Source organism: Bufo bufo, chromosome 3, assembly GCF_905171765.1.
Source record: "Bufo bufo chromosome 3, aBufBuf1.1, whole genome shotgun sequence".
In the NCBI taxonomy this organism is placed as follows: domain Eukaryota; kingdom Metazoa; phylum Chordata; class Amphibia; order Anura; family Bufonidae; genus Bufo; species Bufo bufo.
In genome coordinates, this window is record NC_053391.1 from 596181957 (window position 1) to 596254045 (window position 72089).

The 72089-nt window shown below is 44.3% G+C and overlaps 3 protein-coding genes across 3 annotated transcripts; all 3 read left to right on the forward strand.

The window, feature by feature from the left end:
- Positions 1–26274: 26274 nt before the first annotated feature.
- On the forward strand, positions 26275–27152 carry LOC120993940 (protein kinase C epsilon type-like). The gene is made up of 3 exons (XM_040422401.1): positions 26275–26530; positions 26729–26817; positions 26970–27152. Exons 1-3 carry the CDS (start codon positions 26275–26277, stop codon positions 27150–27152), a joined length of 528 nt encoding a protein of 175 aa, XP_040278335.1.
- Positions 27153–34618: 7466 nt separating this feature from the next.
- On the forward strand, positions 34619–35496 carry LOC120993941 (protein kinase C epsilon type-like). The gene is made up of 3 exons (XM_040422403.1): positions 34619–34874; positions 35073–35161; positions 35314–35496. Exons 1-3 carry the CDS (start codon positions 34619–34621, stop codon positions 35494–35496), a joined length of 528 nt encoding a protein of 175 aa, XP_040278337.1.
- A 7469-nt stretch (positions 35497–42965) lies between these two features.
- Positions 42966–45462, forward strand: LOC120993942 (protein kinase C delta type-like). The gene is made up of 9 exons (XM_040422404.1): positions 42966–43221; positions 43420–43508; positions 43661–43831; positions 43961–44052; positions 44178–44379; positions 44502–44693; positions 44817–44945; positions 45039–45205; positions 45396–45462. The coding sequence occupies exons 1-9, from the start codon at positions 42966–42968 to the stop codon at positions 45460–45462; spliced, it is 1365 nt and encodes a 454-aa protein (XP_040278338.1).
- The last annotated feature ends 26627 nt before the right edge of the window (positions 45463–72089 follow it).

Here is a 72089-nt window from a genome sequence, read left to right on the forward strand (position 1 = left end):
GTATCAGGCCTACTTTAAATCTATCCCTAAAAGGGTAGATTAGATTCAAGGTGCTGATAGGGTCATTCTCAAGAACTTCACACACACGCTACAGTGCAGATCCAAGTCTAATTCTGTGATTAAACGTATACCTGTCACCCAGCGCCTAAAAAATAGGCCTCACATTTATATTCATCCAAATCTGTCATTACTGTTTTAGCTGGTCAAGTTATTTAGTGTCCGTCAAAGCACAGTTTTTGTTCTGGGTTGAAAAACAATTCCCAATTTTGCAATTCTCAAAATTAGTGGTTTCTGCTGTATCAGGCCTACTTTAAATCTATCCCTAAAAGGGTAGATTAGATTCAAGGTGCTGATAGGGTCATTCTCAAGAACTTCACACACACCCTACAGTGCAGATCCAAGTCTACTTCTGTGATTAAACGTATACCTGTCACCCAGCGCCTAAAAAATAGGCCTCACATTTATATTCATCCAAATCTGTCATTACTGTTTTAGCTGGTCAAGTTATTTAGTGTCCGTCAAAGCACAGTTTTTGTTCTGGGTTGAAAAACAATTCCCAATTTTGCAATTCTCAAAATTAGTGAATTCTGCTGTATCAGGCCTACTTTAAATATATCCCTAAAAGGGTAGATTAGATTCAAGGTGCTGATAGGGTCATTCTCAAGAACTTCACACACACGCTACACTGCAGATCCAAGTCTAATTCTGTGATTAAACGTATACCTGTCACCCAGCGCCTAAAAAATAGGCCTCACATTTATATTTATCCAAATCTGTCATTACTGTTTTAGCCGGTCAAGTTATTTAGTGTCCGTCAAAGCACAGTTTTTGTTCTGGGTTGAAAAACAATTCCCAATTTTGCAATTCTCAAAATTAGTGGTTTCTGCTGTATCAGGCCTACTTTAAATCTATCCCTAAAAGGGTAGATTAGATTCAAGGTGCTGATAGGGTCATTCTCAAGAACTTCACACACACGCTACAGTGCAGATCCAAGTCTAATTCTGTCCGTAAACGTATACCTGTCACCCAGCGCCTAAATAATAGGCCTCAAATTTGTATTCAGCTAAATCTGTCATTACTGGTGTGCCTGTATTAGTGTAATACGGTACCTAAATAGATAGCCAGATAGTGTTAGGTGTCTGTAAAAAAAGGCCTGAATTTGAATTCAATACATTGGCCCGAATAATATTTTTCTTATTGTGGTGAACGGTAACAATGAGGAAAACATCTAGTAAGGGACGCGGACGCGGACATGGTCGTGGTGGTGTTAGTGGACCCTCTGGTGCTGGGAGAGGACGTGGCCGTTCTGCCACAGCCACACGTCCTAGTGTACCAACTACCTCAGGTCCCAGTAGCCGCCAGAATTTACAGCCATATTTGGTGGGGCCCAATGCCGTTTCTTAGGATGGTAAGGCCTGAGCAGGTACAGGCATTAGTCAATTGGGTGGCCGACAGTGCATCCAGCAAGTTCACATTATCTCCCACCCAGTCTTCTGCAGAAAGCGCACAGATGGCGCATGAAAACCAAGCCCATCAGTCTGTCACATCACCCCCATGCATATCAGGGAAACTGTCTGAGCCTCAAGTTATACAGCAGTCTCTTATGCTGTTTAAAGACTCTGCTGGCAGGGTTTCCCAAGGGCATCCACCTAGTCCTTCCCCAGGGGTGGAAGAAATAGAATGCACTAACGCACAACCACTTATGTTTCCTGATGATGAGGACATGGGAATACCACCTCAGCACGTCTCTGATGATGACGAAACACAGGTGCCAACTGCTGCGTCTTTCTGCAGTGTGCAGACTGAACAGGAGGTCAGGGATCAAGACTAGGTGGAAGACGATTCAGGGGACGATGAGGTCCTAGACCCCACATGGAATGAAGGTCGTGCCACTGACTTTCACAGTTTGGAGGAAGAGGCAGTGGTGAGACGAGCCAACAGCGTAGCAAAAGACAAAGAGGGAGCAGTAAGCAAAAGCAGAACACCCGCCGCCAAGAGACTCCGCCTGCTACTGACCGCCGCCATCTGGGACCGAGCACCCCAAAGGCAGCTTCAAGGAGTTCCCTGGCATGGCACTTCTTCAAACAATGTGCTGACGACAAGACCCGAGTGGTTTGCACGCTGTGCCATCAGAGCCTGAAGCGAGGCATTAACGTTCTGAACCTTAGCACAACCTGCATGACCAGGCACCTGCATGCAAAGCATGAACTGCAGTGGAGTAAACACCTTAAAAACAAGGAAGTCACTCAGGCTCCCCCTGCTACCTCTTCTGCTGCTGCCGCCTCGACCTCTTCTGCTGCTGCCGCCGCCTCGGCCTCTTCCTCCGCCTCTGGAGGAACGTTGGCACCTGCCGCCCAGCAAACATGGGATGTACCACCAACACCACCACCTGCGTCACCAAGCATCTCAACCATGTCACACGGCAGCGTTCAGCTCTCCATCTCACAAACATTTGAGAGAAAGCGTAAATTCACACCTAGCCACCCTCGATCCCTGGCCCTGAATGCCAGCATTTCTAAACTACTGGCCTATGAAATGCTGTCATTTAGGCTGGTGGACACAGACAGCTTCAAACAGCTCATGTCGCATGCTGTCCCACAGTATGTTGTTCCCAGCCGGCACTACTTCTCCAAGAGAGCCGTGCCTTCCCTGCACAACCAAGTATCCGATAAAATCAAGTGTGCACTGCGCAACGCCATCTGTGGCAAGGTCCACCTAACCACAGATACGTGGACCAGTAAGCACGGCCAGGGACGCTATATCTCCCTAACTGCACACTGGGTAAATGTAGTGGCGGCAGGGCCCCAGGCGGAGAGCTGTTTGGCGCACGTCCTTCCGCTGCCAAGGATCGCAGGGCAACATTCTTTGCCTCCTGTCTCCTCCTCCTCCTACTCAGCTTCCGCCTCCTCTTCTTCCACCTGCTCATCCAGTCAGCCACACACCTTCACCACCAACTTCAGCACAGCCCGGGGTAAACGTCAGCAGGCCGTTCTGAAACTCATATGTTTGGGGGACAGGCCCCACACCGCACAGGAGTTGTGAGGGGGTATAGAGGGGGTATAGAACAACAGACCGACGAGTGGTTGCTGCCGGTGAGCCTCAAGCCCGGCCTGGTGGTGTGCGATAATGGGCGAAATCTCGTTGCAGCTCTGGGACTAGCCGGTTTGACGCACATCCCTTGCCTGGCGCATGTGCTGAATTTGGTGGTGCAGAAGTTCATTCACAACTACCCCGACATGTCAGAGCTGCTGCATAAAGTGCGGGCCGTCTGTTCGCACTTCCGGCATTCACATCCTGCCGCTGCTCGCCTGTCTGCGCTACAGAGTAACTTCGGCCTTCCCGCTCACCGCCTCATATGCGACGTGCCCACCAGGTGGAACTCCACCTTGCACATGCTGGACAGACTGTGCGAGCAGCAGCAGGCCATAGTGGAGTTTCAGCTGCACCACGCACGGGTCAGTCGCACTGCGGAACAGCACCACTTCACCACCAATGACTGGGCCTCCATGCGAGACCTGTGTGCCCTGTTGCGCTGTTTCGAGTACTCCACCAACATGTCCAGTGGCGATGACGCCGTTATCAGCGTTACAATACCACTTCTATGTCTCCTTGAGAAAACACTTAGGGCGATGATGGAAGAGGAGGTGGCCCAGGAGGAGGAGGAGGAAGAGGGGTCATTTTTAGCACTTTCAGGCCAGTCTCTTCGAAATGACTCAGAGGGAGTTTTTTTGCAACAGCAGAGGCCAGGTACAAATGTGGCCAGACAGGGCCCACTACTGGAGGACGAGAAGGACGAGGATGAGGAGGAGGTGGAGGAGGATGAGGATGAAGCAGGTTCACAGCGGGCTGGCACCCAACGCAGCTCGGGCCCATCACTGGTGCGTGGCTGGGGGGAAACGCAGGATGATGACGATACGCCTCCCACAGAGAACAGCTTGTCCTTACCTCTGGGCAGCCTGGCACACATGAGCGACTACATGCTGCAGTGCCTGCGCAACGACAGCAGAGTTGCCCACATTTTATCGTGTGCGGACTACTGGGTTGCCACCCTGCTGGATCCACGGTACAAAGACAATGTGCCCACCTTACTTCATGCACTGGAGCGTGATAGTAAGATGCGCGAGTACAAGCGCACGTTGGTAGACGCGCTACTGAGAGCATTCCCAAATGTCACAGGGGAACAAGTGGAAGCCCAAGGCGAAGGCAGAGGAGGAGCAAGAGGTCGCCAACGCAGCTGTGTCACGGCCAGCTCCTCTGAGGGCAGGGTTAGCATGGCAGAGATGTGGAAAAGTTTTGTCACCACGCCACAGCTAACTGCACCACCACCTGATACGGAACGTGTTAGCAGGAGGCAACATTTCAATAACATGGTGGAACAGTACCTGTGCACACCCCTCCACGTACTGACTGATGGTTCGGCCCCATTCAACTTCTGGGTCTCCAAATTGTCCACGTGGCCAGAGCTAGCCTTTTATGCCTTGGAGGTGCTGGCCTGCCCGGCGGCCAGCGTTTTGTCTGAACGTGTATTCAGCACGGCAGGGGGCATCATTACAGACAAACGCAGCCGCCTGTCTACAGCCAATGTGGACAAGCTGACGTTCATAAAAATGAACCGGGCATGGATCCCACAGGACCTGTCCATCCCTTGTGCAGATTAGACATTAACTACCTCCCCTTAACAATATATTATTGTACTCCAGGGCACTTCCTCATTCAATCCTATTTTTATTTTCATTTTACCATTATATTGCGGGGCAACCCAAAGTTGAATGAACCTCTCCTCTGTCTAGGTGCCGGGGCCTAAAAATATCTGACAGTGGCCTGTTCCAGTGGTGGGTGACATGAAGCCTGATTCTCTGCTATGACATGAAGACTGATTCTCTGCTGACATGAAGCCTGAATCTCTGTTATGGGACCTCTATCCTCTGACTGGGTGCCTGGACCTAAATATGTGACAGTGGCCTGTTCCAGTGGTGGGTGACGTGAAGCCTGATTCTCTGCTATGACATGAAGACTGATTCTCTGCTGACATGAAGCCTGAATCTCTGTTATGGGACCTTTCTCCTCTGCCTGGGTGCCTGGGCCTAAATATGTGACAATGGACTGGTCCAGTGGTGGGTGACGTGAAGCCTGATTCTCTGCTATGACATGAAGACTGATTCTCTGCTGACATGAAGCCTGAATCTCTGTTATGGGACCTCTCTCCTCTGTCTGGGTGCCGGGGCCTAAAAATATCTGACAGTGGCCTGTTCCAGTGGTGGGTGACATGAAGCCTGATTCTCTGCTGACATGAAGACTGATTCTCTGCTGACATGAAGCCTGAATCTCTGTTATGGGACCTCTCTCCTCTGCCTGGGTGCCTGGGCCTAAATATGTGACAGTTGCCTGTTCCAGTGGTGGGTGACGTGAAGCCTGATTCTCTGCTATGACATGAAGACTGATTCTCTGCTGACATGAAGCCTGAATCTCTGTTATATTTTACCTCTCTCCTCTGCCTGGGTGCCTGGGCCTAAATATGTGACAATGGACTGTTCCAGTGGTGGGTGACGTGAAGCCTGATTCTCTGCTATGACATGAAGACTGATTCTCTGCTGACATGAAGCCTGAATCTCTGTTATGGGACCTCTCTCCTCTGTCTGGGTGCCGGGGCCTCAAAATATCTGACAGTGGCCTGTTCCAGTGGTGGGTGACGTGAAGCCTGATTCTCTGCTATGACATGAAGACTGATTCTCTGCTGACATGAAGCCAGATTCTCTGTTACGGGACCTCTCTCCTCTGCCTGGGTGCCTGGGCCTAAATATCTGACAATGGACTGTTCCAGTGTTGGGTGACGTAAAGCCTGATTCTCTGCTATGACATGAAGACTGATTCTCTGCTGACATGAAGCCAGATTCTCTGTTACGGGACCTCTCTCCTCTGCCTGGGTGCCTGGGCCTAAATATCTGACAATGGACTGTTCCAGTGTTGGGTGACGTAAAGCCTGATTCTCTGCTATGACATGCAGACTGATTCTCTGCTGACATGAAGCCAGATTCTCTGTTACGGGACCTCTCTCCTCTGCCTGGGTGCCTGGGCCTAAATATCTGACAATGGACTGTTCCAGTGTTGGGTGACGTAAAGCCTGATTCTCTGCTATGACATGCAGACTGATTCTCTGCTGACATGAAGCCAGATTCTCTGTTACGGGACCTCTCTCCTCTGCCTGGGTGCCTGGGCCTAAATATCTGACAATGGACTGTTCCAGTGTTGGGTGACGTAAAGCATGATTCTATGCTAGGACATGCAGACTGATTCTCTGCTGACATGAAGCCAGATTCTCTGTTACGGGACCTCTCTCCTCTGCCTGGGTGCCTGGGCCAAAATATCTGACAATGGACTGTTCCAGTGTTGGATGACGTAAAGCATGATTCTCTGCTAGGACATGCAGACTGATTCTCTGCTGACATGAAGCCAGATTCTCTGTTACGGGACCTCTCTCCTCTGCCTGGGTGCCTGGGTCTAAATTTCTGACAATGGACTGTTCCAGTGTTGGGTGACGTAAAGCCTGATTTTCTGCTATGACATGCAGACAGATTCTCTGCTGACATGAAGCCAGATTCTCTGTTACAGGACCTCTCTCCTCTGCCTGGGTGCCGGGGCCTAAATATATGACAATGGACTGTTACAGTGGTGGGTGACGTGAAGCCAGATTCTCTGCTATGGCATGAAGACTGATTCTCTGCTGACGTGAAGCCAGATTCTCTGCTATGGGACCTCTCTCCAATTGATATTGGTTAATTTTTATTTATTTTATTTTTATTTTTATTAATTTCCCTATCCACATTTGTTTGCAGGGGATTTACCTACATGTTGCTCCCTTTTGCAGCCCTCTCGCTCTTTCCTGGGCTGTTTTACAGCCTTTTTAGTGCTGAAAAGTTTGGGTCCCCATTGACTTCAATGGGGTTCGGGTTCGGGACGAAGTTCGGGTCGGGTTCGGATCCCGAACCCGAACATTTCCGGGAAGTTCGGCCGAACTTCTCGAACCCGAACATCCAGGTGTTCGCTCAACTCTACTCATACAATGATTGGATAACCAACATTGTATCCTCATAGCCCCATACCATGACTGGACAAAATATCCATACCATGACTGAATGATACCACCATACTGTGACTGGATAACACTGCCATTCAATGAATGCCTAACACCGCCATACAATGACTGGATAACAGGGTATAAGGAGACACAGTTTAGGGTTTAAGGTGGCACAGTACAGAATATGATTAGGGTGCGGAGTACAGTGTATAATAAAAGGGCAAAGTACAGGGTATGACTAGGGTGCTGTGCAGGGTATGATAAGGGGCAAAATGCAGGGTATAAGAGGGCATAGAACTTGTTGGGAAGCACAGTACCACCTATAAGGTGGCTCAGTGCAGGGTATAATAGTGGGGCATATTACAGGGTATAAAAAGCACAGTAACGATTAAGGGGCACAGTACAGGGTAAGGGTCTTTGTATAGAGAATGACAAGGGGACACACTACAGCTGGTTCCCTGAGTGGGAGTTGGGATTTATTATAAAAAATAAAAAGAAAAAAGTTTAACTCTCTCACAACGCCCATCCTGATGGCCCCACCCTAGGCACGTGTCCTTGAGTGCCTAATTAGAAATACTGTCCTGATCAGAACCCCTAGTTGTCTGCAGATAGGGACCAGTGCTTAATAGGAGAGACTCTGCCAGACCGAATATGAGTGGCCAAAAGAAGACACTGAGACGGGGATACTCTGCCACAGATCCTGGGTCACCAGCCCTATGACCAGAGAACCGGCGGGACAACTGAGCCAAAAACTGTGGGCCACCAGCCTTTGGCCAGGGAGCCAGCTTTCTGAGAGAGACAGAGAGAGTGAGAGAGGGGGGGGGGGGTGGACACAGCTAGCTCAAGCCTCAGACCGAAGAAGTCAGTTCCGTGCTTTGCCTGTGTTGACTTGTACTTGAGTTCCTCCAGTAAAGAAGCACACTGGCTTACTGCAAACATTGACTCTCTGGAGTTATCTCCCATTGGGGTGCACCATGCCTTACCAGCAGCAACATATGGTGACACCTCGGCAGTGTTTAGAGGATCCAGTGTAGCATTGGGCCCACCCCAAAACCCGGCTACGGCATATTGCCTAGAAAATAAAAAAAAATAAAAAATTGTTTCTATGGCTTTTTACAGTAAAAAACACCAGAACAAATCTAGATGTAGAGAGGCAGGGTCTCATGGATTTCAGATAGCTTTTTCTACGTATTTGCCACGGATATCATCCTATATGGATGAAATCTGCAGAGAACCTTATGTTCTCTTCTGGGTGGAAATCTTTTTTGCAGCGTGTGGATTTGATTAAATCTCATCCACTTTGCTTTTATTGTACGTTCACATCCACACCTGCCAGAAATTGGAGCAGGCAGTTCTGCCTAAAAAAATGCAACAAAACGAGCAACAAAAACCACGTGTACGGTGTGCGCTTTTGCCATGGAAAAGCCAGAGGACTTTTCCCTCTCCCTTGCAAAGGGTGAAATCCGCTGGGGAAAACTGCAGCATAAACTGACAAGCAGCAGATTTCAAATCCGATCTGTTTCTAGTCTTCACCAATCAACGGAAAGAGGGGACCCTGTGTCCCCTTCATTGTTTACCCAGGAACAGCACTATCAATTCGGTTCTGGTTGCGTAACATACTGTAGCTCGCAGATCTCAATCTCTTTCAAGTGCATGGGACTGATCTGCAGTACCACACACAGCCACAACCGTATGTATGGTGCTGTTCCTGGGTAAATAATGCCACCCAGTGGTCCAGCTGGAGTGCCCTGCACTTTTGCATAGAAGTCGGATAGGCCATAAATATTACAGTTTGCATAAAGGACATACAGATGTAGCAGGGTTAGCACTCCAGCTCTTAACTAAAATTTCTTAACTCATCGCGTTATCTTGAGACAAAAGCCATTGAAAAGCAATTGAAGGGATTTGCTTAGATTAGATAACACAACTCAGAAATCTCAGAAAACAGGAGTGTTAACTCTACTCCATCCGTAAGAACTAATGGATGGCTGCGAGGCATTCTAAAGGATACAATGTGTCATTGCCCCTGACAAGAAGCGTGACTACACTTGAATTGTCTTGGGTTGCATTGTTAAGGTGATTCTATTAAGGAAAGTTATTACTTTGGTGATCTATTGTTTCCAATGGGAATAAAATGATAGAGAGAATAGGTAAATAGCAGAAAAGCATGGAACTTTATAGCTGCTGATAAATGCAGGCCTGTCAGCCTGGCTTATGATGCCACAGGTCCCTCTGTCATGTCATGTGACCTTTAGAATATGGTGATGTCACAGGGTCCTTTGTGACATCATGCAACAGTTAGGTTTAGAACTCTGCCTGAATGGCAGCCATATTTCTTCATCTTTGACTGGTGAAGGCGACTTTTGCTATTGTGCGTGGCAATTTTTTATATTTTTTTCAAATATAAGACCGGAAAAGTAGGCCTGTTAGCCAAACCGTTCCAAGTGTCACCCCGGAACGTGCTGAAGGCAGACAGGACCTTCCTCAGCCCAGCATAACATCTAGGGGCTGAATATGGAGACTTCCAGGAATCTTCCAAAGAAAAGGAAGAGAAAGAGAAGAGTTCAGCCGCCAAATAAGAGGAGGAGAATAGTAACACCGGAGAGGGCAAATGATGGCGGCAAAGAAAAAATGATCAAGGCTTCAAAAAGACCTGGAAGCCCTATACAGGAGAGGATCCAGAGAAAGAGGAAGAGGGGAGAAGAGATGGGGGAAAAAGCTGATGACAGACCCAGCACGTCCTACAATACTGACATGGAACAGCTGTCAGGTGAGTGCAGACCTAAGTTTCCTAGAGCCAATACCCCCTAATGTACGAATTCATGGGATTCTCCACTTTTGGAGAACCCTAATTATGACCAAGATTATGAATTCCTTTCTTTGCTACCCCCTAATGTAGTTAGATTGTATTGTAATGGCCAAAATATAGAAATATTAAATCTTACGGTATCTCTCCTGTCTCCACCAGGGACAATCCCAGCAGACACCCCCATCCTTGTGACTGGACTGGAAAGCTTCACCTTCCATAAAATCCTTGGAGAGGGTGGTTATGGTAAAGTGAGTATTAGGAATTCTTGGGACTTCTTCCTCATGTGTGTCATGTGTGTCACAGTAATATCCCTCTAGGGATGTCAGCGCTTCATGTCTTCTCATCAGGTCTCATGGCAGGACAGGCTTTTCTTCCAGTTCTAATGCTCTGTCTCCTACAGGTCATGCTGGCCACACATCCCGCCTGCCAACAACAACTGGCAGTGAAGCTGGTGAAGAAGAGGGTCCTGCTTCAGGACTTTAAAGACAATGTCCTGATTGAGCGACAGGTCCTGGAGGTGACTGGGAAGAGTCCATTGTTTACCCATGCTTATGCCACCTTCCAGACAAAGGTAAAAGTCTGATCCATTATCGAGGCTTGATCAGTGGGTTAGCTCTACCCGACCCCAACTGAGGAGGCTGCAGGACCTTTACTATAATATTTGAGAAACCTGGATCATATTTTCTGTCTTTTATCATAGGACTATGCCTTCTTCATCATGGAGTTTCTTAGCGGAGGAGACCTAAGTGGCCTCATGAGAGCTAACGCCCCATTCACCATTCCAGTCACCAGGTAAGACAGAACATGGATATATTAGATAAAGCTGACGATTTCTGTCAGGAACATGCAGCTTTGTGTCATTTTTAGTCTGGTAGTTTAATGGGTGAAATGTTGATCTTTTTTCTTTCTGCCATCAGATTTATGGCAGCTGAGATCATCTGTGGGCTGCAGTTTCTCCACACCAGAGGCATCATACACAGGGACATAAAACCAGCCAATATCTTAATGGACAGGGCCGGTCACTTGAAGATCGCCGATTTTGGTCTTGCTGTGATGAACATCTTTGGGGATAAGAAGATCTCAGAATATGCCGGAACTCTTAGATACATGGCTCCTGAGGTGAGGAATCATCGACTGCACATGCTACTGAGCTGTTTCTTTCTACAGGGCTGGACAGCTACATGACTTCTGCTGGCCTGGACAATGTTCTAACTCTTATTGTCTGCTGGATGTTTTCACAGATTCTTCTTCGGAAGCCCTACGACACGGCAGTGGACTGGTTCTCAGCTGGTGTGATGATATATGAGATGGCTACTGGCAAATATCCATTCTATGCCGGTATACTTCCTGGAACAATCGAAAAGTCACTGATCAATGATGTTCCCACCTACCCAAAAGGGCTCAACCCCCAAGCTAGAGACCTTATAGTGGGGGTGAGTAGAAAGACACATAGCAGTAATACAGCGGCTAAATATTATGAAAATGAGGACATTGAAAATCAGGAATAGCATTGCAACGTGTGATGGAATGAACGTCTTTATTCTACATTTTTCCAGCTCTTAAACAAGTCACCAGAGAGTCGCCAGGTAGCGGTAGATAACATCAGGGAACATCAGTTTTTCATGGAAATCAACTGGACAGATATAGAGGGAGCAGGAGCTCGTCCACCATTCCAACTAGGACCAGTAAGTAAATGATCCAGAGAAGATGTGGCTAGTAGTACAGTTCCATTGTGTTCCTTCTTTATAAACACCGCTTTTGGTATCTTCTCTCCATAGCCACCAGTGATGACATTGACAAAAATCGATGACATCCTGTCCTCCACCGAAGCCAATAAGTCACCAATGGCTGAAAGAGATCAACAACTGTTCTGTGGATTCACATTTGCCAATGAGAACTGGCAGGTCGTAAAGCCAATTAAAGAACCTTTCATACGACCACGCAGGTGAGTCATTGCAGCTGAGAGGGGAATACAGACGGGGATTATTGGAGATTCCCTGTGAATCTGTGCAGTGTGGATTCCATTCATTGGCTTATAGTCTGCTCATGGGTGGACAGAGCAAACTTGAAGGTGGTTACCATTTTGCAAGGCTACTTCATTTAATTTCCAACCTGTTTTAATTTTTTCTTGGTAGAATGTTTGGCAGATTTGTGAGAGATACCATCCGCAGGATCTGGAGGAAGATGAAAAACTGGAAGTAAAGAGCTCCACTCTGTATACAGATGTCCCCAGTAGATCAGTGGCTGAAAAACATCATGTTCCAGCAGAGCCTCTTGCTGACATCATAAACAGCAGAAAAACCAACCAACACTTGCTGTCCTTGTATGAGCCTCAGATTCCAAACTCTGACCTCTATATACTCTCCTGACTACTCATCGGTACTGTGCCACACCAGTCCTTGTTCCTCAGCTTCATTTCCAGCTGCCACTAGAAGTAACCTGAGGGCTGTGACCTGCAGTCTAGCATGCAGCCAAGAAGCTATGGAGTCGATGAAGATTCTTCCAAGAGTCAATGACTTGACCGCCAGCGCTTCTAGTCGACAAGTTGCCTCTTGTGCCCAAGGGAAGGGTGGTCCTTAGGCCATGGTTCCCTAGAGGTTTCCTCCACAGGGGGTTTTTCCTTTCCTGCGTGCCAATGGATCATAACATTGACAAGAAAATGGCGACTTGTTAGACTTTGCCCTCAGTGGAGATCCTACCATCCACTAGTGGTACAGAGGGACAGAAAAGGACATTTACCATCAATAAACAGTACCATTCACCATCATGTGGTTGTAGCTTATTTATGTTTTATCCAACAAGTCCCACATGCATATTAGGGCAAGAGCCATCTATGTACTATGGATTGCTATTTATCCTGTAGTTGGGGGAAATCTGAAGGCACTTTCATTGGATGTTGTCTTTTTTAGGTGGTACTCCCCAGTTGCATGCGTTGAATTGTATTCTGTTACTGATGTTCAGTGTAGAAGCTGCATGGAAAAAATCTGCTACAAATCTGTCTTGTTTGCCCAGAGTCTAAAACAGGCTGTAAGGCCCAGACTCCCTGCCCACATATTCAAGCCATTTCTTGGATATCCATGTCAAGACATGGCATGATGAACTGTGTACTTATAGTTAAATGAATTGGAAAACCATCTGAGAAATAAAACCCCTAGAGAGGAGGTCATAGAATCCATTCCCATATTAAAATCAGCCATGGGGGTTTTTAGCTGATGTTTCTGCTCAGTCTGTCCGTTTTATAGCCCATGATGAAGCATTGAAATCGGAGCATTAAATTAAAAATGTAAAAATTTTCAGAAACCGGCAGACAAAAAGAAACGTTTAGGTTAGATAGGCTTCACCACCTAACCTCTGCTTGATCCCTGTTCTGTCGGCCCTGGTCTGTAAACAGTCAAAGTACAGTGCACAGGTAGTCATATAAAAGATTACACCTTCACTGGTTACTAGAGACTAGAAAACCTCAAAGCTCTGGCAAGAGGGTGGATCCAAAGCCCAGCTAAATAGGGAGGCTGATCAGCTCCTTAGTCATCAGCTGGACAGGGAGCAAAAGGGAAGGATTAACTCTAGCAGTGCTGAAAGGAAGTTCCGAGAGTTCTACTGTAGACCCAATACACAAAGGGAGAGCGGAGCAACGCCCGCACCTGCTCGGGACAGCAGGACAGAAGTGGACTCAGACCACCAGCCTAACAGGTTTATTTACTGAAGAATTAAAATGCAAACAGTTCAGGACAGGTCATACTTGCAATGGACCGGCTGATGTTACACAGAAATTCAGTATCCTCAGATGTTACAGTTTTCACAGCTGCACAGGTAATCACAGGCCAAAAGGTGTCTCATTAAAATTGTTGAAGCAAACTTTCCTACACTGCACTTTGCTAGTTGACTTGTAGTTTAGCATCCCAGTGTGTCGTGTAATACGTTACCATAAGCAATATCTCCCAACCTTCTGCTACAATATTTGAACAGGCTGCTAATCCACTCTTCCACCTTGCAATATAGAAATCTACACAGGTGGCCCAAACTTTGTGGCATGTGCTTAGGCAATGATGGCTTCTCCTGAACACGGGTGCCTTAGAGTCCATAAAGTCATTTTTAAGACTGATCACCTCAACAGCTCTTTCTCTACACCTCTCTTGCATGGGGCTCGCTTTCTGGAGATGTTCTGGCTCTATCCTGATTGGTACAAGGTACAGGAAGAGCTGGCCTGTCAGATTCACATATGCTTCCTTCTCCTAGACCTAGGCTAAAACAGACTAACTGGAATAGATTGACTCTAGAATGTTTTGCCCTCTCTTATATACAGGGTGGCACCAGCCCAATCTAGTGGTGGCTAAAGACACGGCCTGTGATTACCATGTGCTTATAGAAAATATACAGTAAATGCATACATGACAAACATATTTTTGGCACTTTGCAGTATAATGCGACTCATGGAGCAGGATGCTACAGTAGTGGCCTGATGGATCCACTGCAGTGAAGTCCAGATCCCTGTACAAGGGTTAAAGAGTGAATATAAGGGGGGCCACTAACCTCTCCCTAACAACCCAAGGAGAGGCCCCAAGCCAAATTTGTTTAAGTTACGCAACACTTCCAAATCTGCTTCGTAACAATTTCCTTCTGCTAAGCTCCTGCAAATGAACTATGGACAGTCGGACATTTGTGGACACTTGCCCTTATTGCTACTATGGAAAGCCATCAACTCCTTACTTTATTGCACTTTGGAGGGTTAACTTGCACTGCAATGCATGCTATTGTGTGTACTTATACAGTTTTATATTGTTGAACTGCATTAATATGTTTTTGCAATACGGTATATCCTGTTCATTTGTACTGTTATTACACTCTAGCTGCACTGCACTGTGGAAGGGTTTAAATGTACAGTACAGCCAGCTAATACTGAGAGGCTTTTTGACTTTTACCTATGCAAAGTTTTGGAGGGGGAAAAAAACAGACACACTGACTTTCTGATTGTCTGGTTTAGCTCAGTTGTGTATAGCTAATGACTTATTTATATCCGGAAAACTGCTTATGCATTTGCATAGCCTTCAATTAAAGCTCTATACAAATTTATGATAGAAATTGCAACAGTGTTTGTGCTTCGGCTGTGCTTCTCCATTCCACCCTTACATCTAGAAGGTTGTAATATAGCTAGAAACTGTATATAAGAAGAGTAGCCAGGGCTGCATTTTCAGCTCATGCTACGCTAGGCCCTGGTCGTATACGCCCCTGTTAAAGGTACTTTTGCGCTTGACAATTAGCACCATGTTTTGCTGCTTTCATAGAAGTGTAATAATAAAGTGGTCAGTGTTAACAGAGGAGAAGATCAATGATAAAACTGCTGTTTATCATTGAACATCTATGGGGCTGTGGTTACATTAATTAATTGTGCCAGCACCACTCATTGTTACATAGAGCACAGTCGGGTCCTGGAAATCGGTGGTGTGGACTGTGTTCTCCAAGGCTCATTTGCTCAGGGCTAAATAAGACCCCTGGATAATAGCTCATACAATGATTGGATAACCAACATTGTATCCTCATAGCCCCATACCATGACTGGACAAAATATCCATACCATGACTGAATGATACCACCATACTGTGACTGGATAACACTGCCATTCAATGAATGCCTAACACCGCCATACAATGACTGGATAACAGGGTATAAGGAGACACAGTTTAGGGTTTAAGGTGGCACAGTACAGAATATGATTAGGGTGCGGAGTACAGTGTATAATAAAAGGGCAAAGTACAGGGTATAACTGGGGTGCTGTGCAGGGTATGATAAGGGGCAAAATGCAGGGTATAAGAGGGCATAGAACTTGTTGGGAAGCACAGTACCACCTATAAGGTGGCTCAGTGCAGGGTATAATAGTGGGGCATATTACAGGGTATAAAAAGCACAGTAACGATTAAGGGGCACAGTACAGGGTAAGGGTCTTTGTATAGAGAATGACAAGGGGACACACTACAGCTGGTTCCCTGAGTGGGAGTTGGGATTGATTATAAAAAATGAAAAGAAAAAAGTTTAACTCTCTCACAACACCCATCCTGATGGCCCCACCCTAGGCACGTGTCCTTGAATGCCTAATTAGAAATACTGTCCTGATCAGAACCCCTAGTTGTCTGCAGATAGGGACCAGTGCTTAATAGGAGAGACTCTGCCAGACCGAATATGAGTGGCCAAAAGAAGACACCGAGACGGGGATACTCTGCCACAGATCCTGGGTCACCAGCCCTATGACCAGAGAACCGGCGGGACAACTGAGCCACAATCCCTGGGCCACCAGTCTTTGGCCAGGGAGCCAGCTTTCTGAGAGAGACAGAGAGAGTGAGAGAGAGGGGGGGGGGGGGGGGGGTGGACACAGCTAGCTCAAGCCTCAGACCGAAGAAGTCAGTTCCGTGCTTTGCCTGTGTTGACTTGTACTTGAGTTCCTCCAGTAAAGAAGCACACTGGCTTACTGCAAACATTGACTCTCTGGAGTTATCTCCCATTGGGGTGCACCATGCCTTACCAGCAGCAACATATGGTGACACCTCGGCAGTGTTTAGAGGATCCAGTGTAGCATTGGGCCCACCCCAAAACCCGGCTACGGCATATTGCCTAGAAAAGAAAAAAAAAGAAAAAATTGTTTCTATGGCTTTTTACAGTAAAAAACACCAGAACAAATCTAGATGTAGAGAGGCAGGGTCTCATGGATTTCAGATAGCTTTTTCTACGTATTTGCCACGGATATTATCCTATATGGATGAAATCTGCAGAGAACCTTATGTTCTCTTCTGGGTGGAAATCTTTTTTGCAGCGTGTGGATTTGATTAAATCTCATCCACTTTGCTTTTATTGTACGTTCACATCCACACCTGCCAGAAATTGGAGCAGGCAGTTCTGCCTAAAAAAATGCAACAAAACGAGCAACAAAAACCACGTGTACGGTGTGCGCTTTTGCCATGGAAAAGCCAGAGGACTTTTCCCTCTCCATTGCAAAGGGTGAAATCCGCTGGGGAAAACTGCAGCATAAACTGACAAGCAGCAGATTTCAAATCCGATCTGTTTCTAGTCTTCACCAATCAACGGAAAGAGGGGACCCTGTGTCCCCTTCATTGTTTACCCAGGAACAGCACTATCAATTCGGTTCTGGTTGCGTAACATACTGTAGCTCGCACAGCTCAATCTCTTTCAAGTGCATGGGACTGATCTGCAGTACCACACACAGCCACAACCGTATGTATGGTGCTGTTCCTGGGTAAATAATGCCACCCAGTGGTCCAGCTGGAGTGCCCTGCACTTTTGCATAGAAGTCGGATAGGCCATAAATATTACAGTTTGCATAAAGGACATACAGATGTAGCAGGGTTAGCACTCCAGCTCTTAACTAAAATTTCTTAACTCATCGCGTTATCTTGAGACAAAAGCAATTGAAAAGCAATTGAAGGGGTTTGCTTAGATTAGATAACACAACTCAGAAATCTCAGAAAACAGGAGTGTTAACTCTACTCCATCCGTAAGAACTAATGGATAGCTGCGAGGCATTCTAAAGGATACAATGTGTCATTGCCCCTGACAAGAAGCGTGACTACACTTGAATTGTCTTGGGTTGCATTGTTAAGGTGATTCTATTAAGGCAAGTTATTACTTTGGTGATCTATTGTTTCCAATGGGATTAAAATGATAGAGAGAATAGGTAAATAGCAGAAAAGCATGGAACTTTATAGCTGCTGATAAATGCAGGCCTGTCAGCCTGGCTTATGATGCCATAGGTCCCTCTGTCATGTCATGTGACCTTTAGAATATGGTGATGTCACAGGGCCCTTTGTGACATCATGCAACAGTTAGGTTTAGAACTCTGCAACCTGAATGGCAGCCATATTTCTTCATCGTTTGACTGGTGAAGGCGACTTTTGCTAGTGCTTGGCAATTTTTCTATATTTTTTTCAAATATAAGACCAGAAAAGAAGGCCTGTTAGCCAAACCGTTCCAAGTGTCACCCCGGAACGTGCTGAAGGCAGACAGGACCTTCCTCAGCCCAGCATAACATCTAGGGGCTGAATATGGAGACTTCCAGGAATCTTCCAAAGAAAAGGAAGAGAAAGAGAAGAGTTCAGCCGCCAAATAAGAGGAGGAGAATAGTAACACCGGAGAGGGCAAATGATGGCGGCAAAGAAAAAATGATCAAGGCTTCAAAAAGACCTGGAAGCCCTATACAGGAGAGGATCCAGAGAAAGAGGAAGAGGGGAGAAGAGATGGGGGAAAAAGCTGATGACAGACCCAGCACGTCCTACAATACTGACATGGAACAGCTGTCAGGTGAGTGCAGACCTAAGTTTCCTAGAGCCAATACCCCCTAATGTACGAATTCATGGGATTCTCCACTTTTGGAGAACCCTAATTATGACCAAGATTATGAATTCCTTTCTTTGCTACCCCCTAATGTAGTTAGATTGTATTGTAATGGCCAAAATATAGAAATATTAAATCTTACGGTATCTCTCCTGTCTCCACCAGGGACAATCCCAGCAGACACCCCCATCCTTGTGACTGGACTGGAAAGCTTCACCTTCCATAAAATCCTTGGAGAGGGTGGTTATGGTAAAGTGAGTATTAGGAATTCTTGGGACTTCTTCCTCATGTGTGTCATGTGTGTCACAGTAATATCCCTCTAGGGATGTCAGCGCTTCATGTCTTCTCATCAGGTCTCATGGCAGGACAGGCTTTTCTTCCAGTTCTAATGCTCTGTCTCCTACAGGTCATGCTGGCCACACATCCCGCCTGCCAACAACAACTGGCAGTGAAGCTGGTGAAGAAGAGGGTCCTGCTTCAGGACTTTAAAGACAATGTCCTGATTGAGCGACAGGTCCTGGAGGTGACTGGGAAGAGTCCATTGTTTACCCATGCTTATGCCACCTTCCAGACAAAGGTAAAAGTCTGATCCATTATCGAGGCTTGATCAGTGGGTTAGCTCTACCCGACCCCAACTGAGGAGGCTGCAGGACCTTTACTATAATATTTGAGAAACCTGGATCATATTTTCTGTCTTTTATCATAGGACTATGCCTTCTTCATCATGGAGTTTCTTAGCGGAGGAGACCTAAGTGGCCTCATGAGAGCTAACGCCCCATTCACCATTCCAGTCACCAGGTAAGACAGAACATGGATATATTAGATAAAGCTGACGATTTCTGTCAGGAACATGCAGCTTTGTGTCATTTTTAGTCTGGTAGTTTAATGGGTGAAATGTTGATCTTTTTTCTTTCTGCCATCAGATTTATGGCAGCTGAGATCATCTGTGGGCTGCAGTTTCTCCACACCAGAGGCATCATACACAGGGACATAAAACCAGCCAATATCTTAATGGACAGGGCCGGTCACTTGAAGATCGCCGATTTTGGTCTTGCTGTGATGAACATCTTTGGGGATAAGAAGATCTCAGAATATGCCGGAACTCTTAGATACATGGCTCCTGAGGTGAGGAATCATCGACTGCACATGCTACTGAGCTGTTTCTTTCTACAGGGCTGGACAGCTACATGACTTCTGCTGGCCTGGACAATGTTCTAACTCTTATTGTCTGCTGGATGTTTTCACAGATTCTTCTTCGGAAGCCCTACGACACGGCAGTGGACTGGTTCTCAGCTGGTGTGATGATATATGAGATGGCTACTGGCAAATATCCATTCTATGCCGGTATACTTCCTGGAACAATCGAAAAGTCACTGATCAATGATGTTCCCACCTACCCAAAAGGGCTCAACCCCCAAGCTAGAGACCTTATAGTGGGGGTGAGTAGAAAGACACATAGCAGTAATACAGCGGCTAAATATTATGAAAATGAGGACATTGAAAATCAGGAATAGCATTGCAACGTGTGATGGAATGAACGTCTTTATTCTACATTTTTCCAGCTCTTAAACAAGTCACCAGAGAGTCGCCAGGTAGCGGTAGATAACATCAGGGAACATCAGTTTTTCATGGAAATCAACTGGACAGATATAGAGGGAGCAGGAGCTCGTCCACCATTCCAACTAGGACCAGTAAGTAAATGATCCAGAGAAGATGTGGCTAGTAGTACAGTTCCATTGTGTTCCTTCTTTATAAACACCGCTTTTGGTATCTTCTCTCCATAGCCACCAGTGATGACATTGACAAAAATCGATGACATCCTGTCCTCCACCGAAGCCAATAAGTCACCAATGGCTGAAAGAGATCAACAACTGTTCTGTGGATTCACATTTGCCAATGAGAACTGGCAGGTCGTAAAGCCAATTAAAGAACCTTTCATACGACCACGCAGGTGAGTCATTGCAGCTGAGAGGGGAATACAGACGGGGATTATTGGAGATTCCCTGTGAATCTGTGCAGTGTGGATTCCATTCATTGGCTTATAGTCTGCTCATGGGTGGACAGAGCAAACTTGAAGGTGGTTACCATTTTGCAAGGCTACTTCATTTAATTTCCAACCTGTTTTAATTTTTTCTTGGTAGAATGTTTGGCAGATTTGTGAGAGATACCATCCGCAGGATCTGGAGGAAGATGAAAAACTGGAAGTAAAGAGCTCCACTCTGTATACAGATGTCCCCAGTAGATCAGTGGCTGAAAAACATCATGTTCCAGCAGAGCCTCTTGCTGACATCATAAACAGCAGAAAAACCAACCAACACTTGCTGTCCTTGTATGAGCCTCAGATTCCAAACTCTGACCTCTATATACTCTCCTGACTACTCATCGGTACTGTGCCACACCAGTCCTTGTTCCTCAGCTTCATTTCCAGCTGCCACTAGAAGTAACCTGAGGGCTGTGACCTGCAGTCTAGCATGCAGCCAAGAAGCTATGGAGTCGATGAAGATTCTTCCAAGAGTCAATGACTTGACCGCCAGCGCTTCTAGTCGACAAGTTGCCTCTTGTGCCCAAGGGAAGGGTGGTCCTTAGGCCATGGTTCCCTAGAGGTTTCCTCCACAGGGGGTTTTTCCTTTCCTGCGTGCCAATGGATCATAACATTGACAAGAAAATGGCGACTTGTTAGACTTTGCCCTCAGTGGAGATCCCACCATCCACTAGTGGTACAGAGGGACAGAAAAGGACATTTACCATCAATAAACAGTACCATTCACCATCATGTGGTTGTAGCTTATTTATGTTTTATCCAACAAGTCCCACATGCATATTAGGGCAAGAGCCATCTATGTACTATGGATTGCTATTTATCCTGTAGTTGGGGGAAATCTGAAGGCACTTTCATTGGATGTTGTCTTTTTTAGGTGGTACTCCCCAGTTGCATGCGTTGAATTGTATTCTGTTACTGATGTTCAGTGTAGAAGCTGCATGGAAAAAATCTGCTACAAATCTGTCTTGTTTGCCCAGAGTCTAAAACAGGCTGTAAGGCCCAGACTCCCTGCCCACATATTCAAGCCATTTCTTGGATATCCATGTCAAGACATGGCATGATGAACTGTGTACTTATAGTTAAATGAATTGGAAAACCATCTGAGAAATAAAACCCCTAGAGAGGAGGTCATAGAATCCATTCCCATATTAAAATCAGCCATGGGGGTTTTTAGCTGATGTTTCTGCTCAGTCTGTCCGTTTTATAGCCCATGATGAAGCATTGAAATCGGAGCATTAAATTAAAAATGTAAAAATTTTCAGAAACCGGCAGACAAAAAGAAACGTTTAGGTTAGATAGGCTTCACCACCTAACCTCTGCTTGATCCCTGTTCTGTCGGCCCTGGTCTGTAAACAGTCAAAGTACAGTGCACAGGTAGTCATATAAAAGATTACACCTTCACTGGTTACTAGAGACTAGAAAACCTCAAAGCTCTGGCAAGAGGGTGGATCCAAAGCCCAGCTAAATAGGGAGGCTGATCAGCTCCTTAGTCATCAGCTGGACAGGGAGCAAAAGGGAAGGATTAACTCTAGCAGTGCTGAAAGGAAGTTCCGAGAGTTCTACTGTAGACCCAATACACAAAGGGAGAGCGGAGCAACGCCCGCACCTGCTCGGGACAGCAGGACAGAAGTGGACTCAGACCACCAGCCTAACAGGTTTATTTACTGAAGAATTAAAATGCAAACAGTTCAGGACAGGTCATACTTGCAATGGACCGGCTGATGTTACACAGAAATTCAGTATCCTCAGATGTTACAGTTTTCACAGCTGCACAGGTAATCACAGGCCAAAAGGTGTCTCATTAAAATTGTTGAAGCAAACTTTCCTACACTGCACTTTGCTAGTTGACTTGTAGTTTAGCATCCCAGTGTGTCGTGTAATACGTTACCATAAGCAATATCTCCCAACCTTCTGCTACAATATTTGAACAGGCTGCTAATCCACTCTTCCACCTTGCAATATAGAAATCTACACAGGTGGCCCAAACTTTGTGGCATGTGCTTAGGCAATGATGGCTTCTCCTGAACACGGGTGCCTTAGAGTCCATAAAGTCATTTTTAAGACTGATCACCTCAACAGCTCTTTCTCTACACCTCTCTTGCATGGGGCTCGCTTTCTGGAGATGTTCTGGCTCTATCCTGATTGGTACAAGGTACAGGAAGAGCTGGCCTGTCAGATTCACATATGCTTCCTTCTCCTAGACCTAGGCTAAAACAGACTAACTGGAATAGATTGACTCTAGAATGTTTTGCCCTCTCTTATATACAGGGTGGCACCAGCCCAATCTAGTGGTGGCTAAAGACACGGCCTGTGATTACCATGTGCTTATAGAAAATATACAGTAAATGCATACATGACAAACATATTTTTGGCACTTTGCAGTATAATGCGACTCATGGAGCAGGATGCTACAGTAGTGGCCTGATGGATCCACTGCAGTGAAGTCCAGATCCCTGTACAAGGGTTAAAGAGTGAATATAAGGGGGGCCACTAACCTCTCCCTAACAACCCAAGGAGAGGCCCCAAGCCAAATTTGTTTAAGTTACGCAACACTTCCAAATCTGCTTCGTAACAATTTCCTTCTGCTAAGCTCCTGCAAATGAACTATGGACAGTCGGACATTTGTGGACACTTGCCCTTATTGCTACTATGGAAAGCCATCAACTCCTTACTTTATTGCACTTTGGAGGGTTAACTTGCACTGCAATGCATGCTATTGTGTGTACTTATACAGTTTTATATTGTTGAACTGCATTAATATGTTTTTGCAATACGGTATATCCTGTTCATTTGTACTGTTATTACACTCTAGCTGCACTGCACTGTGGAAGGGTTTAAATGTACAGTACAGCCAGCTAATACTGAGAGGCTTTTTGACTTTTACCTATGCAAAGTTTTGGAGGGGGAAAAAAACAGACACACTGACTTTCTGATTGTCTGGTTTAGCTCAGTTGTGTATAGCTAATGACTTATTTATATCCGGAAAACTGCTTATGCATTTGCATAGCCTTCAATTAAAGCTCTATACAAATTTATGATAGAAATTGCAACAGTGTTTGTGCTTCGGCTGTGCTTCTCCATTCCACCCTTACATCTAGAAGGTTGTAATATAGCTAGAAACTGTATATAAGAAGAGTAGCCAGGGCTGCATTTTCAGCTCATGCTACGCTAGGCCCTGGTCGTATACGCCCCTGTTAAAGGTACTTTTGCGCTTGACAATTAGCACCATGTTTTGCTGCTTTCATAGAAGTGTAATAATAAAGTGGTCAGTGTTAACAGAGGAGAAGATCAATGATAAAACTGCTGTTTATCATTGAACATCTGTGGGGCTGTGGTTACATTAATTAATTGTGCCAGCACCACTCATTGTTACATAGAGCACAGTCGGGTCCTGGAAATCGGTGGTGTGGACTGTGTTCTCCAAGGCTCATTTGCTCAGGGCTAAATAAGACCCCTGGATAATAGCTCATACAATGATTGGATAACCAACATTGTATCCTCATAGCCCCATACCATGACTGGACAAAATATCCATACCATGACTGAATGATACCACCATACTGTGACTGGATAACACTGCCATTCAATGAATGCCTAACACCGCCATACAATGACTGGATAACAGGGTATAAGGAGACACAGTTTAGGGTTTAAGGTGGCACAGTACAGAATATGATTAGGGTGCGGAGTACAGTGTATAATAAAAGGGCAAAGTACAGGGTATAACTGGGGTGCTGTGCAGGGTATGATAAGGGGCAAAATGCAGGGTATAAGAGGGCATAGAACTTGTTGGGAAGCACAGTACCACCTATAAGGTGGCTCAGTGCAGGGTATAATAGTGGGGCATATTACAGGGTATAAAAAGCACAGTAACGATTAAGGGGCACAGTACAGGGTAAGGGTCTTTGTATAGAGAATGACAAGGGGACACACTACAGCTGGTTCCCTGAGTGGGAGTTGGTATTGATTATAAAAAATAAAAAGAAAAAAGTTTAACTCTCTCACAACACCCATCCTGATGGCCCCACCCTAGGCACGTGTCCTTGAATGCCTAATTAGAAATACTGTCCTGATCAGAACCCCTAGTTGTCTGCAGATAGGGACCAGTGCTTAATAGGAGAGACTCTGCCAGACCGAATATGAGTGGCCAAAAGAAGACACCGAGACGGGGATACTCTGCCACAGATCCTGGGTCACCAGCCCTATGACCAGAGAACCGGCGGGACAACTGAGCCACAATCCCTGGGCCACCAGTCTTTGGCCAGGGAGCCAGCTTTCTGAGAGAGACAGAGAGAGTGAGAGAGAGGGGGGGGGGGGGGGGGGTGGACACAGCTAGCTCAAGCCTCAGACCGAAGAAGTCAGTTCCGTGCTTTGCCTGTGTTGACTTGTACTTGAGTTCCTCCAGTAAAGAAGCACACTGGCTTACTGCAAACATTGACTCTCTGGAGTTATCTCCCATTGGGGTGCACCATGCCTTACCAGCAGCAACATATGGTGACACCTCGGCAGTGTTTAGAGGATCCAGTGTAGCATTGGGCCCACCCCAAAACCCGGCTACGGCATATTGCCTAGAAAAGAAAAAAAAAGAAAAAATTGTTTCTATGGCTTTTTACAGTAAAAAACACCAGAACAAATCTAGATGTAGAGAGGCAGGGTCTCATGGATTTCAGATAGCTTTTTCTACGTATTTGCCACGGATATTATCCTATATGGATGAAATCTGCAGAGAACCTTATGTTCTCTTCTGGGTGGAAATCTTTTTTGCAGCGTGTGGATTTGATTAAATCTCATCCACTTTGCTTTTATTGTACGTTCACATCCACACCTGCCAGAAATTGGAGCAGGCAGTTCTGCCTAAAAAAATGCAACAAAACGAGCAACAAAAACCACGTGTACGGTGTGCGCTTTTGCCATGGAAAAGCCAGAGGACTTTTCCCTCTCCATTGCAAAGGGTGAAATCCGCTGGGGAAAACTGCAGCATAAACTGACAAGCAGCAGATTTCAAATCCGATCTGTTTCTAGTCTTCACCAATCAACGGAAAGAGGGGACCCTGTGTCCCCTTCATTGTTTACCCAGGAACAGCACTATCAATTCGGTTCTGGTTGCGTAACATACTGTAGCTCGCACAGCTCAATCTCTTTCAAGTGCATGGGACTGATCTGCAGTACCACACACAGCCACAACCGTATGTATGGTGCTGTTCCTGGGTAAATAATGCCACCCAGTGGTCCAGCTGGAGTGCCCTGCACTTTTGCATAGAAGTCGGATAGGCCATAAATATTACAGTTTGCATAAAGGACATACAGATGTAGCAGGGTTAGCACTCCAGCTCTTAACTAAAATTTCTTAACTCATCGCGTTATCTTGAGACAAAAGCAATTGAAAAGCAATTGAAGGGGTTTGCTTAGATTAGATAACACAACTCAGAAATCTCAGAAAACAGGAGTGTTAACTCTACTCCATCCGTAAGAACTAATGGATAGCTGCGAGGCATTCTAAAGGATACAATGTGTCATTGCCCCTGACAAGAAGCGTGACTACACTTGAATTGTCTTGGGTTGCATTGTTAAGGTGATTCTATTAAGGCAAGTTATTACTTTGGTGATCTATTGTTTCCAATGGGATTAAAATGATAGAGAGAATAGGTAAATAGCAGAAAAGCATGGAACTTTATAGCTGCTGATAAATGCAGGCCTGTCAGCCTGGCTTATGATGCCATAGGTCCCTCTGTCATGTCATGTGACCTTTAGAATATGGTGATGTCACAGGGCCCTTTGTGACATCATGCAACAGTTAGGTTTAGAACTCTGCAACCTGAATGGCAGCCATATTTCTTCATCGTTTGACTGGTGAAGGCGACTTTTGCTAGTGCTTGGCAATTTTTTATATTTTTTTCAAATATAAGACCAGAAAAGAAGGCCTGTTAGCCAAACCGTTCCAAGTGTCACCCCGGAACGTGCTGAAGGCAGACAGGACCTTCCTCAGCCCAGCATAACATCTAGGGGCTGAATATGGAGACTTCCAGGAATCTTCCAAAGAAAAGGAAGAGAAAGAGAAGAGTTCAGCCGCCAAATAAGAGGAGGAGAATAGTAACACCGGAGAGGGCAAATGATGGCGGCAAAGAAAAAATGATCAAGGCTTCAAAAAGACCTGGAAGCCCTATACAGGAGAGGATCCAGAGAAAGAGGAAGAGGGGAGAAGAGATGGGGGAAAAAGCTGATGACAGACCCAGCACGTCCTACAATACTGACATGGAACAGCTGTCAGGTGAGTGCAGACCTAAGTTTCCTAGAGCCAATACCCCCTAATGTACGAATTCATGGGATTCTCCACTTTTGGAGAACCCTAATTATGACCAAGATTATGAATTCCTTTCTTTGCTACCCCCTAATGTAGTTAGATTGTATTGTAATGGCCAAAATATAGAAATATTAAATCTTACGGTATCTCTCCTGTCTCCACCAGGGACAATCCCAGCAGACACCCCCATCCTTGTGACTGGACTGGAAAGCTTCACCTTCCATAAAATCCTTGGAGAGGGTGGTTATGGTAAAGTGAGTATTAGGAATTCTTGGGACTTCTTCCACATGTGTGTCATGTGTGTCACAGTAATATCCCTCTAGGGATGTCAGCGCTTCATGTCTTCTCATCAGGTCTCATGGCAGGACAGGCCTTTCTTCCAGTTCTAATGCTCTGTCTCCTACAGGTCATGCTGGCCACACATCCCGCCTGCCAACAACAACTGGCAGTGAAGCTGGTGAAGAAGAGGGTCCTGCTTCAGGACTTTAAAGACAATGTCCTGATTGAGCGACAGGTCCTGGAGGTGACTGGGAAGAGTCCATTGTTTACCCATGCTTATGCCACCTTCCAGACAAAGGTAAGAGTCTGATCCATTATCGAGGCTTGATCAGTGGGTTAGCTCTACCCGACCCCAACTGAGGAGGCTGCAGGACCTTTACTATAATATTTGAGAAACCTGGATCATATTTTCTGTCTTTTATCATAGGACTATGCCTTCTTCATCATGGAGTTTCTTAGCGGAGGAGACCTAAGTGGCCTCATGAGAGCTAACGCCCCATTCACCATTCCAGTCACCAGGTAAGACAGAACATGGATATATTAGATAAAGCTGACGATTTCTGTCAGGAACATGCAGCTTTGTGTCATTTTTAGTCTGGTAGTTTAATGGGTGAAATGTTGATCTTTTTTCTTTCTGCCATCAGATTTATGGCAGCTGAGATCATCTGTGGGCTGCAGTTTCTCCACACCAGAGGCATCATACACAGGGACATAAAACCAGCCAATATCTTAATGGACAGGGCCGGTCACTTGAAGATCGCCGATTTTGGTCTTGCTGTGATGAACATCTTTGGGGATAAGAAGATCTCAGAATATGCCGGAACTCTTAGATACATGGCTCCTGAGGTGAGGAATCATCGACTGCACATGCTACTGAGCTGTTTCTTTCTACAGGGCTGGACAGCTACATGACTTCTGCTGGCCTGGACAATGTTCTAACTCTTATTGTCTGCTGGATGTTTTCACAGATTCTTCTTCGGAAGCCCTACGACACGGCAGTGGACTGGTTCTCAGCTGGTGTGATGATATATGAGATGGCTACTGGCAAATATCCATTCTATGCCGGTATACTTCCTGGAACAATCGAAAAGTCACTGATCAATGATGTTCCCACCTACCCAAAAGGGCTCAACCCCCAAGCTAGAGACCTTATAGTGGGGGTGAGTAGAAAGACACATAGCAGTAATACAGCGGCTAAATATTATGAAAATGAGGACATTGAAAATCAGGAATAGCATTGCAACGTGTGATGGAATGAACGTCTTTATTCTACATTTTTCCAGCTCTTAAACAAGTCACCAGAGAGTCGCCAGGTAGCGGTAGATAACATCAGGGAACATCAGTTTTTCATGGAAATCAACTGGACAGATATAGAGGGAGCAGGAGCTCGTCCACCATTCCAACTAGGACCAGTAAGTAAATGATCCAGAGAAGATGTGGCTAGTAGTACAGTTCCATTGTGTTCCTTCTTTATAAACACCGCTTTTGGTATCTTCTCTCCATAGCCACCAGTGATGACATTGACAAAAATCGATGACATCCTGTCCTCCACCGAAGCCAATAAGTCACCAATGGCTGAAAGAGATCAACAACTGTTCTGTGGATTCACATTTGCCAATGAGAACTGGCAGGTCGTAAAGCCAATTAAAGAACCTTTCATACGACCACGCAGGTGAGTCATTGCAGCTGAGAGGGGAATACAGACGGGGATTATTGGAGATTCCCTGTGAATCTGTGCAGTGTGGATTCCATTCATTGGCTTATAGTCTGCTCATGGGTGGACAGAGCAAACTTGAAGGTGGTTACCATTTTGCAAGGCTACTTCATTTAATTTCCAACCTGTTTTAATTTTTTCTTGGTAGAATGTTTGGCAGATTTGTGAGAGATACCATCCGCAGGATCTGGAGGAAGATGAAAAACTGGAAGTAAAGAGCTCCACTCTGTATACAGATGTCCCCAGTAGATCAGTGGCTGAAAAACATCATGTTCCAGCAGAGCCTCTTGCTGACATCATAAACAGCAGAAAAACCAACCAACACTTGCTGTCCTTGTATGAGCCTCAGATTCCAAACTCTGACCTCTATATACTCTCCTGACTACTCATCGGTACTGTGCCACACCAGTCCTTGTTCCTCAGCTTCATTTCCAGCTGCCACTAGAAGTAACCTGAGGGCTGTGACCTGCAGTCTAGCATGCAGCCAAGAAGCTATGGAGTCGATGAAGATTCTTCCAAGAGTCAATGACTTGACCGCCAGCGCTTCTAGTCGACAAGTTGCCTCTTGTGCCCAAGGGAAGGGTGGTCCTTAGGCCATGGTTCCCTAGAGGTTTCCTCCACAGGGGGTTTTTCCTTTCCTGCGTGCCAATGGATCATAACATTGACAAGAAAATGGCGACTTGTTAGACTTTGCCCTCAGTGGAGATCCCACCATCCACTAGTGGTACAGAGGGACAGAAAAGGACATTTACCATCAATAAACAGTACCATTCACCATCATGTGGTTGTAGCTTATTTATGTTTTATCCAACAAGTCCCACATGCATATTAGGGCAAGAGCCATCTATGTACTATGGATTGCTATTTATCCTGTAGTTGGGGGAAATCTGAAGGCACTTTCATTGGATGTTGTCTTTTTTAGGTGGTACTCCCCAGTTGCATGCGTTGAATTGTATTCTGTTACTGATGTTCAGTGTAGAAGCTGCATGGAAAAAATCTGCTACAAATCTGTCTTGTTTGCCCAGAGTCTAAAACAGGCTGTAAGGCCCAGACTCCCTGCCCACATATTCAAGCCATTTCTTGGATATCCATGTCAAGACATGGCATGATGAACTGTGTACTTATAGTTAAATGAATTGGAAAACCATCTGAGAAATAAAACCCCTAGAGAGGAGGTCATAGAATCCATTCCCATATTAAAATCAGCCATGGGGGTTTTTAGCTGATGTTTCTGCTCAGTCTGTCCGTTTTATAGCCCATGATGAAGCATTGAAATCGGAGCATTAAATTAAAAATGTAAAAATTTTCAGAAACCGGCAGACAAAAAGAAACGTTTAGGTTAGATAGGCTTCACCACCTAACCTCTGCTTGATCCCTGTTCTGTCGGCCCTGGTCTGTAAACAGTCAAAGTACAGTGCACAGGTAGTCATATAAAAGATTACACCTTCACTGGTTACTAGAGACTAGAAAACCTCAAAGCTCTGGCAAGAGGGTGGATCCAAAGCCCAGCTAAATAGGGAGGCTGATCAGCTCCTTAGTCATCAGCTGGACAGGGAGCAAAAGGGAAGGATTAACTCTAGCAGTGCTGAAAGGAAGTTCCGAGAGTTCTACTGTAGACCCAATACACAAAGGGAGAGCGGAGCAACGCCCGCACCTGCTCGGGACAGCAGGACAGAAGTGGACTCAGACCACCAGCCTAACAGGTTTATTTACTGAAGAATTAAAATGCAAACAGTTCAGGACAGGTCATACTTGCAATGGACCGGCTGATGTTACACAGAAATTCAGTATCCTCAGATGTTACAGTTTTCACAGCTGCACAGGTAATCACAGGCCAAAAGGTGTCTCATTAAAATTGTTGAAGCAAACTTTCCTACACTGCACTTTGCTAGTTGACTTGTAGTTTAGCATCCCAGTGTGTCGTGTAATACGTTACCATAAGCAATATCTCCCAACCTTCTGCTACAATATTTGAACAGGCTGCTAATCCACTCTTCCACCTTGCAATATAGAAATCTACACAGGTGGCCCAAACTTTGTGGCATGTGCTTAGGCAATGATGGCTTCTCCTGAACACGGGTGCCTTAGAGTCCATAAAGTCATTTTTAAGACTGATCACCTCAACAGCTCTTTCTCTACACCTCTCTTGCATGGGGCTCGCTTTCTGGAGATGTTCTGGCTCTATCCTGATTGGTACAAGGTACAGGAAGAGCTGGCCTGTCAGATTCACATATGCTTCCTTCTCCTAGACCTAGGCTAAAACAGACTAACTGGAATAGATTGACTCTAGAATGTTTTGCCCTCTCTTATATACAGGGTGGCACCAGCCCAATCTAGTGGTGGCTAAAGACACGGCCTGTGATTACCATGTGCTTATAGAAAATATACAGTAAATGCATACATGACAAACATATTTTTGGCACTTTGCAGTATAATGCGACTCATGGAGCAGGATGCTACAGTAGTGGCCTGATGGATCCACTGCAGTGAAGTCCAGATCCCTGTACAAGGGTTAAAGAGTGAATATAAGGGGGGCCACTAACCTCTCCCTAACAACCCAAGGAGAGGCCCCAAGCCAAATTTGTTTAAGTTACGCAACACTTCCAAATCTGCTTCGTAACAATTTCCTTCTGCTAAGCTCCTGCAAATGAACTATGGACAGTCGGACATTTGTGGACACTTGCCCTTATTGCTACTATGGAAAGCCATCAACTCCTTACTTTATTGCACTTTGGAGGGTTAACTTGCACTGCAATGCATGCTATTGTGTGTACTTATACAGTTTTATATTGTTGAACTGCATTAATATGTTTTTGCAATACGGTATATCCTGTTCATTTGTACTGTTATTACACTCTAGCTGCACTGCACTGTGGAAGGGTTTAAATGTACAGTACAGCCAGCTAATACTGAGAGGCTTTTTGACTTTTACCTATGCAAAGTTTTGGAGGGGGAAAAAAACAGACACACTGACTTTCTGATTGTCTGGTTTAGCTCAGTTGTGTATAGCTAATGACTTATTTATATCCGGAAAACTGCTTATGCATTTGCATAGCCTTCAATTAAAGCTCTATACAAATTTATGATAGAAATTGCAACAGTGTTTGTGCTTCGGCTGTGCTTCTCCATTCCACCCTTACATCTAGAAGGTTGTAATATAGCTAGAAACTGTATATAAGAAGAGTAGCCAGGGCTGCATTTTCAGCTCATGCTACGCTAGGCCCTGGTCGTATACGCCCCTGTTAAAGGTACTTTTGCGCTTGACAATTAGCACCATGTTTTGCTGCTTTCATAGAAGTGTAATAATAAAGTGGTCAGTGTTAACAGAGGAGAAGATCAATGATAAAACTGCTGTTTATCATTGAACATCTGTGGGGCTGTGGTTACATTAATTAATTGTGCCAGCACCACTCATTGTTACATAGAGCACAGTCGGGTCCTGGAAATCGGTGGTGTGGACTGTGTTCTCCAAGGCTCATTTGCTCAGGGCTAAATAAGACCCCTGGATAATAGCTCATACAATGATTGGATAACCAACATTGTATCCTCATAGCCCCATACCATGACTGGACAAAATATCCATACCATGACTGAATGATACCACCATACTGTGACTGGATAACACTGCCATTCAATGAATGCCTAACACCGCCATACAATGACTGGATAACAGGGTATAAGGAGACACAGTTTAGGGTTTAAGGTGGCACAGTACAGAATATGATTAGGGTGCGGAGTACAGTGTATAATAAAAGGGCAAAGTACAGGGTATAACTGGGGTGCTGTGCAGGGTATGATAAGGGGCAAAATGCAGGGTATAAGAGGGCATAGAACTTGTTGGGAAGCACAGTACCACCTATAAGGTGGCTCAGTGCAGGGTATAATAGTGGGGCATATTACAGGGTATAAAAAGCACAGTAACGATTAAGGGGCACAGTACAGGGTAAGGGTCTTTGTATAGAGAATGACAAGGGGACACACTACAGCTGGTTCCCTGAGTGGGAGTTGGTATTGATTATAAAAAATAAAAAGAAAAAAGTTTAACTCTCTCACAACACCCATCCTGATGGCCCCACCCTAGGCACGTGTCCTTGAATGCCTAATTAGAAATACTGTCCTGATCAGAACCCCTAGTTGTCTGCAGATAGGGACCAGTGCTTAATAGGAGAGACTCTGCCAGACCGAATATGAGTGGCCAAAAGAAGACACCGAGACGGGGATACTCTGCCACAGATCCTGGGTCACCAGCCCTATGACCAGAGAACCGGCGGGACAACTGAGCCACAATCCCTGGGCCACCAGTCTTTGGCCAGGGAGCCAGCTTTCTGAGAGAGACAGAGAGAGTGAGAGAGAGGGGGGGGGGGGGGGGGGGGTGGACACAGCTAGCTCAAGCCTCAGACCGAAGAAGTCAGTTCCGTGCTTTGCCTGTGTTGACTTGTACTTGAGTTCCTCCAGTAAAGAAGCACACTGGCTTACTGCAAACATTGACTCTCTGGAGTTATCTCCCATTGGGGTGCACCATGCCTTACCAGCAGCAACATATGGTGACACCTCGGCAGTGTTTAGAGGATCCAGTGTAGCATTGGGCCCACCCCAAAACCCGGCTACGGCATATTGCCTAGAAAAGAAAAAAAAAGAAAAAATTGTTTCTATGGCTTTTTACAGTAAAAAACACCAGAACAAATCTAGATGTAGAGAGGCAGGGTCTCATGGATTTCAGATAGCTTTTTCTACGTATTTGCCACGGATATTATCCTATATGGATGAAATCTGCAGAGAACCTTATGTTCTCTTCTGGGTGGAAATCTTTTTTGCAGCGTGTGGATTTGATTAAATCTCATCCACTTTGCTTTTATTGTACGTTCACATCCACACCTGCCAGAAATTGGAGCAGGCAGTTCTGCCTAAAAAAATGCAACAAAACGAGCAACAAAAACCACGTGTACGGTGTGCGCTTTTGCCATGGAAAAGCCAGAGGACTTTTCCCTCTCCATTGCAAAGGGTGAAATCCGCTGGGGAAAACTGCAGCATAAACTGACAAGCAGCAGATTTCAAATCCGATCTGTTTCTAGTCTTCACCAATCAACGGAAAGAGGGGACCCTGTGTCCCCTTCATTGTTTACCCAGGAACAGCACTATCAATTCGGTTCTGGTTGCGTAACATACTGTAGCTCGCACAGCTCAATCTCTTTCAAGTGCATGGGACTGATCTGCAGTACCACACACAGCCACAACCGTATGTATGGTGCTGTTCCTGGGTAAATAATGCCACCCAGTGGTCCAGCTGGAGTGCCCTGCACTTTTGCATAGAAGTCGGATAGGCCATAAATATTACAGTTTGCATAAAGGACATACAGATGTAGCAGGGTTAGCACTCCAGCTCTTAACTAAAATTTCTTAACTCATCGCGTTATCTTGAGACAAAAGCAATTGAAAAGCAATTGAAGGGGTTTGCTTAGATTAGATAACACAACTCAGAAATCTCAGAAAACAGGAGTGTTAACTCTACTCCATCCGTAAGAACTAATGGATAGCTGCGAGGCATTCTAAAGGATACAATGTGTCATTGCCCCTGACAAGAAGCGTGACTACACTTGAATTGTCTTGGGTTGCATTGTTAAGGTGATTCTATTAAGGCAAGTTATTACTTTGGTGATCTATTGTTTCCAATGGGATTAAAATGATAGAGAGAATAGGTAAATAGCAGAAAAGCATGGAACTTTATAGCTGCTGATAAATGCAGGCCTGTCAGCCTGGCTTATGATGCCATAGGTCCCTCTGTCATGTCATGTGACCTTTAGAATATGGTGATGTCACAGGGCCCTTTGTGACATCATGCAACAGTTAGGTTTAGAACTCTGCAACCTGAATGGCAGCCATATTTCTTCATCGTTTGACTGGTGAAGGCGACTTTTGCTAGTGCTTGGCAATTTTTTATATTTTTTTCAAATATAAGACCAGAAAAGAAGGCCTGTTAGCCAAACCGTTCCAAGTGTCACCCCGGAACGTGCTGAAGGCAGACAGGACCTTCCTCAGCCCAGCATAACATCTAGGGGCTGAATATGGAGACTTCCAGGAATCTTCCAAAGAAAAGGAAGAGAAAGAGAAGAGTTCAGCCGCCAAATAAGAGGAGGAGAATAGTAACACCGGAGAGGGCAAATGATGGCGGCAAAGAAAAAATGATCAAGGCTTCAAAAAGACCTGGAAGCCCTATACAGGAGAGGATCCAGAGAAAGAGGAAGAGGGGAGAAGAGATGGGGGAAAAAGCTGATGACAGACCCAGCACGTCCTACAATACTGACATGGAACAGCTGTCAGGTGAGTGCAGACCTAAGTTTCCTAGAGCCAATACCCCCTAATGTACGAATTCATGGGATTCTCCACTTTTGGAGAACCCTAATTATGACCAAGATTATGAATTCCTTTCTTTGCTACCCCCTAATGTAGTTAGATTGTATTGTAATGGCCAAAATATAGAAATATTAAATCTTACGGTATCTCTCCTGTCTCCACCAGGGACAATCCCAGCAGACACCCCCATCCTTGTGACTGGACTGGAAAGCTTCACCTTCCATAAAATCCTTGGAGAGGGTGGTTATGGTAAAGTGAGTATTAGGAATTCTTGGGACTTCTTCCACATGTGTGTCATGTGTGTCACAGTAATATCCCTCTAGGGATGTCAGCGCTTCATGTCTTCTCATCAGGTCTCATGGCAGGACAGGCCTTTCTTCCAGTTCTAATGCTCTGTCTCCTACAGGTCATGCTGGCCACACATCCCGCCTGCCAACAACAACTGGCAGTGAAGCTGGTGAAGAAGAGGGTCCTGCTTCAGGACTTTAAAGACAATGTCCTGATTGAGCGACAGGTCCTGGAGGTGACTGGGAAGAGTCCATTGTTTACCCATGCTTATGCCACCTTCCAGACAAAGGTAAGAGTCTGATCCATTATCGAGGCTTGATCAGTGGGTTAGCTCTACCCGACCCCAACTGAGGAGGCTGCAGGACCTTTACTATAATATTTGAGAAACCTGGATCATATTTTCTGTCTTTTATCATAGGACTATGCCTTCTTCATCATGGAGTTTCTTAGCGGAGGAGACCTAAGTGGCCTCATGAGAGCTAACGCCCCATTCACCATTCCAGTCACCAGGTAAGACAGAACATGGATATATTAGATAAAGCTGACGATTTCTGTCAGGAACATGCAGCTTTGTGTCATTTTTAGTCTGGTAGTTTAATGGGTGAAATGTTGATCTTTTTTCTTTCTGCCATCAGATTTATGGCAGCTGAGATCATCTGTGGGCTGCAGTTTCTCCACACCAGAGGCATCATACACAGGGACATAAAACCAGCCAATATCTTAATGGACAGGGCCGGTCACTTGAAGATCGCCGATTTTGGTCTTGCTGTGATGAACATCTTTGGGGATAAGAAGATCTCAGAATATGCCGGAACTCTTAGATACATGGCTCCTGAGGTGAGGAATCATCGACTGCACATGCTACTGAGCTGTTTCTTTCTACAGGGCTGGACAGCTACATGACTTCTGCTGGCCTGGACAATGTTCTAACTCTTATTGTCTGCTGGATGTTTTCACAGATTCTTCTTCGGAAGCCCTACGACACGGCAGTGGACTGGTTCTCAGCTGGTGTGATGATATATGAGATGGCTACTGGCAAATATCCATTCTATGCCGGTATACTTCCTGGAACAATCGAAAAGTCACTGATCAATGATGTTCCCACCTACCCAAAAGGGCTCAACCCCCAAGCTAGAGACCTTATAGTGGGGGTGAGTAGAAAGACACATAGCAGTAATACAGCGGCTAAATATTATGAAAATGAGGACATTGAAAATCAGGAATAGCATTGCAACGTGTGATGGAATGAACGTCTTTATTCTACATTTTTCCAGCTCTTAAACAAGTCACCAGAGAGTCGCCAGGTAGCGGTAGATAACATCAGGGAACATCAGTTTTTCATGGAAATCAACTGGACAGATATAGAGGGAGCAGGAGCTCGTCCACCATTCCAACTAGGACCAGTAAGTAAATGATCCAGAGAAGATGTGGCTAGTAGTACAGTTCCATTGTGTTCCTTCTTTATAAACACCGCTTTTGGTATCTTCTCTCCATAGCCACCAGTGATGACATTGACAAAAATCGATGACATCCTGTCCTCCACCGAAGCCAATAAGTCACCAATGGCTGAAAGAGATCAACAACTGTTCTGTGGATTCACATTTGCCAATGAGAACTGGCAGGTCGTAAAGCCAATTAAAGAACCTTTCATACGACCACGCAGGTGAGTCATTGCAGCTGAGAGGGGAATACAGACGGGGATTATTGGAGATTCCCTGTGAATCTGTGCAGTGTGGATTCCATTCATTGGCTTATAGTCTGCTCATGGGTGGACAGAGCAAACTTGAAGGTGGTTACCATTTTGCAAGGCTACTTCATTTAATTTCCAACCTGTTTTAATTTTTTCTTGGTAGAATGTTTGGCAGATTTGTGAGAGATACCATCCGCAGGATCTGGAGGAAGATGAAAAACTGGAAGTAAAGAGCTCCACTCTGTATACAGATGTCCCCAGTAGATCAGTGGCTGAAAAACATCATGTTCCAGCAGAGCCTCTTGCTGACATCATAAACAGCAGAAAAACCAACCAACACTTGCTGTCCTTGTATGAGCCTCAGATTCCAAACTCTGACCTCTATATACTCTCCTGACTACTCATCGGTACTGTGCCACACCAGTCCTTGTTCCTCAGCTTCATTTCCAGCTGCCACTAGAAGTAACCTGAGGGCTGTGACCTGCAGTCTAGCATGCAGCCAAGAAGCTATGGAGTCGATGAAGATTCTTCCAAGAGTCAATGACTTGACCGCCAGCGCTTCTAGTCGACAAGTTGCCTCTTGTGCCCAAGGGAAGGGTGGTCCTTAGGCCATGGTTCCCTAGAGGTTTCCTCCACAGGGGGTTTTTCCTTTCCTGCGTGCCAATGGATCATAACATTGACAAGAAAATGGCGACTTGTTAGACTTTGCCCTCAGTGGAGATCCCACCATCCACTAGTGGTACAGAGGGACAGAAAAGGACATTTACCATCAATAAACAGTACCATTCACCATCATGTGGTTGTAGCTTATTTATGTTTTATCCAACAAGTCCCACATGCATATTAGGGCAAGAGCCATCTATGTACTATGGATTGCTATTTATCCTGTAGTTGGGGGAAATCTGAAGGCACTTTCATTGGATGTTGTCTTTTTTAGGTGGTACTCCCCAGTTGCATGCGTTGAATTGTATTCTGTTACTGATGTTCAGTGTAGAAGCTGCATGGAAAAAATCTGCTACAAATCTGTCTTGTTTGCCCAGAGTCTAAAACAGGCTGTAAGGCCCAGACTCCCTGCCCACATATTCAAGCCATTTCTTGGATATCCATGTCAAGACATGGCATGATGAACTGTGTACTTATAGTTAAATGAATTGGAAAACCATCTGAGAAATAAAACCCCTAGAGAGGAGGTCATAGAATCCATTCCCATATTAAAATCAGCCATGGGGGTTTTTAGCTGATGTTTCTGCTCAGTCTGTCCGTTTTATAGCCCATGATGAAGCATTGAAATCGGAGCATTAAATTAAAAATGTAAAAATTTTCAGAAACCGGCAGACAAAAAGAAACGTTTAGGTTAGATAGGCTTCACCACCTAACCTCTGCTTGATCCCTGTTCTGTCGGCCCTGGTCTGTAAACAGTCAAAGTACAGTGCACAGGTAGTCATATAAAAGATTACACCTTCACTGGTTACTAGAGACTAGAAAACCTCAAAGCTCTGGCAAGAGGGTGGATCCAAAGCCCAGCTAAATAGGGAGGCTGATCAGCTCCTTAGTCATCAGCTGGACAGGGAGCAAAAGGGAAGGATTAACTCTAGCAGTGCTGAAAGGAAGTTCCGAGAGTTCTACTGTAGACCCAATACACAAAGGGAGAGCGGAGCAACGCCCGCACCTGCTCGGGACAGCAGGACAGAAGTGGACTCAGACCACCAGCCTAACAGGTTTATTTACTGAAGAATTAAAATGCAAACAGTTCAGGACAGGTCATACTTGCAATGGACCGGCTGATGTTACACAGAAATTCAGTATCCTCAGATGTTACAGTTTTCACAGCTGCACAGGTAATCACAGGCCAAAAGGTGTCTCATTAAAATTGTTGAAGCAAACTTTCCTACACTGCACTTTGCTAGTTGACTTGTAGTTTAGCATCCCAGTGTGTCGTGTAATACGTTACCATAAGCAATATCTCCCAACCTTCTGCTACAATATTTGAACAGGCTGCTAATCCACTCTTCCACCTTGCAATATAGAAATCTACACAGGTGGCCCAAACTTTGTGGCATGTGCTTAGGCAATGATGGCTTCTCCTGAACACGGGTGCCTTAGAGTCCATAAAGTCATTTTTAAGACTGATCACCTCAACAGCTCTTTCTCTACACCTCTCTTGCATGGGGCTCGCTTTCTGGAGATGTTCTGGCTCTATCCTGATTGGTACAAGGTACAGGAAGAGCTGGCCTGTCAGATTCACATATGCTTCCTTCTCCTAGACCTAGGCTAAAACAGACTAACTGGAATAGATTGACTCTAGAATGTTTTGCCCTCTCTTATATACAGGGTGGCACCAGCCCAATCTAGTGGTGGCTAAAGACACGGCCTGTGATTACCATGTGCTTATAGAAAATATACAGTAAATGCATACATGACAAACATATTTTTGGCACTTTGCAGTATAATGCGACTCATGGAGCAGGATGCTACAGTAGTGGCCTGATGGATCCACTGCAGTGAAGTCCAGATCCCTGTACAAGGGTTAAAGAGTGAATATAAGGGGGGCCACTAACCTCTCCCTAACAACCCAAGGAGAGGCCCCAAGCCAAATTTGTTTAAGTTACGCAACACTTCCAAATCTGCTTCGTAACAATTTCCTTCTGCTAAGCTCCTGCAAATGAACTATGGACAGTCGGACATTTGTGGACACTTGCCCTTATTGCTACTATGGAAAGCCATCAACTCCTTACTTTATTGCACTTTGGAGGGTTAACTTGCACTGCAATGCATGCTATTGTGTGTACTTATACAGTTTTATATTGTTGAACTGCATTAATATGTTTTTGCAATACGGTATATCCTGTTCATTTGTACTGTTATTACACTCTAGCTGCACTGCACTGTGGAAGGGTTTAAATGTACAGTACAGCCAGCTAATACTGAGAGGCTTTTTGACTTTTACCTATGCAAAGTTTTGGAGGGGGAAAAAAACAGACACACTGACTTTCTGATTGTCTGGTTTAGCTCAGTTGTGTATAGCTAATGACTTATTTATATCCGGAAAACTGCTTATGCATTTGCATAGCCTTCAATTAAAGCTCTATACAAATTTATGATAGAAATTGCAACAGTGTTTGTGCTTCGGCTGTGCTTCTCCATTCCACCCTTACATCTAGAAGGTTGTAATATAGCTAGAAACTGTATATAAGAAGAGTAGCCAGGGCTGCATTTTCAGCTCATGCTACGCTAGGCCCTGGTCGTATACGCCCCTGTTAAAGGTACTTTTGCGCTTGACAATTAGCACCATGTTTTGCTGCTTTCATAGAAGTGTAATAATAAAGTGGTCAGTGTTAACAGAGGAGAAGATCAATGATAAAACTGCTGTTTATCATTGAACATCTGTGGGGCTGTGGTTACATTAATTAATTGTGCCAGCACCACTCATTGTTACATAGAGCACAGTCGGGTCCTGGAAATCGGTGGTGTGGACTGTGTTCTCCAAGGCTCATTTGCTCAGGGCTAAATAAGACCCCTGGATAATAGCTCATACAATGATTGGATAACCAACATTGTATCCTCATAGCCCCATACCATGACTGGACAAAATATCCATACCATGACTGAATGATACCACCATACTGTGACTGGATAACACTGCCATTCAATGAATGCCTAACACCGCCATACAATGACTGGATAACAGGGTATAAGGAGACACAGTTTAGGGTTTAAGGTGGCACAGTACAGAATATGATTAGGGTGCGGAGTACAGTGTATAATAAAAGGGCAAAGTACAGGGTATAACTGGGGTGCTGTGCAGGGTATGATAAGGGGCAAAATGCAGGGTATAAGAGGGCATAGAACTTGTTGGGAAGCACAGTACCACCTATAAGGTGGCTCAGTGCAGGGTATAATAGTGGGGCATATTACAGGGTATAAAAAGCACAGTAACGATTAAGGGGCACAGTACAGGGTAAGGGTCTTTGTATAGAGAATGACAAGGGGACACACTACAGCTGGTTCCCTGAGTGGGAGTTGGGATTGATTATAAAAAATGAAAAGAAAAAAGTTTAACTCTCTCACAACACCCATCCTGATGGCCCCACCCTAGGCACGTGTCCTTGAATGCCTAATTAGAAATACTGTCCTGATCAGAACCCCTAGTTGTCTGCAGATAGGGACCAGTGCTTAATAGGAGAGACTCTGCCAGACCGAATATGAGTGGCCAAAAGAAGACACCGAGACGGGGATACTCTGCCACAGATCCTGGGTCACCAGCCCTATGACCAGAGAACCGGCGGGACAACTGAGCCACAATCCCTGGGCCACCAGTCTTTGGCCAGGGAGCCAGCTTTCTGAGAGAGACAGAGAGAGTGAGAGAGAGGGGGGGGGGGGGGGGGGGGGGGTGGACACAGCTAGCTCAAGCCTCAGACCGAAGAAGTCAGTTCCGTGCTTTGCCTGTGTTGACTTGTACTTGAGTTCCTCCAGTAAAGAAGCACACTGGCTTACTGCAAACATTGACTCTCTGGAGTTATCTCCCATTGGGGTGCACCATGCCTTACCAGCAGCAACATATGGTGACACCTCGGCAGTGTTTAGAGGATCCAGTGTAGCATTGGGCCCACCCCAAAACCCGGCTACGGCATATTGCCTAGAAAAGAAAAAAAAAGAAAAAATTGTTTCTATGGCTTTTTACAGTAAAAAACACCAGAACAAATCTAGATGTAGAGAGGCAGGGTCTCATGGATTTCAGATAGCTTTTTCTACGTATTTGCCACGGATATTATCCTATATGGATGAAATCTGCAGAGAACCTTATGTTCTCTTCTGGGTGGAAATCTTTTTTGCAGCGTGTGGATTTGATTAAATCTCATCCACTTTGCTTTTATTGTACGTTCACATCCACACCTGCCAGAAATTGGAGCAGGCAGTTCTGCCTAAAAAAATGCAACAAAACGAGCAACAAAAACCACGTGTACGGTGTGCGCTTTTGCCATGGAAAAGCCAGAGGACTTTTCCCTCTCCATTGCAAAGGGTGAAATCCGCTGGGGAAAACTGCAGCATAAACTGACAAGCAGCAGATTTCAAATCCGATCTGTTTCTAGTCTTCACCAATCAACGGAAAGAGGGGACCCTGTGTCCCCTTCATTGTTTACCCAGGAACAGCACTATCAATTCGGTTCTGGTTGCGTAACATACTGTAGCTCGCACAGCTCAATCTCTTTCAAGTGCATGGGACTGATCTGCAGTACCACACACAGCCACAACCGTATGTATGGTGCTGTTCCTGGGTAAATAATGCCACCCAGTGGTCCAGCTGGAGTGCCCTGCACTTTTGCATAGAAGTCGGATAGGCCATAAATATTACAGTTTGCATAAAGGACATACAGATGTAGCAGGGTTAGCACTCCAGCTCTTAACTAAAATTTCTTAACTCATCGCGTTATCTTGAGACAAAAGCAATTGAAAAGCAATTGAAGGGGTTTGCTTAGATTAGATAACACAACTCAGAAATCTCAGAAAACAGGAGTGTTAACTCTACTCCATCCGTAAGAACTAATGGATAGCTGCGAGGCATTCTAAAGGATACAATGTGTCATTGCCCCTGACAAGAAGCGTGACTACACTTGAATTGTCTTGGGTTGCATTGTTAAGGTGATTCTATTAAGGCAAGTTATTACTTTGGTGATCTATTGTTTCCAATGGGATTAAAATGATAGAGAGAATAGGTAAATAGCAGAAAAGCATGGAACTTTATAGCTGCTGATAAATGCAGGCCTGTCAGCCTGGCTTATGATGCCATAGGTCCCTCTGTCATGTCATGTGACCTTTAGAATATGGTGATGTCACAGGGCCCTTTGTGACATCATGCAACAGTTAGGTTTAGAACTCTGCAACCTGAATGGCAGCCATATTTCTTCATCGTTTGACTGGTGAAGGCGACTTTTGCTAGTGCTTGGCAATTTTTTATATTTTTTTCAAATATAAGACCAGAAAAGAAGGCCTGTTAGCCAAACCGTTCCAAGTGTCACCCCGGAACGTGCTGAAGGCAGACAGGACCTTCCTCAGCCCAGCATAACATCTAGGGGCTGAATATGGAGACTTCCAGGAATCTTCCAAAGAAAAGGAAGAGAAAGAGAAGAGTTCAGCCGCCAAATAAGAGGAGGAGAATAGTAACACCGGAGAGGGCAAATGATGGCGGCAAAGAAAAAATGATCAAGGCTTCAAAAAGACCTGGAAGCCCTATACAGGAGAGGATCCAGAGAAAGAGGAAGAGGGGAGAAGAGATGGGGGAAAAAGCTGATGACAGACCCAGCACGTCCTACAATACTGACATGGAACAGCTGTCAGGTGAGTGCAGACCTAAGTTTCCTAGAGCCAATACCCCCTAATGTACGAATTCATGGGATTCTCCACTTTTGGAGAACCCTAATTATGACCAAGATTATGAATTCCTTTCTTTGCTACCCCCTAATGTAGTTAGATTGTATTGTAATGGCCAAAATATAGAAATATTAAATCTTACGGTATCTCTCCTGTCTCCACCAGGGACAATCCCAGCAGACACCCCCATCCTTGTGACTGGACTGGAAAGCTTCACCTTCCATAAAATCCTTGGAGAGGGTGGTTATGGTAAAGTGAGTATTAGGAATTCTTGGGACTTCTTCCACATGTGTGTCATGTGTGTCACAGTAATATCCCTCTAGGGATGTCAGCGCTTCATGTCTTCTCATCAGGTCTCATGGCAGGACAGGCCTTTCTTCCAGTTCTAATGCTCTGTCTCCTACAGGTCATGCTGGCCACACATCCCGCCTGTCAACAACAACTGGCAGTGAAGCTGGTGAAGAAGAGGGTCCTGCTTCAGGACTTTAAAGACAATGTCCTGATTGAGCGACAGGTCCTGGAGGTGACTGGGAAGAGTCCATTGTTTACCCATGCTTATGCCACCTTCCAGACAAAGGTAAGAGTCTGATCCATTATCGAGGCTTGATCAGTGGGTTAGCTCTACCCGACCCCAACTGAGGAGGCTGCAGGACCTTTACTATAATATTTGAGAAACCTGGATCATATTTTCTGTCTTTTATCATAGGACTATGCCTTCTTCATCATGGAGTTTCTTAGCGGAGGAGACCTAAGTGGCCTCATGAGAGCTAACGCCCCATTCACCATTCCAGTCACCAGGTAAGACAGAACATGGATATATTAGATAAAGCTGACGATTTCTGTCAGGAACATGCAGCTTTGTGTCATTTTTAGTCTGGTAGTTTAATGGGTGAAATGTTGATCTTTTTTCTTTCTGCCATCAGATTTATGGCAGCTGAGATCATCTGTGGGCTGCAGTTTCTCCACACCAGAGGCATCATACACAGGGACATAAAACCAGCCAATATCTTAATGGACAGGGCCGGTCACTTGAAGATCGCCGATTTTGGTCTTGCTGTGATGAACATCTTTGGGGATAAGAAGATCTCAGAATATGCCGGAACTCTTAGATACATGGCTCCTGAGGTGAGGAATCATCGACTGCACATGCTACTGAGCTGTTTCTTTCTACAGGGCTGGACAGCTACATGACTTCTGCTGGCCTGGACGATGTTCTAACTCTTATTGTCTGCTGGATGTTTTCACAGATTCTTCTACGGAAGCCCTACGACACGGCAGTGGACTGGTTCTCAGCTGGTGTGATGATATATGAGATGGCTACTGGCAAATATCCATTCTATGCCGGTATACTTCCTGGAACAATCGAAAAGTCACTGATCAATGATGTTCCCACCTACCCAAAAGGGCTCAACCCCCAAGCTAGAGACCTTATAGTGGGGGTGAGTAGAAAGACACATAGCAGTAATACAGCGGCTAAATATTATGAAAATGAGGACATTGAAAATCAGGAATAGCATTGCAACGTGTGATGGAATGAACGTTTTTATTCTACATTTTTCCAGCTCTTAAACAAGTCACCAGAGAGTCGCCAGGTAGCGGTAGATAACATCAGGGAACATCAGTTTTTCATGGAAATCAACTGGACAGATATAGAGGGAGCAGGAGCTCGTCCACCATTCCAACTAGGACCAGTAAGTAAATGATCCAGAGAAGATGTGGCTAGTAGTACAGTTCCATTGTGTTCCTTCTTTATCAACACCGCTTTTGGTATCTTCTCTCCATAGCCACCAGTGATGACATTGACAAAAATCGATGACATCCTGTCCTCCACCGAAGCCAATAAGTCACCAATGGCTGAAAGAGATCAACAACTGTTCTGTGGATTCACATTTGCCAATGAGAACTGGCAGGTCGTAAAGCCAATTAAAGAACCTTTCATACGACCACGCAGGTGAGTCATTGCAGCTGAGAGGGGAATACAGACGGGGATTATTGGAGATTCCCTGTGAATCTGTGCAGTGTGGATTCCATTCATTGGCTTATAGTCTGCTCATGGGTGGACAGAGCAAACTTGAAGGTGGTTACCATTTTGCAAGGCTATTTCATTTCATTTCCAACCTGTTTTAATTTTTTCTTGGTAGAACGTTTGGCAGATTTGTGAGAGATACCATCCGCAGGATCTGGAGGAAGATGAAAATCTGGAATTAAAGAGCTCCACTCTGTATACAGATGTCCCCAGTAGATCAGTGGCTGAAAAACATCATGTTCCAGCAGAGCCTCTTGCTGACATCATAAACAGCAGAAAAACCAACCAACACTTGCTGTCCTTGTATGAGCCTCAGATTCCAAACTCTGACCTCTATATACTCTCCTGACTACTCATCGGTACTGTGCCACACCAGTCCTTGTTCCTCAGCTTCATTTCCAGCTGCCACTAGAAGTAACCTGAGGGCTGTGACCTGCAGTCTAGCATGCAGCCAAGAAGCTATGGAGTCGATGAAGATTCTTCCAAGAGTCAATGACTTGACCGCCAGCGCTTCTAGTCGACAAGTTGCCTCTTGTGCCCAAGGGAAGGGTGGTCCTTAGGCCATGGTTCCCTAGAGGTTTCCTCCACAGGGGGTTTTTCCTTTCCTGCGTGCCAATGGATCATAACATCGACAAGAAAATGGCGACTTGTTAGACTTTGCCCTCAGTGGAGATCCCACCATCCACTAGTGGTACAGAGGGACAGAAAAGGACATTTACCATCAATAAACAGTACTATTCACCATCATGTGGTTGTAGCTTATTTATGTTTTATCCAACAAGTCCCACATGCATATTAGGGCAAGAGCCATCTATGTACTATGGATTGCTATTTATCCTGTAGTTGGGGGAAATCTGAAGGCACTTTCATTGGATGTTGTCTTTTTTAGGTGGTACTCCCCAGTTGCATGCGTTGAATTGTATTCTGTTACTGATGTTCAGTGTAGAAGCTGCATGGAAAAAATCTGCTACAAATCTGTCTTGTTTGCCCAGAGTCTAAAACAGGCTGTAAGGCCCAGACTCCCTGCCCACATATTCAAGCCATTTCTTGGATATCCATGTCAAGACATGGCATGATGAACTGTGTACTTATAGTTAAATGAATTGGAAAACCATCTGAGAAATAAAACCCCTAGAGAGGAGGTCGTAGAATCCATTCCCATATTAAAATCAGCCATGGGGGTTTTTAGCTGATGTTTCTGCTCAGTCTGTCCGTTTTATAGCCCATGATGAAGCATTGAAATCGGAGCATTAAATAAAAAGTGTAAAAACTTTCAGAAACCGGCAGACAAAAAGAAACGTTTAGGTTAGATAGGCTTCACCACCTAACCTCTGCTTGATCCCTGTTCTGTCTGCCCTGGTCTGTAAACAGTCAAAGTACAGTGCACAGGTAGTCATATAAAAGATTACACCTTCACTGGTTACTAGAGACTAGAAAACCTCAAAGCTCTGGCAAGAGGGTGGATCCAAAGCCCAGCTAAATAGGGAGGCTGATCAGCTCCTTAGTCATCAGCTGGACAGGGAGCAAAAGGGAAGGATTAACTCTAGCAGTGCTGAAAGGAAGTTCCGAGAGTTCTACTGTAGACCCAATACACAAAGGGAGAGCGGAGCAATGCCCGCACCTGCTCGGGACAGCAGGACAGAAGTGGACTCAGACCACCAGCCTAACAGGTTTATTTACTGAAGAATTAAAATGCAAACAGTTCAGGACAGGTCATACTTGCAATGGACCGGCTGATGTTACACAGAAATTCAGTATCCTCAGATGTTACAGTTTCACAGCTGCACAGGTAATCACAGGCCAAAAGGTGTCTCATTAAAATTGTTGAAGCAAACTTTCCTACACTGCACTTTGCTAGTTGACTTGTAGTTTAGCATCCCAGTGTGTCGTGTAATACGTTACCATAAGCAATATCTCCCAACCTTCTGCTACAATATTTGAACAGGCTGCTAATCCACTCTTCCACCTTGCAATATAGAAATCTACACAGGTGGCCCAAACTTTGTGGCATGTGCTTAGGCAATGATGGCTTCTCCTGAACACGGGTGCCTTAGAGTCCATAAAGTCATTTTTAAGACGGATCACCTCTACAGCTCTTTCTCTACACCTCTAGCATCGGGCTCACTTTCTGGAGATGTTCTGGCTCTATCCTGATTGGTACAAGGTACAGGAAGAGCTGGCCTGTCAGATTCACATATGCTTCCTTCTCCTAGACCTAGGCTAAAACAGACTAACTGGAATAGATTGACTCTAGAATGTTTTGCCCTCTCTTATATACAGGGTGGCACCAGCCCAATCTAGTGGTGGCTAAAGACACGGCCTGTGATTACCATGTGCTTATAGAAAATATACAGTAAATGCATACATGACAAACATATTTTTGGCACTTTGCAGTATAATGCGACTCATGGAGCAGGATGCTACAGTAGTGGCCTGATGGATCCACTGCAGTGAAGTCCAGATCCCTGTACAAGGGTTAAAGAGTGAATATAAGGGGGGCCACTAACCTCTCCCTAACAACCCAAGGAGAGGCCCCAAGCCAAATTTGTTTAAGTTACGCAACACTTCCAAATCTGCTTCGTAACAATTTCCTTCTGCTAAGCTCCTGCAAATGAACTATGGACAGTGGACATTTGTGGACACTTGCCCTTATTGCTACTATGGAAAGCCATCAACTCCTTACTTTATTTCACTTTGTAGGGTTAACTTGCACTGCAATGCATGCTATTGTGTGTACTTATACAGTTTTATATTGTTGAACTGCATTAATATGTTTTTGCAATACGGTATATCCTGTTCATTTGTACTGTTATTACACTCTAGCTGCACTGCACTGTGGAAGGGTTTAAATGTACAGTACAGCCAGCTAATACTGAGAGGCTTTTTGACTTTTACCTATGCAAAGTTTTGGAGGGGGAAAAAAACAGACACACTGACTTTCTGATTGTCTGGTTTAGCTCAGTTGTGTATAGCTAATGACTTGTTTATATCCGGAAAACTGCTTATGCATTTGCATAGCCTTCAATTAAAGCTCTATACAAATTTATGATAGAAATTGCAACAGTGTTTGTGCTTCGGCTGTGCTTCTCCATTCCACCCTTACATCTAGAAGGTTGTAATATAGCTAGAAACTGTATATAAGAAGAGTAGCCAGGGCTGCATTTTCAGCTCATGCTACGCTAGGCCCTGGTCGTATACGCCCCTGTTAAAGGTACTTTTGCGCTTGACAATTAGCACCATGTTTATCTGCTTTCATAGAAGTGTAATAATAAAGTGGTCAGTGTTAACAGAGGAGAAGATCAATGATAAAACTGCTGTTTATCATTGAACATCAGTGGGGCTGTAGTTACATTAATTATTTGTGCCAGCACCACTCATTGTTACATAGAGCACAGTCGGGTCCTGGAAATCGGTGGTGTGGACTGTGTTCTCCAAGGCTCATTTGCTCAGGGCTAAATAAGACCCCTGGATAATAGCTCATACAATGATTGGATAACCAACATTGTATCCTCATAGCCCCATACCATGACTGGACAAAATATCCATACCATGACTGAATGATACCACCATACTGTGACTGGATAACACTGCCATTCAATGAATGCCTAACACCGCCATACAATGACTGGATAACAGGGTATAAGGAGACACAGTTTAGGGTTTAAGGTGGCACAGTACAGAATATGATTAGGGTGCAGAGTACAGTGTATAATAAAAGGGCAAAGTACAGGGTATGACTGGGGCGCTGTGCAGGGTATGATAAGGGGCAAAATGCAGGGTATAAGAGGGCATAGAACTTGTTGGAAAGCACAGTACCACCTGGTATAAGGTGGCTCAGTGCAGGGTATAATAGTGGGGCATATTACAGGGTATAAAAAGCACAGTAACGATTAAGGGGCACAGTACAGGGTAAGGGTCTTTGTATAGAGAATGACAAGGGGACACACTACAGCTGGTTCCCTGAGTGGGAGTTGGGATTTATTATAAAAAATGAAAAGAAAAAAGTTTAACTCTCTCACAACGCCCATCCTGATGGCCCCACCCTAGGCACGTGTCCTTGAATGCCTAATTAGAAATACTGTCCTGATCAGAACCCCTAGTTGTCTGCAGATAGGGACCAGTGCTTAATAGGAGAGACTCTGCCAGACCGAATATGAGTGGCCAAAAGAAGACACTGAGACGGGGATACTCTGCCACAGATCCTGGGTCACCTGGGTGGACACAGCTAGCTCAAGCCTCAGACCGAAGAAGTCAGTTCCGTGCTTTGGCTGTGTTGACTTGTACTTGAGTTCCTCCAATAAAGAAGCACACTGGTTTACTGCAAACATTGACTCTCTGGAGTTATCTCCCATTGGGGTGCACCATGCCTTACCAGCAGCAACATATGGTGAGAACCTCGGCAGTGTTTGGAGGACCCAGCGTAGCATTGGGCCCATCCCAAAACCCGGCTACGGCATATTGCCTAGAAAAGAAAAAAAAAAAAAATTGTTTCTATGGCTTTTTACAGTAAAAAACACCAGAACAAATCTAGATGTAGAGAGGCAGGGTCTCATGGATTTCGGATAGCTTTTGCTACGTATTTGCCACGGATATCATCCTATATGGATGAAATCTGCAGAGAACCTTATGTTCTCTTCTGGGTGGAAATTTTTTTTGCAGCGTGTGGATTTGATTAAATCTCATCCACTTTGCTTTTATTGTACGTTCACATCCACACCTGCCAGAAATTGGAGCAGGCAGTTCTGCCTAAAAAAATGCAACAAAACGAGCAACAAAAACCACGTGTACGGTGTGCGCTTTTGCCATGAAAAAGCCAGAGGACTTTTTCCTCTCCATTGCAAAGGGTGAAATCCGCTGGGGAAAACTGCAGCATAAACTGACAAGTAGCAGATTTCAAATCCGATCTGTTTCTAGTCTTCACCAATCAACGGAAAGAGGGGACCCTGTGTCCCCTTCATTGTTTACCCAGGAACAGCACTATCAATTCGGTTCTGGTTGCGTAACATACTGTAGCTCGCAGAGCTCAATCTCTTTCAAGTGCATGGGACTGATCTGCAGTACCACACACAGCCACAACCGTATGTATGGTGCTGTTCCTGGGTAAATAATGCCACCCAGTGGTCCAGCTGGAGTGCCCTGCACTTTTGCATAGAAGTCGGATAGGCCATAAATATCACAGTTTTCATAAACGACATACCGTAAGACCTAATAGATTAGGATTATGAATTCCTTTCTTTGCTACCCCCTAATGTACAGGGTGGGCCATTTATATGGATACACCTTAATAAAATGGAAATGGTTGGTGATATTAACTTCCTGTTTGTTGCACATTAGTATATGTGAGGGGGGAAACTTTTCAAGATGGGTGGTGACCATGGCGGCCATTTTGAAGTCGACCATTTTGAATCCAACTTTTGTTTTTTCAATAGGAAGAGGGTCGTGTGACACATCAAACTTATTGGGAATTTCACAAGAAAAACAACGGTGTGCTTGGTTTTAACATAACTTTATTCTTTCATGAGTTATTTACAAGTTTCTGACCACTTATAAAATGTGTTCAATGTGCTGCCCATTGTGTTGGATTGTCAATGCAACCCTCTTCTCCCACTCTTCACACACTGATAGCAACACCGCAGGAGAAATGCTAGCACAGGCTTCCAGTATCCGTAGTTTCAGGTGCTGCACATCTCGTATCTTCACAGCATAGACAATTGCCTTCAGATGACCCCAAAGATAAAAGTCTAAGGGGGTCAGATCGGGAGACCTTGGGGGCCATTTAACTGGCCCACGACGACCAATCCACGTTCCAGGAAACTGTTCATCTAGGAATGCTCGGACCTGACACCCATAATGTGGTGGTGCACCATCTTGTTGGAAAAACTCAGGGAACGTGCCAGCTTATGTGAATAGTATGTTGCTGAAGGCAGGTTTTTCTCCTCCCCTTCAAACCTGACCTTTGCCGGTGGCACGCACGTCAAAATGGTTCTTTGCATTACTTTGCCTGACGCCGGTCTTAAGTCCCTCTGCACTGCTGGAAGAAGCATCAAAGTTATGTAGAGGCGCAGGTGCTTTTTCCATCAGGCTGGCATAGATTTAAGCTACAAACCGGATTCCAAAAAAGTTGGGACACTAAACAAATTGTGAATAAAAACTGAATGCAATGATGTGGAGATGGCAAATGTCAATATTTTATTTGTAATAGAACGTAGATGACAGATCAAACGTTTAATCCGAGTAAATGTATCATTTTAAAGGAAAAATACGTTGATTCAAAATTTCACGGTGTCAACAAATCCCCAAAAAGTTGGGACAAGTAGCAATAAGAGGCTGGAAAAAGTAAATTTGAGCATAACGAAGAGCTGGAAGACCAATTAACACTAATTAGGTCAGAGCTTCTCAGAGTGGCAGTGTCTCTCAGAAACCAAGATGGGTAGAATATCACCAATTCCCACAATGTTGCGCAGAAAGATAGTGGAGCAATATCAGAAAGGTGTTACCCAGCGAAAAATTGCAAAGACTTTGCATCTATCATCATCAACTGTGCATAACATCATCCGAAGATTCAGAGAATCTGGAACAATCTCTGTGCGTAAGTGTCAAGGCCGTAAAACCATACTGGATGCCCGTGATCTCCGGGCCCTTAAACGACACTGCACCACAAACAGGAATGCTACTGTAAAGGAAATCACAGAATGGGCTCAGGAATACTTCCAGAAACCATTGTCAGTGAACACAATCCACCGTGCCATCTGCCGTTGCCAGCTGAAACTCTACAGTGCAAAGAAGAAGCCATTTCTAAGCAAGATCCACAAGCTCAGGCGTTTTCACTGGGCCAGGGATCATTTAAAATGGAGTGTGGCAAAATGGAAGACTGTTCTGTGGTCAGACTAGTCACGATTCGAAGTTCTTTTTGGAAATCTGGGACGCCATGTCATCCGGACCAAAGAGGACAAGGACAACCCAAGTTGTTATCAATGCTCAGTTCAGAAGCCTGCATCTCTGATGGTATGGGGTTGCATGAGTGCGTATGGCATGGGCAGCTTGCATGTCTGGAATCAATGCAGAAAAATATATTCAGGTTCTAGAACAACATATGCTCCCATCCAGACGTCATCTCTTTCAGGGAAGACCCTGCATTTTTCAACAAGATAATGCCAGACCACATTCTGCATCAATCACAACATCATGGCTGCGTAGGAGAAGGATCCGGGTACTGAAATGGCCAGTCTGCAGTCCAGATCTTTCACCTATAGAGAACATATGGCGCATCATAAAGAGGAAGGTGCAACAAAGAAGGCCCAAGACTATTGAACAGTTAGAGGCCTGTATTAGACAAGAATGGGAGAGCATTCCTATTTCTAAACTTGAGAAACTGGTCTCCTCGGTCCCCAGACGTCTGTTGAGTGTTGTAAGAAGAAGGGGAGATGCCACACAGTGGTGAAAATGGCCTTGTCCCAACTTTTTGGGGATTTGTTGACACCATGAAATTCTGATTCAACATATTTTTTCCTTAAAATGGTGCATTTTCTCAGTTTAAACTTTTGTTCCGTGATTTATGTTCTATTCTGAATAAAATATTAGAAGTTGGCACCTCCACATCATTGCATTCAGTTTTTATTCACGATTTGTATAGTGTCCCAACTTTTTTGGAATCCGGTTTGTAATTTTCAAGCCAAAAACTGTTGTGGAAAATGATAAATGAGCCGGGTCTGCTGGCCCGCCGGCACCACACTCCCTTTTCTTGATAGAAAATAGGCATGAGCAGGGAAAGGTTTCAGATTTTGCAGCAAAAATTGCACGCAATAAAATCTGCAACTTTAATAAGCCACTATTGTGGCGTATATCACTTAATAAATGTCCTCATAGTATTCATAAAAATTAAGTTCAAGACTAATTGCTCCTATGACAGTGCTGTAATCAAGTTACTATTCTTCTTCACAGTTACCTAACTGGATTCCTCTGGTGATCCGCCTTTCCAGCGCGGCCGGCATAGAACAGAGGCTGCAGCCAGGAGGATCTGCCGATACGCAGCTCCTGAACATTATGCCAGTATAATTGCTGGGCAATACTTACCTACATTCATTTATACACACCACCTGACGTTGTGTCACATGAAGTTCTGCCTCTATGGTTTCTCTTTTCCGTTGTCTGTGACAGAGAGAAAGAGCTTGAGAACAGAGTCTCTTTGCAAGACAGATTGTCACCGGCCGCACAAGGGACACTTAGATAGTAGTGTAAGGCCTCTTTCAGACGGGCGTTGCGGGAAAAGGTGCGGGTGCGTTGCGGGAACATGCACGATTTTTCAGCGCGAGTGCAAAACATTGTAATGCGTTTTGCACTCGCGTGAGAAAAATCGGCATGTTTGGTACCCAAACCCGAACTTCTTCACAGAAGTTCGGGCTTGGGATCGGTGTTCTGTAGATTGTATTATTTTCCCTTATAACATGGTTATAAGGGAAAATAATAGCATTCTGAATACAGAATGCATAGTAAAATAGCGCTGGAGGGGTTAAATTTTATTTTTTTAACTCACCTTAATCCACTTGATCGTGCAGCCCGGCATCTCCTTCTGTCTTCATCTTAGCTGTGTGCAGGAACAGGACCTGTGGTGATGTCACTCCGGTCATCACATGATCCATCACATGATCTTTGACCATGGTGATGGATCATGTGATGGACCATGTGATGACCGGAGTGACGTCACCACAGGTCCTGTTCCTGCACACAGCTAAGATGAAGACAGAAGGAGATGCCGGGCTGCGCGATCAAGTGGATTAAGGTGAGTTAAATTATTATATTATTTTTTTTAACCCCATCAGCGCTATTGTACTATGCATTCTGTATTCAGAATGCTATTATTTTACCTTATAACCATGTTATAAGGGGAAATAATAATGATCGGGTCTCCATCCCGATCGTCTCCTAGCAACCGTTCGTGAAAATCGCACTTGCTTGCGGATGCTTGCGATTGTCACGCAACCCCATTCACTTCTATGGGGCCTGCGTTGCGTGAAAAACGCAGAATATAGAGCATGCTGCGATTTTCACGCAACGCACAAGTGATGCGTGAAAATCACCGCTCATGTGAACAGCCCCATAGAAATGAATGGGTCGGGATTGAGTGCGGGTGCAATGCGTTAAACTCACGCATCGCATCCGCGCAGAATACTCGCCCGTGTGAAAGGGGCCTAAGGCTGTATGAAGTAACATGATCCTGGGGGTGATCTTCTGAGACAAATAGACCATGAGGAAGACAGTTACACAGATTGTACTGCATTGTGTCCATCTGGTTTTTCTGCAACATTAAAAGAGTTTCCAGGATTACTTTGGTGTTTAACAGAAATGCTGTTGCAGTTACCTGATGTACATCTTCCCCATGCTTTTTATTTTTTTATTTTTTTATTTTTTATCAATTTAGACTCTCCAGACCCGTTTTCACCATGTAGCCCATGTTCACATACTGCATGTAGCACTTCCAGTTGTTGTATCCAACCAAACCCATGATGCACTTCTTTTTCTGCCCCAGCCCTGACCCTAACAACACCCAGCTAGCTTATAGCTCCTCCCACCAGCTAGTTACATAGACACTCCCCTATCAATGCCCCTGTTGCTGCTTTGACACACCCATGGACATAACATCAGAGGAAATAACAAAAAGTTGCATGACATTGCTGTGTGACCACAGCCCAAAAAGAAATATAAAGATTAGAAATAAATAAATACATGACAAAATTATAGCCACCTTCATAAATGATTATTGTAAAGGATATTGATGCAAACAGGAAAACCCCTTTCAAGGCTATGGACACGTTTGGGGCCATTTTTTTATATTATTGCAGTCCACTCATTTAGGTCTAAAAATCTTTTTTTTAATTGGTCTTTTTTAAACATTTCCAGCAATTCTTGTACTACAGGTGTTAAATTGAGAGTGTATCTGCAGACTGTCAGTGTCTACTTTCCTTCAGTCCAGTCATCCAGCAAAGCTGACTACATAGTATGTGGTCCTGCTCTTTGAACTGTTTACAGCTCAAAAATACTTATTACAACTCAATTCTTGTCACAATATAAAAATGTGGGTTAAATAAGTGTTTGCGCCTCATGAGATTACAGATAAGGGATACACATGAGCAGTCAGATGACAGGATTCTACGTAAACACAGAACCTGCTGTTCTGCTAATGCACATATTACACTATTATACTGGGAAAGTGGCTTAACATTTTAAATAAAGACCAACTGAAAAAAAAAAATTTTAGCCCAAAATAAGTAGAATGCAATAACAATAATAAAAAATTGCCCCGAAGGTGTCCATAATAATTAATCTTTTTTGTACTGAAACAGCCAAGGTTTTGTACCTTGTCCAAGTGTGAAACCATTAATCATATTGGCCCTGATTTATCATTTATATACAGTACATATAAATGATATATTTTTTACTTAAATATTGACTTTGACACATCTGTCTTATTTATGAAGTTTCTGTGTCTGTTCTATTTTTTTGTGAATTGGCCAGTTTTGTGTTTCCAGATGTTCAGGGGGTGTGTCAGACAGTTACGTTCATATTTGGCCTTATTTATCAATTGCGACTTTTTGAAACGTCGCAAATAAAGGTTCCAAAACTAGCCCAGTCCCTCCCTGTTGTTACTTCACTAAGACAGTGTTTGATGAATAGAATCTCTTCGCAAATGCCTTCCGTTCATTCCTGTATGTGGCTTCATAATAAGAATACTATTAACAAGAAAAACCCAGGGGATTGAAAGGGCACTGCTCTATGGAATATGAACATCTAAAATAACCTAGACCGAAATAACATGAATTGTCAATAACTAACATTACAAAATCTCAACAACTAATTAATTTACATAACATCCTACAAGAGCCATCAAATGAAAATGCGCAAGAGAGATATATAAATGTGTAAATGCAATAGTATTTGCAAGAACAAAAAATAAATCAGTAGGACATGATAATGTATGTAGTAGAAGCACAATGAGGAATGCAAGTGCTGTAGCTAACAAGCTAATGGAATGAATGGGCAGGATAGAATATCCAGACTATTTCTTCATCAGTAGTCCTCTGGTTACAATCAGTAGTCCTCTGGATACAACCAGTTCTACCCCCTCTCGATCTTGTGGTGCTCATTCTAATGTTGAGCTAGCATATGCCAAAATGCAAGTGGATGCATTAACTCAGAACACTATGGGCCAGATTTATCATTAGCTCAGGTCAGAATAATGGAGTGAAAACGTCCCAAAAAAAGTCCCAAACGCTAAAACTGCGCACAAATTTGCGACTTTTTTCTGCTCTGCACTATGCTCGCCAGTTTTCTGAAAGTGGGCGTGTTTTCTTATGTAAATGAATCTCTAGACAGATTTACTATTGGGACTATTTAAAAAAGTCGCAAAAAAGTAGCAATTTTACTCCAGTGAGGACCATGCTTATCTTATGAGACTTTTTAATAGGACATGCGACTTTTTCATAAAAATGTGCGACTTTTTCGTAAAGATGTGCGACTTTTGTAAAGCTGCTTACTGACGGATAAACTGCTACCGTCAAACCACATTTATTACAGTCTTAAAGGGCCGATCATAAATCTGACTTGGCTAAAACTGACTTTAGCCATATGTTAAAGTGGAGTGAGCTGTCAGAGTAATGATAAATCTGGCCCTATATATATATACAGTACAGACCAAAAGTTTGGACACACCTTCTCTCTCAAAGAGTTTTCTTTATTTTCATGACTATGAAAATTGTAGATTCACACTGAAGGCATCAAAACTATGAATTAACACATGTGGAATTATATACATAACAAACAAGTGTGAAACAACTGAAAATATGTCATATTCTAGGTTCTTCAAAGTAGCCACCTTTTGCTTTGATTACTGCTTTGCACACTCTTGGCATTCTCTTGATGAGCTTCAAGAGGTAGTCCCCTGAAATGGTTTTCACTTCACAGGTGTGCCCTGTCAGGTTTAATAAGTGGGATTTCTTGCCTTATAAATGGGGTTGGGACCATCAGTTGCGTGGAGGAGAAGTCAGGTGGATACACAGCTGATAGTCCTACTGAATAGACTGTTAGTATTTGTATTATGGCAAGAAAAAAGCAGCTAAGTAAAGAAAAACGAGTGGCCATCATTACTTTAAGAAATGAAGGTCAGTCAGTCAGCCGAAAAATTGGGAAAACTTTGAAAGTAAGGGCTATTTGACCATGAAGGAGAGTGATGGGGTGCTGCGCCAGATGACCTGGCCTCCACAGTCACCAGACCTGAACCCAATCGAGATGGTTTGGGGTGAGCTGGACCGCAGAGTGAAGGCAAAAGGGCCAACAAGTGCTAAGCATCTCTGGGAACTCCTTCAAGACTGTTGGAAGACCATTTCAGGGGACTACCTCTTAAAGCTCATCAAGAGAATGCCAAGAGTGTGCAAAGCAGTAATCAAAGCAAAAGGTGGCTACTTTGAAGAACCTAGAATATGACATATTTTCAGTTGTTTCACACTTGTTTGTTATGTATATAATTCCACATGTGTTAATTCATAGTTTTGATGCCTTCATAGTCATGAAAATAAAGAAAACTCTTTGAATGAGAAGGTGTGTCCAAACTTTTGGTCTGTACTGTATATATATATATATATAGAAAAACAAAAAGTTCAGTGGCAGCACCGTCAATGGAACAAATGCGGGTGCAGCTGGCCCAGTGTGGATATAAACCAATCCAGATAGATAAAAATAACAAAAAGGGCAGCACTCCAATAAGTAAAAGATGAAAAAATCTTTAATTACCCATATGGGACAAGCGACGTTTCGGCTCAGTGTGTGAGCCTTTCTCAAGCAATGAGTACAGACAAAATACTGAGTATATATACCAGTAGGAGTGAATACAATCAATGTGCAATACAGGTGTGCTCAATTCATAATAAATAAATTAATTAAATACAAAATACAATATGTATATCAAATTTGCAGTAAATCTCATAGTGAACATCAGTGCATAATCATACAATAAATATTCAATTAAAAAATGAGTATATTATTCTGTGAAATATACAAATACATATAAAAAATTCATAATTATCAATCATAAAGTGAACGGTGTCAGCTGTATATACTGATAAGGTGCTTAGTGCTTACTGCGTAGGTCAAGCAGACGGAGGGTGAAGGAGGATGTAGAGCATGGGCGGCTGTCATGATTCATGCGGTCCGGGTGCCTGTAGCGCAACTGCGCATGTCACGATGACGTATGGGGCATACTTCCGGGTTACGATGTGCTTGTAGTACCGCAACTGCGTCTTAGCCTTCTGATGTCTCTTGCGCCATCTTAATTCAGGGCATCCTGCCTATTTTGCCAGGAACCTCTGATGGTGACAGCCGATGCATAACAAAGCAAGGTAAAGGCACGTATTAGTGCTCTATAGCCTATATTGGTGGCTGGGTGAGTTCAGATACGGGACGCAACAACATCAGAGTTGCAGCCCACATCCGTGGCCCCAGAGCAGTTGCGCACCAACACGTTAGTGTAGGGTCACACTGCATCTGTGACCAATGCCCACCCATTACCACCAAATAGGGAGGGATCTCCTCATGTATACCTGCTATGTAAACAACGGACTGTAATTGCAGAAGTACCAGGTACAAATAAAAGCAAAAAAATGTACTAACAGAAAAAGACAATCCTTGTATGAGCATGCCGTCCATAATTACAGCCTCATATCTCCTCACTTCATACTCCGTGGCCCACCTACTGCAGAAGAAAAAAGAAAAAGAAAAAAGAAGAAAAAGAAAAGAATGAATTTGTTGCATTAAAAATGAATAAAAATTCATAAGGAACATATTTTTTGTCCTGTACAAAAAATCTCACAATATACATGAATACGGTCGACACCATAATATGCCACATGGAGGCAAACCACAAACTTTATAGTCCACATTTAGACCATTTGGTTTGAGGGAATTAAGTGTGTGAATCCACTTCAACTCCCGTCTGTTTAGGAGATTGGCTCTATTGCCACCTCTTCTGGGCATTGGTATAAAGTCAATAATACAACATCTAAGGTCTCTTTCTGTGTGTTTGAGGTCCACAAAGTGTTTAGACACTGGCAAGTCAAGCCGTTTTTTTCTTATACTTAGACGGTGATTATTGAGCCGTGACTTGAAGTCAGTAGTTGTTTCGCCTACGTAAATTAAATTGCATGGACATGTGAGTGCATAAATGATGTAGCTAGAGTCGCAGGTTAAATAGTATCGTATCGGGTATGCCACCCCAGTTTGTGGATGCACAAAATTTCTACCTTTTACAATGTATTTACAATTTACGCATGATAAGCATGGGAAGCATCCTGTGCTATTTGTTGTCAGTGTTGTCTGTCTTGATTTTTTTGAAGTACCCACATCAGCCTTGACTAACTGGTCTTTGATGCTTTTGGATCTGCGGTAGGACATTAAGGGTGGGGAATGAAATTCCTTGACAGCACTATGGCATCCACCCAGTATACCCCAATGACGTCGGATGATGTTCCCTATCGCTATACTCTGTTCCGAGTGCATGGAGATAAAAGGAATCCTAGTTGTTTTTGTTTGATGTACTTTATTTTTAAGTGTATCATTCCTGTTTAGTTTCCTGACCAGTTCTTTTTTATCATGGAGTAATTTGGGGGGATACCCTCGTTTCTTGAACTTATTGGTCAATGAATCAAGTGTGTCATCAAACACATCTTGGTCTGAAACTATGCGCCTTGCTCTTAAAAACTGGGAATAGGGCAAGGATCTGATCATATTTTTGGGATGATTACTGCTGTATGTCAATAGTGTGTTCCTGTCGGTCGGTTTCGTGAAAAGTGCAGTATGCAATTTGACGTCCGCCAGGAACACACATGTGTCGAGAAACTGCATTTCGGTATGGGAATGCACTATGGTGAATTGAAGTGCTTTATCAATCCCATTGAGAAATTTGTGGAATTCACAAAGCTGTTCGACAGTGCCAGTCCAGATGAGGAAGACGTGCCAACATATTTATGCGTCGATTTGAGGAAGATGTCGTCTATGGAAGCCACCATTTCAAGCATGCTAGGGCGTGGTGGCGGTACAAAGACAACGTCTTCCTCATCTGGACTGGCACTGTCGAACAGCTTTGTGAATTCCACGAATTTCTCAATGGGATTGATAAAGCACTTCAATTCAACTTAGTGCATTCCCATACCGAAATGCAGTTTCTCGACACATGTGTGTTCCTGGCGGACGGCAAATTGCATACTGCACTTTTCACGAAACCGACCGACAGGAACACAATATTGACGTACAGCAGTAATCATCCCAAAAATATGATCAGATCCTTGCCCTATTCCCAGTTTTTAAGAGCAAGGCGCATAGTTTCAGACCAAGATGTGTTTGATGACACACTTGATTCATTGACCAATAAGTTCAAGAAACGAGGGTATCCCCCCAAATTACTCCATGATAAAAAAGAACTGGTCAGGAAACTAAACAGGAATGATACACTTAAAAATAAAGTACATCAAACAAAACCAACTAGGATTCCTTTTATCTCCATGCACTCGGAACAGAGTATAGCGATAGGGAACATCATCCGACGTAATTGGGGTATACTGGGTGGATGCCATAGTGCTGTCAAGGAATTTCATTCCCCACCCTTAATGTCCTACCGCAGATCCAAAAGCATCAAAGACCAGTTAGTCAAGGCTGATGTGGGTACTTCAAAAAAAAATCAAGACAGACAACACTGACAACAAATAGCACAGGATGCTTCCCATGCTTATCATGCGTAAATTGTAAATACATTGTAAAAGGTAGAAATTTTGTGCATCCACAAACTGGGGTGGCATACCCGATACGATACTATTTAACCTGCGACTCTAGCTACATCATTTATGCACTCACATGTCCATGCAATTTAATTTACGTAGGCGAAACAACTACTGACTTCAAGTTACGGCTCAATAATCACCGTCTAAGTATAAAAAAAAACGGCTTGACTTGCCAGTGTCTAAACACTTGATGGACCTCAAACACACAGAAAGAGACCTTAGATGTTGTATTATTGACTTTATACCAATGCCCAGAAGAGGTGGCAATAGAGCCAATCTCCTAAACAGACGGGAGTTGAAGTGGATTCACACACTTAATTCCCTCAAACCAAATGGTCTAAATGTGGACTATAAAATTGGGGTGGGTTAAGTTTGTGGTTTGCCTCCATGTGGCATATTATGGTGAGATTTTTTGTACAGGACCAAAAATATGTTCCTTATGAATTTTTATTCATTTTTAATGCAACAAATTTATTCTTTTCTTTTTCTTCTTTTTTCTTTTTCTTTTTTCTTCTGCAGTAGGTGGGCCACGGAGTATGAAGTGAGGAGATATGAGGCTGTAATTATGGACGGCATGCTCATACAAGGATTGTCTTTTTCTGTTAGTACATTTTTTTGCTTTTATTTGTACCTGGTACTTCTGCAATTACAGTCCGTTGTTTACATAGCAGGTATACATGAGGAGATCCCTCCCTATTTGGTGGTAATGGGTGGGCATTGGTCACAGATGCAGTGTGACCCTACACTAACGTGTTGGTGCGCAACTGCTCTGGGGCCACGGATGTGGGCTGCAACTCTGATGTTGTTGCATCCCGTATCTGAACTCACCCAGCCACCAATATAGGCTATAGAGCACTAATACGTGCCTTTACCTTGCTTTGTTATGCATCGGCTGTCACCATCAGAGGTTCCTGGCAAAATAGGCAGGATGCCCTGAATTAAGATGGCGCAAGAGACATCAGAAGGCTAAGACGCAGTTGCGGTACTACAAGCACATCGTAACCCGGAAGTATGCCCCATACGTCATCGTGACATGCGCAGTTGCGCTACAGGCACGCCGAACCGCATGAATCATGACAGCCGCCCATGCTCTACATCCTCCTTCACCCTCCGTCTGCTTGACCTACGCAGTAAGCACTAAGCACCTTATCAGTATATACAGCTGACACCGTTCACTTTATGATTGATAATTATGAATTTTTTATATGTATTTGTATATTTCACAGAATAATATACTCATTTTTTAATTGAATATTTATTGTATGATTATGCACTGATGTTCACTATGAGATTTACTGCAAATTTGATATACATATTGTATTTTGTATTTAATTAATTTATTTATTATGAATTGAGCACACCTGTATTGCACATTGATTGTATTCACTCCTACTGGTATATATACTCAGTATTTTGTCTGTACTCATTGCTTGAGAAAGGCTCACACACTGAGCCGAAACGTCGCTTGTCCCATATGGGTAATTAAAGATTTTTTCATCTTTTACTTATTGGAGTGCTGCCCTTTTTGTTATTTTTATATCTATATATATATATATATATATATATATATATATACAGTTGCAAGAAAAAGTATGTGAACCCTTTGGAATGATATGGATTTCTGCACAAATTGGTCATAAAATGTGATCTGATCTTCATCTACGGATGGAGTAGAGGTAACACTCCTGTTTTCTGAGATTTCTGAGTTGTGTTATCTAATCTAAGCAAACCCCTTCAATTGCTTTTCAATTGCTTTTGTCTAAAGATAACGCGATGAGTTAAGAAATTTGAGTTTAGAGCTGGAGTGCTAACCCTGCTACATCTGTAAGTCACAACAATAGACAATCACAGTCTGTTTAAACTAATAAGACACAAATAATTAAATGTTACCATGTTTTTATTGAACACACCATGTAAACATTCACAGTACAGGTGTAAAAAGTATGTGAACCCATAGACTAATTGTCCTGTTCTCACAACATGTACCCCCGGGGTCTATATGCAGTTCAACAGGCAGATATCACCATTCTACTAGTTAATAAGATGAGACTTGTTTCTGTAGTCTGTGGTTTTTATTAACCGGCAGTAGATAAGGTAAACTATAAGAAAATGAGCATACAAGAACTGAATATACAGTACAGTGTACACAAAACTTACGCAAAAACATGAATTAATCCCTTACCGACGATGCTTTAGTAAGAGACACACAATGTGTAGCTGCTCCTTCCATGAGGTGAGGAGAAAAGGAAGCAGGAGCCTGTCTCTTTCCCAGAAAGCACTGTGAGCAGGAAGTCAGGTGACCTAATGAATATGCATAACTTAACAAGGCAAAAGATGCACTTACAGCTAAAGGTCACTAGATGGTGCTGAAGGCACCCAAATGAACAAACTATGCAATAGTTAGTGAACACAGTACACTCCCCGCTTGACATCAGCCGATGTCACTATTAGAGTCCTCAACAGATAACAGTAGGATTAGTTCGGAAGTAGGTCTGATAAATAGCTTGGTCTCATTTTGTTTGAGAATCTTGACCTCAACTTTACGGACATGTCCGTCTTCACTTGGAAACACTTTAGTAATGAGGCCCAAAGGCCAATGATTTCTTTGAGCCTGAGAGTCTTTAACAAGAACAATGTCATCAGGTTTTAGGTTGGGCTTAACTGTGTGCCATTTGGTTCTTGTCTGTAAGGTGGGAAGATATTGCTTCTTCCACCTATTCCAGAAAGTATCGGCAGGGCCTTGCACTTGTCTATATTGGCGTTTGTAGAGATCTTTGGTGCCAAACTCTCCAGAAGGAGCACTCACTATACCAGTCTTTTGGGTAAGTAGAGAGGCAGGCGTAAGCAGTATTGGATCTCCTGGGTCATTTGATATCGGAGCCAAGGGTCTGGCATTGATAATGGCTGAGACTTCAGCCATAAAGGTTGTAAGGCATTCATGAGAGAGTCTAGCATTGCCTACTTGTAAGAAAATAGAGTTCAAGATTCTGTGGGCTATGTGTGCTAAGCAGGTGATAGCTCGCACAAGTGACTTCCAGGTGGAAAACTTGATGAAACGGTGACTACCAAGCTGAATTTACAGTAAGTACCACAGATACCTGGGGGCGGATTTCTTTATCAGAATCTGCATCTAACAGCTCATACGAGTCACAGGCAGAAGAATGTTCTGAGTTGTATAGAAAAGCAGGACCCTTGAACCAAACTGTGTCCTTAAGGTGACTGGCAGCAACTGACCTGGTTGCTAAGTCTGCTGGGTTATGGTCAGTAGGTACAAAGTGCCATTGCTTTGGGAAAGTATACCTCCTGATTCTTAACACTCGGTTGTTAACGTAAACGTAGAAACACCTAGTTTGGTTGTAAATGTAGCCCAGGACCACTTTACTGTCTGTATAAAACTCGGTGTCTCGAATCTCTAGGTTTATCTCTGATGTAATTAATTCAGCTAGTTCAACGGCTAGTACAGCGGCACAGAGTTCTAGCCTGGGTATTGTATGTTCGAGAAGTGGTGCGAATTTTGCTTTGCCCATTACAAACCCTGTGTGGCACTGACCTTTGTTGTCTATAGTTTTAAGGTAAGCTACAGCGGCAATTGCTTTGACGGATGCGTCAGAGAATACGTAAAGTCTTTGTGTTTTTACTTCTGTGGATGGCACAGGAGCGTAAGAACATGGAACATGCAGGTTAGATAAAGTCTTTAGGGAGTTTCTCCCCTCTATCCATATGTTTCTTTTTTCAGGGGAAAGTGGGTGATCCCAATCCAATGTCTCCTGAGTTAAGTCTCTAAGAAGTGATTTGCCCTGGATTGTAACGGGGGCCGTGAATCCCAAGGGATCATAAAGACTGTTTATGGCAGACAGGACACCTCTACGGGTAAGGCTACTTTCACACTAGCGTTCGGGGCTCCGCTTGTGTGTTACGTTTGAAGGCTCTCACAAGCGGCCCCGAACGGATCCGTCCAGCCCTAATACATTCTGAGTGGATGCGGATCCGCTCAGAATGCATCAGTCTGGCACCGTTTGTCCTCCGCTCCGCTCAGCAGGCGGACCCCTAAACGCAGCTTGCAGCGTTCGGGTGTCTGCCTGGCCGTGCGGAGGCAAACGGATCCGTCCAGACTTACAATGTAAGTCAAGGGGGACGGATCCGTTTGAAGTTGACACAATATGGCTCAATTTTCAAACGGATCCGTCCCCCATTGACTTTCAATGTAAAGTCAAAACGGATCCGTTTGCATTATCATGAGCAAAAAAATAAAACTTTTTTTTTTTTTTTCATGGTAATGCAAACGGATCCGTTCTGAACGGATCTAAGCGTTTGCATTATAGGTGCGGATCCGTCTGTGCAGATACCAGACAGATCCGCACCTAACGCAGGTGTGAAAGTAGCCTAAAGGGCTTCTCTTCCTGGCTGACTTGGAAGGTAAACGTATCTGATTTTAGATCCCAGAGGAGACCAAGTCTACGTTGTATAGGAAGGGAGTCAGTCCCTAAGTCTAAGCTCTGTAGGTCGTTTGAGTGGTCTTGAGAGGGAAATGCTTCTATCAGCTGCTTACTATTGGAGGCTATTTTGTGGAGTCTCAGGTTTGAGCATGCGAGCATTTCTTGAGCTCTCTTAAGGAGACTTACTGCGCCCTCAACAGTTGGTAGTGATTTTAGACAGTCATCTACATTAAAGTCTCTTTCTACGAATTGTCTGACGTCTGACCCATATTCTAGCCTTCCTGAGCAGAGTGTCTGAGACCATAAGTTGCAACTGCAGGGGAGGGGCTGTTACCAAAGATATGTACCCGCATGCGGTACTCCGCGATATCTTTTCTGGGGTCATTGTCAATAAACCAAAGAAATCTTAAGAAGTTTCTGTGTTCCTCTTTAACGAGAAAGCAATGAAACATCTGCTGAATGTCCGCCATGAAGGCAACAGAGTCTTTACGAAAACGAAGCAGTACTCCTAGGAGCTTGTTGTTAAGATCTGGACCTGAGAGCAGGACGTCGTTCAAGGAGACGCCTTCATATTTAGCACTAGAGTCAAACACTACTCTAATTTGACCTGGTTTCTTTGGATGGTAAACCCTGAATATGGGTAAATACCAACATTCTTCCGAGTTTTTAATGGTGGGTGCTACCTCCGCATGACCATTCTCAAATATTTTCCTCATGAAAGTAAAGAAGTGATCTTTAATTTCTGGCTTCTTGTGGAAGCTACGTCTTAGAGAGACAAAACGTCTGTAGACTTGCTCTCTGTTGTTAGGCAAACGTTGTCTTTGAGGCGTGAAGGGAAGGGGTGCGACCCAACTATTTGTTTCATCCTTACTGATTTCCTTTTGCATGGTTTCTAAAAACAATCTGTCTTCGTGGGACATTGCTACCTGATTGTCCTCCTTGGTCCTTTGGAACACTGAGCAACCTAAGTGGTCTTTGTCACTGTCACAAGCTATGTCGTTGTCACGGCCATGGCTATGACCGTGACTCTTCAACCGCATGCGATTGTCAGTGGTTTGGTTTTGTTGTCAATCACAGGTGAGGGCAGTGGTATTTTGCCTCACCTGTGGTTGCCGCTGACAACGCTTGGATGTGGCAGCTTTCCTGCTGTGCATGCGGTTGCACCTAGCAACCCCTATGTTAGGTGTGTGTGTATTGTGTTCACTGTGTTGTTTGTCTGTGTGCACTCTGTGTAGTGTGTTGTGTGCACTGACACTTTTCCTCCACTGTGGTTGCCCGTGGCAACTTTTGGCTGTCTGTACATGTGGTGGCGGTGTCCCGGCCTCCGGGCTATTCCCCAGGACACTTTTGCCACCCATGCCGTGGCCAGCGGCAACAACCACAGTGGGTTGCTACTGTTGGACACTTTCCCTTTAATGTTGTGTTTTCCCTTCCCGGGTGTTGGAAGGGTTAAACTTCCTTCCCAGTGTGTGTGTGTGTCACTGGTTGTGTCCGACTGTGGGGTGTGGCTTCCTGGCCTATATAGCCTCACTGTTAGCATGGCTCTGTGGGTTGTTTCAGCCATGCTTGCTGGAGCAGCCTCCTGTGTTACTATCTGCCAGTGAGAGCCACCCCTGTGGTCATAAAGATATTGTCCTTATGTTTATGTCTGCTGTGTGTTGATGTTGTATGTTATGTTCTGTTGGGACCATTCTATGTGTTTGGTGCAGCTTACGGTTCTGGATTCCTGTTTGCGCAGGGATCCAGTCAGCAAGGCTGTGACAGGTTGGTGGAACTATTAGTTCGCCTGTCATTCCCGTAAGGCTGTATGAGTTCCCCTTTTTCCAACAGCCCGGCTATTGAGACTCCTGCTCCTCCGTGTCTAGGAGGAGTAGGGCGTCTTATCCTGACTCCTAGCGCAGGGACCGGACGGAGGGTGAGTTAGGGATCCGAGGTTCCTGCGCATGGGTCCTCCTACCTTTAAGGTCGGCCCATGCAGTTAGGAGTTAGGGTCAGGGTAGGGACGCTGTAGGAGGTGACCTGCTCCCTATCCTGTTCTCCTGGCCGAGCAGCCACAACATCATCCTGCACGCACAGCTGAGGATTTCCCCTATCCTCAGCCGTGACAGTCGTGGTCTAAAGAGTCTATGAAGGAACAAGTTAGGTGAGTACTATGTGGCAATTCCTTTATGAGGAAATTGTTTTTACATGGTTGGAAAATAGAGGGACGTCCATTATCTAATGTGCTTGTGAGCATGCTATTAATGGAGGTTGGTTTGTGTATGTTTCCTAAGCAGACATCTCCTACTATGACCCATCCTAGGTCATGCCTTTGGGCATAAGGAGCATGATGTGGGCCATTAATCTGTTCTCTAGTTTTATGAACTTGTAAGATATCTCTCCCTAGGAGTAGGATTATCTGAGCGTTAGGATCGAGTTTTGGTAAGAGATGGGCTATACGCTGTAAATGGGGGTGATGTATGGCCACCTCTGGTGTAGGGATCTCATGTCTATTATCAGGGATTTGGTTACATTCAGTAATGGTTGGTAAGGAAAGACACGTTTTACCATCTATGGATTCAATTAGGTAGCCTCTAGCTCTCCTCCCCGCTGTTTCTACAGTACCCGCACAAGTCTTTAGAGAACAAGGAGTGTTAGGCCCTTCGATGTTGAAAATGTCAAAGAAAGTAGATTTGGCTAGGGACGCATTACTTTGGTCATCTAGGATAGCGTAAACATTGATGGCTTTGTCTCTGCAGTCCTTTTGGTATACTTTTGTTAGGCAGATTTTTGAGCAGGACCTGCCGCCTATGAGTCCTTTACAGACTTCAGTGCATTGTGAAGTAACTGCTGGTGGGTCAGCTTCAGAGTTACTTTCCTCCCCGCCATGCTCTCTGGCACTGTTACTCTGTGATGAGGTCCATGGGAAAGGCCCAGGATGTAGGGCCGTGTTGTGATCTGAGTTGTTGCATTCTGTGCATTTTACACTAACCTGACAGTCTTTGGCAATATGTGATGTTGATGAGCAGCACTTGTAGAAAATGCGGTTCTCCTTGAGGAAGGCTTTGCGATCTCCTATGGACATTTCTCTAAAGGCTCTGCACTTCAGAAGAGGGTGTGGCTTCTTGTGTAGAGGGCGCTGCTTACCAGGATCTTTGACTCGTTCGCAGCTGGCGGAGCTGTAATGCCTGTAAGAATCTGTAGGTGAAATGTTAGTTTTGTGCACTGCCACTGATCCTTTGTGTGGTCTGTGGTCATAGGGAGTGGCACAAGACTGTGATAGATCAAAGCTAGGGTCATTACGAATATTAGCCTCTAGCCTTACAAAGTCAACGAACACACTGAAGGGAGGGAATGGCACATTGTAGGTATGTTTGTACCTTGACCCGTGGAAGACCCATTTCTCCTGCAGGTTGTGGGGAAGCTTTAATACAATAGGTTTGACACCTCTGGAAGGGTCGAGGAAAGCAAGCCCCGGTAAATCCTCTTCAGCTTTGGCAACCTGTAATTCCATCAATAGGTTACTTAAATCCCTAAGTTTCCAGAACCCTTTGCTAGATATTTTAGGGAATTCGTCAATTCTTTTAAACAACGCATCCTCTATGACCTCTGCAGAACCATAACATTCATCAAGTCTATCCCAGATAATTTTTAGGCCAATCTCTGGGTAGTTTATATTAATATCCCTGATTCTCTTGGCATGTTCTACAGAGTCTTTTCCAAGCCGATCTACAAGGAAGTCTATTTCCTGACTGTATGACAGACCCAAGTCTTTTGTAATGTTATAAAAGGAGGCCCGCCATGCTCTATAGTTTTCAGGGCGATCACTGAACTTCGCCAGTCCCTTTGTAACTAGCTCTCGTTTAGTAAAGAACCTGGCAAAGTCTATTGTGCTCTGGTTACTACTAAGGTTGGTTAGAGGTGGAAAGTCACAGTGAGAGTGTGGTGGGCGATCATACCTGTATGGAGTCTCTGACTTAGGCCAGCCCATGTCATACCGTCTTGTGGGATAAGGTGGCTCTGCAGGCTGGACTGGAAGCTGGCTTCCTTGGTGTGCAGGGAAGTTAGCTGGAGTTTTGTCACGTGGCTCTGGGCTCTCTTGTTTGTAGGACTGGGTTCCGAGCGTGACTCTTTCTTTTGGACAGTATGATTCTTCTGTGGCATAGGTGACGTCTTCGGTTCCTGGGAATGGATCAGCTTTGCTGTTTGGTCTAGAGTGTTGACGGACGTACTCTGAAGTGCGTTGTACAGGATCTTGCTGGCCGAGTTCTGGGCTAAGCACACTGCGGTGACTTCCGGTTTTCGGGTATTCCATTGCTTCCAAGAACTCTGCTTCAACTATGGCGGCTGCCGTTTCTTTCTCTACGGCGAGTTTCTCTAGCTTTGCATCTAAGAGGACCTTTTGCATGTCTATTGAAGCCTGTTGCTTTGCTTTCTCAGCCTCTAGCTTTGCATCTAAGAGGACCTTTTTCATGTCTATTGAAGCCTGTTGCTTTGCTTTCTCAGCCTCTAGCTATGCCTTTTCTTCTTTCATCTTCATTTCTTGTTCAGCAAAGGCTGCTTTGACCTTCGCGGCTTCTGCCTTTGCGCGGGCAATGGTAGCCGCATTGCTAACGGAAGACGACTTAGTGGAACCATCCTTCCTTGATCTTGTCTTGTAGCTTGATACTGTGCTACGCGACATGGTGTTGGTGAAGACACTTAACTGCGTGGAGACTACTGTGCTGTGGAATGCCGGTCGCTGTGCTTAGAGAGCGGTCACAGTATGCAATCAAATGTGTCTACATTGCTTGAAGCGGCTATCCTCTTGCAGCACTGGACTGTATAGAAGTCGCTGTGGTGTCCGTTTGCAGATATTGCGTGGACCGTAACAGACTTCTGTGTAGTCAGGTGCGTCTCTCTCGCTGGAAGTCGTCGTTTACTGTCCTGTTCTCACAACATGTACCCCCGATGTCTATATGCAGTTCAACAGGCAGATATCACCATTCTACTAGTTAATAAGATGAGACTTGTTTCTGTGGTCTGTGGTTTTTATTAACCGGCAGTAGATAAGGTAAACTATAAGAAAATGAACATACAAGAACTGAATATACAGTACAGTGTACACAAAACTTACGCAAAAACATGAATTAATCCCTTACCGACGATGCTTTAGTAAGAGACACACAATGTGTAGCTGCTCCTTCCATGAGGTGAGGAGAAAAGGAAGCAGGAGCCTGTCTCTTTCCCAGAAAGCACTGTGAGCAGGAAGTCAGGTGACCTAATGAATATGCATAACTTAACAAGGCAAAAGATGCACTTACAGCTAAAGGTCACTAGATGGTGCTGAAGGCACACAAATGAACAAACTATGCAATAGTTAGTGAAGACAGTACACTAATGACATCTCGAAGAGCTAATTGGAGTGAGGTGTCAGCCAACTGGGGTCCAATCAATGAGATGAGATTGGAGGTGTTGGTTACAGCTGCCCTGCCCTATAAAAATCACACACCAGTTCTGGGTTTGCATTTCACAAGAAGCATTGCCTGATGTGAATGATGCCTCACACAGAAGAGCTCTCAGAAGACCTACGATTAATAATTGTTGACTTGCATAAAGCTGGAAAGGGTTATAAAAGTATCTCTAAAAGCCTTGCTGTTCATCAGTCCATGGTAAGACAAATTGTCTATAAATGGAGAAAGTTCAGCACTGCTGCTACTCTCCCTAGAAGTGGCCGTCCTGTAAAGTTGACTGCAAGAGCACAGCGCAGATTGCTCAATGAGGTGAAGAAGAATCCTAGAGTGTCAGCTAAAGACTTACAAAAGTCTCTGGCATATGCTAACATCCCAGTTAGCGAATCTACAATACGTAAAACACTAAACAAGAATGGATTTCATGGGAGGATACCACAGAGGAAGCCACTGCTGTCCAAAAAAACATTGCTGCACGTTTACAGTTTGCACAAGAGAACCTGGATGTTCCACAGCAGTACTGGCAAAATATTCTGTGGACAGATGAAACCAAAGTTTAATTGTTTGGAAGAAACACACAACACTATGTGTGGAGAAAAAGAGGCACAGCACACCAACATCAAAACCTTATTCCAAACTGTGAAGTATGGTGGTGGGGGTATCATGGTTTGGGGCTGCTTTGCTGCGTCAGGGCCTGGACGGATTGCTATCATCGAAGGAAAAATGAATTCCCAAGTTTATCAAGACATTTTGCAGGAGAACTTAAGGCCATCTGTCCACCAGCTGAAGCTCAACAGAAGATGGGTGTTGCAACAGGACAACGACCCAAAGCATAGAAGTAAATCAACAATAGAATGGCTTAAACAGAAGAAAATATGCCTTCTGGAGTGGCCCAGTCAGAGTCCTGACCTCAAACCGATTGAGATGCTGTTGCATGACCTCAAGAAAGCAATTCACACCAGACATCCCAAGTATATTGCTGAACGGAAAAAGTTCTGTAAAGAGGAATGATCAAGAATTACTCCTGACTGTTGTGCACGTCTAATCTGCAACTACAGGAAACGCTTGGTTCAAGTTATTGCTGCCAAAGGAGGTTCAACCAGTTATTAAATCCAAGGGTTCA

Bases quoted from the DNA above. Each gene is read 5' to 3' on its own strand.
- LOC120993940 (XM_040422401.1), top strand. From the start codon at position 26,275: ATGGAGACTTCCAGGAATCTTCCAAAGAAAAGGAAGAGAAAGAGAAGA. The intron at 26,531-26,728 runs GTGAGTGCAGAC...TGTCTCCACCAG, and splicing joins TGACATGGAACAGCTGTCAG to GGACAATCCCAGCAGACACC. The intron at 26,818-26,969 runs GTGAGTATTAGG...TGTCTCCTACAG, and splicing joins GAGAGGGTGGTTATGGTAAA to GTCATGCTGGCCACACATCC.
- LOC120993941 (XM_040422403.1), top strand. From the start codon at position 34,619: ATGGAGACTTCCAGGAATCTTCCAAAGAAAAGGAAGAGAAAGAGAAGA. The intron at 34,875-35,072 runs GTGAGTGCAGAC...TGTCTCCACCAG, and splicing joins TGACATGGAACAGCTGTCAG to GGACAATCCCAGCAGACACC. The intron at 35,162-35,313 runs GTGAGTATTAGG...TGTCTCCTACAG, and splicing joins GAGAGGGTGGTTATGGTAAA to GTCATGCTGGCCACACATCC.
- LOC120993942 (XM_040422404.1), top strand. From the start codon at position 42,966: ATGGAGACTTCCAGGAATCTTCCAAAGAAAAGGAAGAGAAAGAGAAGA. The intron at 44,694-44,816 runs GTGAGTAGAAAG...ACATTTTTCCAG, and splicing joins CTAGAGACCTTATAGTGGGG to CTCTTAAACAAGTCACCAGA. The intron at 45,206-45,395 runs GTGAGTCATTGC...TTTTCTTGGTAG, and splicing joins CCTTTCATACGACCACGCAG to AACGTTTGGCAGATTTGTGA.